Raw genomic sequence first — 68,957 nt, forward strand, 5'->3', positions numbered from 1 at the left:
TAGCCAGCTTCCCGTCTATACCAGCATCAAGTTATTCTCCTTTCTCCATTAGACAGCCATGAATGATTCTTTGTGGTGTCCTTACGGGGTTGAGTCTTTGTGGTGTCCTTGACTAAGTAGCCAGTTCATGTTTTGAATCCCTAAAGCATTAACTCTTTTATGCTGTAAATGAAAAGCTACTAATGTGCAAGTTAAAAATGGTAGGTGGGGGCGAAGTCGTTAACTATAGCTTCAAATTTTAATATAGGTCAAAATATAAATTTTCACAATATAATATAGGTTAAAATAAAAAATTTAAAAATTAATGATTTTTTTTAAATTTTGAGTGGAGGCCATGGCCATGTCAGCCCTTTTGGGTTCGCCCTTAGTGATAGAAGCAGCATCCGGAGGCACTGAGAGCATACCAAGTATCTTAAGAAACAAAGGGTTGAGTAGAAGCTTTGACTCTCTTTTCAGCAGTATCATAAAATACTTTTCCTACTCATCTAAAATCTTCTTGGTAGCATTTCTGCACCCACAATTACCTTAGATGAAATCTTGTTTGTACTCCACCAAAATCTCCCCTGGAAAACTACAACCCAACATTTTTCCATCAACTTGAGAAAATTTCACTTCATGCGAAGCTTGAAAATCTCCCTTTATTCCTAACCAAGGTGATCTCTCTCCATATTCCCACTGCCACATTTGTCTCTCGACTATATATCGCCACAATACCATTCTTTTTTGGAAACATGATACTTTTTAGTTTTTGAATTAGCTTAATCGATTAACATTTATTTTCTAACAAAAGGAATAATGAACAAATGGGCCAAGACATATAAACTTATTCGAACATATTATGGACTAAGTTGGCTTTCGATATTGACAATAGACACCATATTTTAAGACTTCACATCAGGATGGACATTCTTGGCCATGGTTTGATCTTCTGTATTTAACATGAAATTTTGGACCAATACGTTCCATACCTTGTGGTTGATTTGGCTGAAGATCATAACTTACAAATTAATATGTAAACATTATATGGATATAAACTTTTAGGAGCTGAAGTTTACGATGCTGTGTATAATGTTCTGTTAAAGAATATTCAACATTTTTGTGACATGGTTATACAATTATAAAATACATAACCTGCTCCTTAGTCTATTTAAGGAAGTTGACATATAGTGATGTCAATTGATCATATTCAAATTAGATGTACTTTTAACTTAATAATTTTTTTTTGGATATTCACACATTGAGATTTGATCATGAACAAGAAAAGTCACATCTGAATTCAAAATTTACAATCTTAATCTGACTTGAAGGTTTGAACCACATCTAGCCGATTTTCAAAATGTAAGAGAATTGAATCTAGGATATTTATTTAAAATTAAATTCAATTGTGAATATGAATCAAATCTATTTATGTACATTTGAATCTGAATTTGATTGAATGTGATTTTTTAAGTCCAAATCCGATCCCATTTTTTAATTGAACATTAAATTCGTTTTACATCGGATTTTTTCAAAATGGTTAGTTGGAATATTACATCCATATTATTAAAACAGTCTTTTCTTTTCAACATAAATTTTATTAAATTAATTTTTTTAAAAAGTTTCCCAAAAGCTTTTTTAAGAAAAGTGATATGCCAATGAAAAATGGCCCCAGAAAATTTGGTAGTTCTTCTACCACTTTTGGAAAGGGGCGAGCCCCAGCTATGAAGACTTACCAGAAAGTACTCGGTTGCAGAGTTGCGAATTCCCATTTTCTGGCCACTTGTTTGTTCGATTTATGTACCTTTCGAGAAACTCCTGGGGACGAAACCTTTTCTTGAACTTTACCCGTTCACTCTTATCTGTCCGCTCTGGCTCTACATGACAAGCGACCGACAAAAAGGGAAAGGAGACAATGAGAGAGGGCAGTGAGGGGAGGGAATCAGGTTACTGTAGCTAGCAGCTTCCCTCTGAAAATGGGATTCAAAATTTTATTACGGACTTTCCATTTCTGCTGCGGGTCTCATGGAGAGCACCTCGGTAGATGAGGGGCTAAGTCGTCCCCATCTCTCCAATTCCAAATTTGGCGGAAGGATCCCCTATTCTCCAACCTGCCGCCTTCTAAATTTGGGATGGTGCAGAGACAAGCCCACCAAATGTGGCATCCCACCACCACCACCACCCTCTTGCGTCAAGTCGTCGAAATGAGGCGCTCAGGTTGCCATATTGAGAGACTTTCCTGTTTTGGAGGGCTTTGCCCTATGATCTTCATCTTCTTCTTCGTGAATTCATGGAAATGGAGCATGCCCACCTTGCCATTTCGAGAGATTTCCCCGTTTTTGGAGGTGCCCACCCGCTATTACCTCTCTAATAGGCCATGGAGCAATAAATATAGGGCGTTTTTAGTGATATAGCTCCCCCCTTTTCCCCTTTTGATAGACGTTTTTCTCTTTTTAAGGACTGAGTGGTTCACCCGATTCTTGGTGGAATCTGCTGAAGAGGGCGAAAGATGGGAAGGGGGAAAATTGAGATCAAGAAGATTGAGAACGTGACTACCAGGCAGGTTACCTTCTCGAAGCGCAGGGTTGGGTTGCTGAAGAAGGCGAAGGAGCTGGCAGTCTTGTGCGATGCGGAGATCGCTGTCATCGTCTTCTCGAGCACGGGCAGACTCTTCGAGTTTGCTAGTCATTGGTATGATGTTATTTTTTCTTTTTTTCCAATTTGTCCGTGCAATTCGTTTGCAGGTGTCATGTTTTGTGTGGTCGATTTGATGGAACATACATGAACCTGAAGTTTCTGTCTGGAAACATTTTTTCATGGATCATGATAGTGTTTGATTAAACAGGAATACCTCAGTTGATTTTTCTCAGACAAAAATGGTAAAAGATGTTTTTCAGTTTGTTACTATAGGGACCTATAATCAGAATTTTGTATCTGTTATCGCATATTGGGGCTTACAGGTTCGTGAGTCTGGAATCGCTGAAGCTATTGCATATGAAATAGATAGGTCATAGTATGATAAGTCACAAATATAGTATTTGGAAGCTGCGAAGTTTTTCATCCCGCTCGAGTCTTGGACCACCAAAACGATAAGAAGAAGCTCATTGATGTCAAGACTGCAGTTTTTTAGTTAGAAGATTTTACTGAAGATAAGAAAAAATTCTATCGATATTGAGAAAATTTTACTTTATTTTATATGTTGCCATCTGGGATTTAATGATCCCTATTCCCCTTCGTATTTTTTTGCTAATAGCTTAGCTGTATTCATTCAATTGGGAATGCAATTGCCTTACAGTTTAAATGCTAGTCTTGTGTAAATGCTTGAGGGTTTTGATCATCGGATGAAGATTTGTATGTCTATTTGTGGGGAGTGTATTTGTGCTTGCACCAATTGCAGTTATATGTTTCATGACAATTCCAATTTTAGAGAATCTTTGACATCATGGAACATTTCTCTCTTTTCACATTCTGCGTGATTTTAACTTTTGCATTATTTTCTATTCCATGTTTCTTTTCTACCTTTTGGTAATGATATTGCATATAGATGTGCTGCAATTTTTTTCCTGTTTGCGCAGCTGTGCTTTATATTAGATAGTCATCTCCTTTTATAGGAAAACTAGGCCAAATTACAAAACTATGGAAATTGAAACTGGACACGCAAGTTCATCTGCAACAAAATGGAAAAAACACGCTCATAAATATGGAAAATGATAAAGGCAATGTTGACCACTTCCTTCTTTCAACAGTGAGCAATATCAGTACATGTATTATGCAGTTTCTTGTTGGAGTTGTTTACCAGTAAGTGCATTTTTAGATAGTCCAGAAATGCTGAAAGTAGCCATCCCTTAGCACCTATCCAGCTTCTGTTATAACAAGTATTTCAGCGATATAAGTACATGTATTATGCAGTTTCTTGTTGGAGTTGTTTACCAGTAAGTGCATTTTTAGATAGTCCAGACATGCTGAAAGTACCCATCCCTTAGCACCTATCCAGCTTCTGTTATAACAAGTATTTCACTCTTTTAATTTGGAAGCATAGTGGCAAATATTGTTCTCAGGATTTTCCTGGAATTTTTTTCCTGAAAGTTTTTTTAAAAATATTGTTTTTCTTTGGTATCTGAAATTCAAAACTATAAAAATTATAAAATTATGAGTGTTCTACTATTTTTTAAAAGCTTTTAAAAGAAAAAATGGAAATTATACACTTAGATTACATATAGAAAAGGACCTTATCAAGTGGTTGAGAATAGAGATATTTATTTCTGGGTGATTTTTGAATTTGTAGTATCTTCCTGACAAGAATGTTTTCTTATATTTTGGCATTAAAAAACAAGATATTTTCAAGGCCATCTTTTTTTTTTTTTTTTACTACCTTGGAAGGTCAAGAAGTCCTGGGCCATAAAACCAATACCTTCATCAGTCATCACACATGGCACTGAAAATCTATGAACAATACATGATATATGAAGGTACATAAAAAAACAAGTAGCACATACGTGAGCAAATCAATATAAATCACATAGCTGCTCCTCCTCATGAGTAAAAACTGCCCTTGTACATCAACAGTAATGACATCAAAACAGAATGTAGTGGCAGACTTCTTTGTTTAAAGTGAAGTTTGCTGATCCTTGCAACTTGCAATAATTCTTTTGCATGTAAAGATCATACTAGATCCTTGAAGTGGCCTCATTGCTGACTTGCAAAATGTAGCCAGTTGTTATTTTCATCTCTACAACTTGTTCAAATCTTCACCTAAGTTTAATAGTGAGATGACATTGAATAGCTTTTGGAGAGAAACTTCTCATTAGGTAATGGATTTTCTAATACCAATGACCAGAGTGAAGCTGCAATGTTCCCCAAAACTCTCAGGTTTAGCATTGTGTTGACAACATTTTTACAAATATTACTGTTCTTTTTTTTCAAGGAAAAGCAAAAAACAGATAGGAACGACATTTTGATGTGTACTTTGCTGGTATTGTTAGGGCTGCACACGAGCCAAGTCGAGCTCGACTCAAGTTATGTTTAGTCACCTCGAGCTCGACAAGAGCTACACAACTCCAACTCGAACTTGACTTGAGAGAATGTGTTCGAGATCGAGCTTGACTCGTCGACTTGTTTAAACTTAAACTCGTTTATCCTGTCTATGTTTTCCCCAAAAATCTTAAACTAAAAATTTTACAGTATGTTTCGTCTCAGAAGTTCAGGATTCAATGCAGTAACACCCAAATTCCATAAACCCAAAAAGAACATATACCAGAAAAAAAAAATCAAGACTGTAACAGGAGAGCCGTGTTGTTATTGTTGTTGTGGTGGCATTAGTGTTGTTGGTGGTCTAAGAATGGCGATGCTCGCCCTCATATGTCACGACAAGCATCATTTCTCGCAGGGCACCCTTTGAGATTGCTGCATTTGTAGTATCCTCTGCAGACAAAGACAGATTCAGATAATGAGAAAAATGAGATCATGCCAAAAGAAAAAAAAAAAAAGGAAAGCTCATTCCTCTTCTTCTCTAGAGAGATTGGAACAAACTGAGGAAGGAGAAGCACCTTGGGTAGGGAGAACCCTTTATTGGTTTCTGCCCATATTTTCTCCAAGAATACTCGTCTGTAAGGATGTCGGCAATCTTTGAGCTGATGGCAAAGACTCTTATCACCCTCTTCACTTTTGATTTCCTGGACATGCAAAACACTGGTGAGCACATCTCTAAACACGACATGAGACTATCCAAAGAACAATAATCCACTTCTATCTAAGGCTGCTGTTTGCAAAAGTAAAAATAACACCAAAACTCAATGACACCTACCATGAGCATCACATTTGCCGACATTATCTCCAGGAAAGGTGTGGGTGAGGAGGAAAGGCGTGGGTGAGGAGAGAGAAAAATGGGAGGGGAAATGAATGAGATTGATTGAAAAACATAATGATGAGGGTGGGTGTAATAATGAGGGTAGAAGGAAGTGTGGCTGCATGGGTGAAGAGAGAAAAAGAGAGAGGGAGGTGGGTGTAATGATGAAGGTAGGAGGAAGCGTGGGTGAAGAGAGAGAAAAAGAGAGGGAAAACTAAAAATGCAAACAAAAATTCGAGCTGAAAGTCAAGCCGACTCGAATTTAGTTGAGTCGAGTCCAACCAACTCGAACTCGGCTCGCTAATATACTCGAGTTTATATTTAAGCTTGAGCTCGACTCGTATAAAAAACGAGTCGAGCTCGAGTCGATCCCGAGTTGGCTCGACTCATTGTGCAGCCCTAGGTATTGTGGGTGGGCATGTCTGGTGATGTGGCTATCAAAGGCACCCTGCAGCACCTAGTCATTGGCCAGGGAAGAGCTCACCTTCTAGGGGTGAGTTGTCAAGGCCAAGGAGCTGGTGGTTGTAGGGGCTAACCTCCAGGAGTTGAAGGTGATGATGAATCCTGTCCTTGGATCCATGAACATGTCTGGTCCATGCTGGTCACTTTTTAAACCACAAACAGGCCATCCCATCTTCATTTGAGCTTCCCTAGGAAAAGATGGAGTTGAGAATTAAAAACCCAAACTTGTTGCCTGGGTACGAACTGCTTTCTGATAATATGCTTGTCGAGAAGTGCCTTAGTCCATGCTTCATAGATCTTGACGTTCTTGTGTGCTTTGTCCCCAAACTCCTTTAAGGAGTTCAATTACATTGCATGCTTCTGGTTAGTATTGGCTATAAGATGAGAGAATAAAGAGAAACACAAAAAGGAAAGTTCTACATTTCAAGAATATTGCAAAATGTAAATGTGGCATTTTTCATTTTTCCCCTTTTTCAGAAAAATGTTTTTTAATGTATTTTAATTTTTTGATGTTTCTTTTATTGTTTTAATAACTGTTTTGGATTTATCCTATCAAAAAATTACTGTTTTGATTTTTGATCAATGTTTTTATCAAAAAATCAGCACAAAACTAAGATATTCACAATTTGTTCTGTTATTTGTTGTGTTTTTTAAGGTTTTTTGAATTCCTGGCATTTTCTGTAGAGAATCAAACTTCCCATTTAATATTAAATAAAAACCTTATCGACAGAAACCGAAGAAGGGTATCTGTACAATGATAGAAAAGGATTCACAATGTCTTTGTGATCATATGCTTTTTATGAAGGAATGGTGTAGTATAGTGTTATAAAGTGATTGGCCTTGTTTTTAATGTTTTGAAGAGTTACATGATCACATTGGGCTATCACTTTTGAGGAACACCAGATATTTCCTGTTGTAATGGATGCACCAATATACTGTTACCATGCATGCTTGTCATTCTTATGTTTTGTAGAATACTACCAGTCAGTGAGTTATGAACTCTTTTGATATATATTATTATTTACTCTGAATCTCTTTTCCTTTTTGTGAAGCATCAAAAAGACTATTGCAAGGTACAACAAATCTGTTGATCACTGTGGTCCTCTCCCAGGTACCGAGAATGAGGTAATCTTTGATCTCCTTTTAAATTTTCCCACCCTAGCAGTTAGGTTTCCTGTTATAGAGTAGTTGGATGGATTGTAATTATAACGATAGCTACTATTTTTTGGTGTTTTATGCTGTTACTGGCTTTCATCATTTCATATCAGCATTTTTCTTTCAATTGGATATTGTGTTCTTCAATTAGGTACACTCTCAATGGTGTAAATTTATATGTCACATAGGACCTGGAATTTTCTAATCGTTCTTTTGAATCTTTTCAAATGTGATAAGCATGTCATCCCTGGACAAGGTGAAATCACATTCTTTTCTTCCTCATCAAAGGGGTCCAAATGTTTAATCACTTTGTATCATGCAGTAGTTGACATATGGTCCATGAAACATGGGTGCGGCTGTGCACCTGATGTGTCGGTGTCAACTCAGTTGGACAACACATGGGTGGACAAGGTGCATGCAGCGTCGGGTACAGTCAGCACTCAGTCAGTGCTGACTGACTCCTCTTTTGTCCAGTCTTTTACATCTTCTTTTCTGCACTCTTTCTCATTCGCTGCATCTTCAGTTCCTTCCGCAACTTCCACTTTTATAATTTTTACCTCTGCTGTTCAAATTTTCCGACTGCAACTGCATACATGCTGTTATGTATTACTGTATCTGTAATGTTCAATATACAACATATTAAGAATTTATATACTCGATACATTACAATATTATTATATGCATTATATTGGATTATAATCTTAATGAATGTGTTTTTGGTTTGTTTAAAATCTTAATGCATGTGTTGTTTCCATTCTACATACTTGTGATTTTGAATTTTGTTATATATTTTATGTACGACCAGTTGTATTTGCGTACCCGTGATTTTGAATTTTGTCTGCACCCATACCCACATCCGTACCCGAACCCACGCTCGTACCCATGTGGCATAGCATATGGTGATTGTTCTAGTACACACGGCAAATTTTTGATGTATATATTCCTCGTTATCTGTAAGGAAAATCTAAGTTTCTCATGCTCGGTACCATAGTCTGTACACTGCTAGTTTTTGAGGATGACAAACATTTTGATATTCTGGGAAGTTCCTATAGAGATCTAAACAAGGTTTAAGATTTGCTTGCCCGGTGCCCACATACCGTATCATGGTTCTCCTCTACCTGCCCAAGTACCAAAGAATTCCAATATGTCTCATTCTTGTCATATGCAATGTTCACATGTGTGTTATTTGGGAAGAATAAGATCCCAACGTCTTCTGGGAACATATTACATGGATCTCCGAAGGTTTCAAGTTTCCTCTACTCTATTCTACTCTAATTTTGTTCTTTGAGGCACTGCAACTCAAGTGTGTGACATTTTACTGCATTCTCGATGGAGGTCATTTGCATGAGAAGGTTTCAAGGCAACTGCTGCACAACCTGACATAAGTTGCACATGCATAATATATTTCATATTTACAGCAATAAGGTATGTTCTATGTCACACGGGTACTCCTCTTAAGGAGGAGTACCCGTATGGTACGGGTACGGGTACGGGTACGGCCCTGGGTACAGCCTGGGTGCGGTCAACGCAGTATCGGGTACAGTCAATGTACCCAGGATCATTTTTGTCCATTTTCAGACTCAGTCAACTTTGACTAAGTCCAAAGTTGTCCAGTTTTTGAGTTGAAAATTAAAAATCCCCCTCTCTTTTCTTGTTTCCTTTTTCACTCTATACTTTCTTGTACGCAATTCCTCACAACTTTTCATTTAAAATCTTCCATACAATGTTTCCAAAATCCATTCCTTCTCTATAACTTGACTCTTCAATAATAGTGTGAGCCATAACCATAGCGATGTCAATATATCTTAAAAGTGTGACCTGTTGCTCCTTCTCATCTTGATGATGCGACAGAGAATTAAGAAAGCTGATATATTTGTATGTTAAATTACTTCCATACTGTGTTTTGTGAATATGTTATTCATTTTGAAATTTTTTGACATATATATATATATATATATATATATATATATATATATATATATATATATATATATGGCCGCATGTGTGTACGGCCATACCCCCGCACCCAAATTTTTTGAAAATGGTCCGTACCCGTACCCGTACCTATGTGACATAGGCTATGTCACATGGGTACGGGTACAGGTGCCGGTACTGGTACGGGTACGGACCATTTTCAAAAAACTTGGGTACGGGGGTACGGCCGTACACACACACATATATATGTCAAAAAATGCAGAAAAATAACATATTTGCACATATCTATATCAAAAATTACACAATCATAATAACATATTGTCATATTCATAAATATAGTCATTACAATTTACAACTTATATGAAAAACACCTAGCAAAAGAGCTGCAAAACCAATAGAAACAAGGATCATTTCAAAAGGCGTACCCGTGTCGTACCGGTACCATACGGGTACTCCTCCTTTGGAGGAGTACCCGTGTGACATAGGACATAGGGTATGTTCATTGCTTTTGCATCGGTAAACTATATTGCATAGACAGGCACATATAATGATAGTCATTACATGGAGGCTACTGTGCAAGGAGGCTAAACCTAGTGGATAAATGAGAAATTTTTTAGATGCATGGTACCTAGGAAAGCAGGAATTTTTCAATATTTTCTTGTTATATTGAAGGCTTGTGGTAAGATGATAAAGATCGGAAAATTAAGTTAGTCTTCCAAGATTTCAGCATATTATGGGTGCTTTGCATATCCTTTCTTCTTTGTGTTTTTAAAGACGAAAGAGGAGTGCTTTAAATGCATGGTTACCTAATGAAGTAAGAAAGTTGCATTATTTTTTGTTATACTGAAGTTTTGCAATAAGGTGATAAACATTTGGAACTTAGCTTAGTTTTCCAAGATGTCAGCATCTTATGGGTGCATGTTATGTCTTTGAGGGCATTTGATTTGTGTTCTTGGAAGTATGAGAACAAGGAAGTCCTGTCCTGCTGTTCCAGGAACATGGTAATCTGATTCCCTTGGAACAGATGTGCATGTTGTCTGCGTTTGTATAGATTGGAAAAGAGACATCCTGTGCTGTTGTCCAGTGTTTATGTAGGTTGAAACAGGGACGTGTTTTGCTGTTGTCCAGCATTTGATTACCATGGAACAGTACAAATAATTAATTGAATGTTCTAAGTTTCTAACCTAGTAGTTGGATTGGGTTTGCATATCTGTAACAAATTCCAGTATGAATAATCATCTATGTTTGGATAATCTATTTGTGATTCCTGGATTGATTTGTTAGATTTTCATTTCTATTTCCATTTTATTGTTGTTGGCTGCCTGATGTATCTTAAATTCTTAACCTTTTTTAGCTATTTCACTCTCCATGTGAATTGTTGGCATCTAAGACCATGACATTGCTATGACTTCAGGATCCTTTTCTTTAAGAAAAGCAAATGTTAATTAATAACATAATTCGGGGCAGTATTAAAATTTCAAACTCATTAAACAAAATGAGTGTACTGCAGTAGACATCTAGAAAAAACATGTTTTATCAAATAGTGACATGAAAAAAGAAAAAAAAAGGCAAACAAGATAAAGTCTGTGTGTACATTACTCTAGCTATGGTGCTTGAGCACAAAGTAGATTGGTGACATTGTCTGAAAACCATCACGCATATCTCAATGTGCATCGAATTACTTTAACCAAACAATTATAGGAAAATGCAGCACAGTTAACCTTGTTGATCGCCAACCTCATTGGAATGCGAGAGAGAGAGAGAGAGAGAGAGAGAGCAAAAGACGGTTCACTGAAAAATAAGGGCTTGAAGCCCTGTTCTCCAGGAGAGTCCTCTTTCAATGGCATCATCACCACACAGAGAGAGAGAGAGAGAGACCTTCATTGCAACAATGGTGGCACCCTGCAGGGCTCTATCCCCTTCTCGCTCGAGATGTATTCGATGTTTCTGAGTTCTCAGAGACAATTTTGAAGTCCCCTGCAAACTTCAACACTGTTTATTCTCCACCTTTCCATGGTAGCCCACAGAATAGTAGATCTGTTGAATTTGGAATCTAGAGGCAGCACTGTCTGGGTGTTCCGCTGTTCACTATTTGCATGCAAACCTATTTGGTGGAATGCAGATATTACTATTCCTGCACTCCGTAGTGATTGGGAGAACCTCTTTCCATTTATTTGGTTCTAAGACAAGTGCTTTAAGACTCCAGGATTTAAGATTTGCATGCAACAAGTTATTATGTGACTGTGGAACTTTTGATCTCTCGCCCACATAGCCTTGGTTGTCAACCCATCAACTAGTCAGTTTTTCAACTGGTCCATGGGCATAGAATCGGTATATCCAAATTGGCTTGATTCATAGTGACATTTTATGTCTTTTATTACCTTTTTCATTTTAGTGTTGTGTTTTATATTTTATTGGTTATATTTTTTGGAGTCCGATTTATCCCGACTAGTTGTTCCAAGGTCATGATTGATCTACTTCTGATATCAACTACTTGGCAAAAGGTCTGGTCCTGAAGTACCATTCTTACATGCAAAAGCTTTTCTTTTCTTGAAATTCTTTTCAGATATTTTAGTTGGGATCCTTTTGGGCATTACTATGTTTTGGAAGGGGAACATAGAGTCCATGCTTTTATTTGCACTAGTCAACCATGGGCAAAAGCTCCTGTAATAAAAATTTTCTATATAATTGAATACACCCTAAATCTTTTACCTGGATAACAAAATCACTGGGTAAGGTAACAAAAACATTCTTTCCAATCATCACTTTGTCCCAAAAATTTGGATGACAAAGTTCAATTATTTTATGCTATTAAGGACTTGCATTGGTTGAGGTTGTCAATATATAGTTTTTATATACACAAAACCTGTTCACCATTTTTAAGGTTTGAATCAAAACTAGACTATACATTTTTTTGCCTGTGACTCATAATTTCATTTAGTTTAATATATTGAAACTTTTCTAACAGAGATATGCAGCTGAGGTGAATATTTTAAAGGAAGAGATCAAAAGACTCCGGTTGGCTAACATGTACTTCTTCTCGTTTGTATCTGTATTGTTGACTCTGTTAATAAGCAACTAATATGAGTATGGTTATTCCTGTAGGCAGATGATGGGAAAAGAACTCACGAATTTGAGTTTCAAGGAACTACAGAGCCTTGAATATCAACTACATGAAGGATTGTTGTGTGTGAAAGGAAAGAAGGTGCTTGCAACTGATTATAGCTCTAGACGTTTGCCTGCTACATTTGGAAGCTACTGTATATTGAAATTTTAGTAGCTTTTCTCTTTTTGTCTCCCTCTTCATTTTTAAACTCCATAGTTTATGTTCTTATTGGGGAATTATCGTTTTCATTCAGGAGCAACTGCTACAGGAGCAACTTGAACAGTATCAATTAAAGGTAAGTTAAGATAGTTGTGACACATTTGATGCATGGTTTCTTCTCATGGAAATACAGTTGAAATCTTGTTAACCATATTGGTTCGCTTAGATGTTCAAAAAGTGACTAAATGGATTGAAGAATGTAGCAGAAGTTTACAAAGTGCTTATAACTTGAAATTTTGACCTAAATAATTCAACTTAAGAAGACCACAATTAAACGTATATCAGCATTTAACTGTGCAAGCACCGAGGGTACTGAGTCCTTTTTTTTCCATGAGTATGCGTATGTTTTTTGTTATTCTATATTTGTGAATTTCTTCTTGAATTTGCTCAGTGCGTTCATGTGGAAGATGTGTTTTTTGAAGTTCTCAGTAGATGCTTTCTGCATGCCTACTGAAGACCCATGCTTGTTCCTTATTGTCGTTTCCTGCTACTCTGGCACTCTAAGAGTAAATGTCCCAACCAACTGGTCTTGATATTATTTGGTTATTCATTTCACCAACTCCATACTGGAGATGCAAAAGTTTATTTTTGGTAGTTCATGAGGACACATGGATATAAGAGAGTTGAGAGTTAAATAGCTTGTAGTCATGATTCGTTAGCTTCATAACCATGATATGGTAACTTGAAATAGAAGCTGAAGTCTATTAAATGCATTAGAGACATCAGACATTATGATTGAAGCTGGGTAGATTTTCAGAATATATAGAAATTAGAAACCTTACATCTAAATGTGTATCTGCTTTGTCTCTATGCATAGTCATTGAAGTGGAAAAATGGAATTGAGAGAGGTGTTCTGAGCTGACCAATTATGTAGGGTTTCCATAGAATGTGTTTTATTAGCCCTGCTGCTGGTACGTATGTCCTAGTGATAGATTTAGCTTGGACGCTGGATCATGCCATGTAGGAAAACTCACACTTTGTTTGATGTTCATCAGACACCCTGTGTGTTGGCTTTGCACCGCAAGGCTGAAAAGAAGTTTTATTCATTATTAAGTACCCTATTAAGTGTTGACAGAGTTATTTTTCGTTACTACTTTAAAAAATTACTTATGTCAGTTCAGTGACTCTCTATACTTTAGCAGTCTGGACTGACGATTGATTTCTTATTTCATTTATTTCATACCCTATTTGCATCTTTGGCTTTCAAATATCAATGCATCCCTGTCTTAACAAAGCTAATCTCCAATAAGTACAATATGCATGTTTTTGAATTCTCAAATTATGTGGCTTCATGCATATCCGGGAAGTGATAAACTCTCAAGTATTATGGCTTCATGCATATCAGGGAACTGATAAACTCCTAAGCATTGGTGTAAGATTTTATCTACTTATGCAACAAATATCCAAATAATTGGCATATTACTGACTCTTTGGAATAGAGTGGCCAGATCCTAGTCTGATTTCACTAAAAGTGGCATCTATTTAGTGATTACTAACAGATGGCTGAGCAACAGCAGTGTTGAAACCTTAATAAGGGAACTGAGACATTTTCATGGGTTAACATCTTCTCTTACAGTTGGACGGTACTTTCTGAAAATCCAAAAGGCATATGGTGGATAAGAAGGAAGATGCTCTTATTGCTGGAGACTTGATGTGTGTTCATGTATCTCTAATTATTGAGATTTTCCCTTCTTATTTATATGATGATTGCTTCCAGTTCCACTGATATAATGTTGGTTGCAACTATTGTCTGAATTCAAAACCATTATTTCTTAGAATGACAAAGTGCCCTACTCCAACCATTAAAAAACATGAAAATTTCGTAGAGTTCTTCAAGTCTACTGGCATCTATAGCAGCCTATCCACATATAACAAGACCAAAGTAAAAGTATCTGCTTGAATGGGAACGAAGTTGTTTGCATGTTTTACATGTAGACGAATGGTGTTAAATTATTGTGTGAAACAAAAATATTGATAACCTTCAATATTTAGTAAGATTAATCCATTTGTTTAAGGCTTGGATGAACTAAATAACTCTTATAAGGTTTAGGAATTTATGGCTTTGAAGATTTTTAATGTATATTCTCAAAAGGCATGATCAATTTCCAAAGAAGTTATAAAGCATCAAATTTTGGCGCCAACTTAAACTGATTTTGCTACATATTACATCAGCATGCATAAAAAGGAAGTGCTAATTTTTTGTTGAACTGAACTTGTTTATACCAAATTCAAGTTTCATGAGAGTTGATTCTGCTTGTTGAAGGAAAAACGTGCTAGAAGGGAGAATGAGACACTGCAGAAGCAGGTAAATCTCCTAAACTTCATTTTGATATCTGAACATTGAAAGAATCGTATTCACTTGAACATATTAAATACCCCACCAAGCATGCTAATGTATGTACTGACTTCTTCTAGCTTGTTCCTTGGACAGGTTCAGGAGCTTCAAGTTTTGCTGCCAGCACAACTGCCAGTGAGACCATCCAATGAATGCAAACCTTTTGATGCTATTTGCCAGAAAAAGCATGACTTGACTGGTGCATATATGCTCTATGACCCTCAGTTTGTCAAGCATGAAGATTCAGATACTTCTTTGCAATTGGGGTAAGAGAAATTTTAATACTTGAGAAACATATTTTCCGATGCGGTATTGCTTCCTGATATTAGTTTAACACTTCCCTTAATTTTATGTAGGGATTTATTTTACATTGGTTTTGCAGTCACTTCTTATAATATCTTCAGTACTCATCATACTTCAAACAATAATGTTTATCTTGCATTGTTTCCAAACATCTTTGTTGCCTTGTCCTTGTCAACAAGGCATTATCCAGTGGTAACTTACATGCACTTGTTCTCCTCAGAAGGCCTTAAGTTTATCCTCCCTTTTGTTATGAAGCTTGTTGTTGTCATGTTTCGGAATGATTTTGTACCATGGAAGCATATGAAGTCCCTGAAGCTCCTGTACCCTGCCACTGTCTCCAGTTCATGTCAATTGTCATTAGGCTTTTGGCATCTCAGGAACTTTGGAAATTGCTGACTTATCGAGTGGCAGCTTAATCTGTTAGTCCTCATTTGTTTATAGAATTGATCTTTTTTGAAGTCTTACATAGAAAATGGATCTTGGCTCTCCTTTTTCAAATTATTATATTGTCTTTTTCCTAATACCGGTATTTTTCCTTCTACCAGCACTAAACTTGTAACATGATCTGGTTTCACCCTCTTTATGGTTCCTACTTCGTAGTACCCTGATTCTGTTTGTGTTAGCCAAACTCTGCAACAATGGAGCTGATATAAAAAAATGTGAAACTGCATGAGCACATCCATTCAAAATAATTTATTGACAAAGCTTATGCATTCCCATGTGTTTTGCAGCTTGTCTGATGCATATTCTAGAAAAATTCCTTCTGGCAGGGTGTATTCTGATGTAGATTAGTGAGTGTAAGTACTTATGCGTTCTTTTAATTTATTGACTGCTGACACTAGACCCTTTTTTATGAGTTGATTTGTTCTCTTGCAGATACTGCACCCAGTTTCCCTTGCGGTGCACAGATTAAATTAAGATTGGTTCCTGTTGCGTGGACCGAAGTTTTGCTCAATGCTGTTCATTTGCATCTAGTGAAGAGTGATAGAGCTGCTTGGGTTCTCCAAACATGGAGTTCATTCTCAATCTTATGTAAGTCAAACAGCATCGAATTTTGCTGGATGTAAGTTGCTAGACAATGTTCTCGATAGCAACTTCAAATAAGTTGCTAACTGATTCCCCCAGAACAACTTTGACGCTGAAACCTTTGGTGTTTGAGGATATTTTGTCTCCAGAAATTTGAGAAGGAAAGTTTCATTGACATGATTAAAAAAGGATGCCTGGAGAACAGGCCATTTTCTTAAATTGTCCCTCTTTGCATTCTGCTCCCTTTTGAGAATATGAAATATCATGTATAGATATTTATGACGTGAGTGGGAGTAACCTGCTTTAGCAGATGTGGCATGAGAAACATGCATAACTGTTTCAGCCATAAGCAATTGCAGTATATATATATATATATATATATATATATATATATATAGAGAGAGAGAGAGAGAGAGAGAAAGAGAGAGAGATGCGCGCCCGCTGGTACCTTGAACGTGTGCTTTTTGCTCCGGCTCAGAATTTTTACCTCTAAAGGGGATCTCATACTTCCCGTTCGACTTCACGAGACAAAAAAATCTCGAATATACCTTGTTGCGATTTCTCCTTTTTCTCTTCCTCTTCCCGTTCTCTTCTTTGCTTTCAATGAGGGAGAGAGAGGTGAGAGGGATGGGCACCATCGGGTGCCCTCCCCTTTCCTTCGCCCGTCACTTAAAGTGACGGTCGGATCGGGTTCTCTTTTGAGGCTGGACTTGACCCAAAAACTCTCTCTCCAACCTCATGAGAAAGAATATACCTGTAAAATGAGCAAAATTTAATACACTACCTTAAAGGTAGTCATCCCAACTAAGTCTCTACACATGTCATACTTCTTTTTAGGTCGAGACTTCGTCATCATATTTGCAGGATTTTTCTGTGTATGTATCTTCTTTAATTGAATCAGTTTTTGTTCAAGCACATCACGAATCCAATGATATCTGACATCAATGTCCTTGGTCCTTGAGTGGAACGCTGAATTCTTTGCTAAGTGTATAACACTTTGGCTATCACAATGCAACACATAAGTCTTATAACGAAGACCTATATCATGAATAAAACTCTTCATCCACAATAACTCTTTACAAGCTTCAGTTGCTGCAATATATTCTGCCTCTGTAGTGAAAAGAGCAACACACTTCTGCAATCTGGACTGCCATGATACTGTTCTCCCTGCAACAGTAAAACATAACTAGAAAGAGTTTTTCTAGAGTTCAAGTTACCTGCCATGTCTGCATCAACAAATCCTTATATCTCTAGATTAAATTCACCAAAATACAAATAGTAATTGGAAGTATGTTTAAGATACCTTAGGATCTACTTCACTGCTGCCCAATGCTCCTTGCTTGGATTTGACAAAAACCTGCTAACTACACCAACTACATAAGCCAAGTTTGGGCGTGTGCAACCATAATATACATAAGACTCTCAACTGCGGAGGCATATGGTACATTCTCCATTCTTTCTTTCTCATCTGCTGAGGACGGACATTGCTTATTTCTCAATTTAAAATGTGCCGCTAAAGGTGTACTTACTGTTTTGGCATCTTTCATACTGAACTTGCTAAGCACTTTCTCAATATATTTTTCTTGTGATAACCACAACTTTTTGGCCTTTCTATCACGAACAATCCTCATGCCTAACAATTGTTGTGCTAGCCCCAAGTCTTTCATATCAGAACTTATCCATGTTCTTCTTCAATTGGCTAATCAATTGACAGTCTTGTCTAACAATAAGCATGTCATTTACATATAACAACAAGATAATGAAGTTACCTGATGAGAACTCTCTGATGTAGACACAATGATTTATGGCTGACCTGCGATACTTTTGATTTATCATAAATGCATCAAATTTCTTGTATCACTGTCTAGGTGCTTATTTAAGTCCATACAAACTCTTCTTTAACTTACAAACCATGTGCTTCTTCCTGGCAACCACAAAACCTTCTGACTGTGTCATGTAGATTTCTTCCTCTAAATCTCCATGAGAAAAACATTTTTTACATCTAACTGCTCCAACTCCAAGTCTAGACATGCCATCAAACCAAATATTATCCTGATAGATGACATTTTAACCACAAGAGAAAAAATTTCATCAAAATCAATACCTCTTTCCTCCTTGAGACCTTTCACCACTAACCGAGCTTTGTATATCAACTTGCCTTGGCTTTTATTTTTAAGCTTGTAGACCCACTTGTTTTACAACACTTTCTTACCTTTTGGTAGCTCTACCAAATCAAAAGTATGATTCTTATACAAAGAATTCATATATTCATATATAGCTTTAATTCATTCATCTTTATGCACATCATCTATCACCTCTACATAGGATTCTGGCTTTCCACTATTTGTAAACATAATATATTCATCAATAGAATATCTAGAATACACGTTCTTTTACCTCTCCCAAATTGCTCTTCAATTGGTTCTGAATGAGGAGGAAGCCCCCCCCCCCTCCCCTCCCTCCAACTCATGCTCATGATCAGTTTGAATCTCCATAAGGATGTCATCTGTATACTGCTCATCTGCCTCTCTTTCCTCTTTCTCTACATTTTCATCAGTCTCACCGTGCTCAGATGAAAATTCTTCAGGTTCTACACAAGTTTTTTCATGAACACTATTAGCATCCACACCTAATTGTTTGTTACCCATGACATCTTCAATCGTCTGATCCTCTTTGAAGACAACATCACGACTCCTGTAAATTTTGTTATTCTTTGAATCTCATAACCTGTAACCAAATTTATCATCTGCATAACCAAGAAATATTAGAGGAATAACTTTATCATCTACTTTGGTTCTATGTTATTTAGGTACATGCATAAAAGCTTTGCAACAAAAAACTCTGAGGTGATCAAACTTAACATGTTCATTTGACCAAACTCTCTGTGGAATATCTCCATCTAGAGGCACTGAAGGAGACATGTTTATTAAATAAACTGTAATACACATTGCTTCTACCCAAAAATACTTAGACAACTTAGAGCTAGATAGCAAACTTTTAACTCTCTTAATTATAGTTTTATTCATCCTTTCTGCTCCATTATGCTGTGGAGTATAGAGAACTATCTTTTCATGTCTAATACTATGTTTTAGACAATACTCTCGTAAAAAAGATGTTACGTACTCACCACCATTATCTGTACGCAGTCTAGTCTCTTCATCTTTTTACTAGTCTCGCACTCAACCGCTACATGAAAAATCATGAAGATACTACTTACTTCACTTTTGTTTTTCATTGTAAAGGCTCATACTTTCCTACATGCATCATCAATAAATGTAACAAAATAGGATGTTTCACTTTTAAGTGTCACATTTATGGGTCCACATACATCTAAATAAACTAAATATAAAACATTTTTAGTTTTTGAATAATGTTTTTTCTAAAAAGAGACCCTATGCAATTTACCAACCAAACAATGATCACAAGGAGATCATTGTGCACCATCTACCTTTGGTAACAAATTCTTCTTGATGAACAATTCGATTCTTCTTTGACTTATGTGGCCTAACCTCTTATGCCACAAATCTGACGAAGTACCACCAGTAATTGCATTTACCTCTACACTACTGATTCGAGACTTCATCCCATATAAAGAGCCAAATCTGCTATCTCTAACCAACACTAGTGTCCGTTTTATCAGTTTCCAACCAGTCTGACTGAACGAAGTACAATATTCATCTTTACTTAGTTTTTCTGCAGAAATCAAATTCATTCTAAAATCTGGAACATGTCTTACATCTCTCAAAGTTAACTTGCATAATGTGCTTGTCTGAATACAAACATTTCATATCCCAACAATCTTCGAAGTGTCACTGTTGCCCATGTGAACTACTCCAAGATTACTTGCTCTATAAGATAAAAACAACTCTTTACTTGGTGTGACATGGTATGATGCCCCAGTATCTAAAATTTATGTAGAATCATCATTCTGAACTGAACTGTAAGACAAGCATTTTTTTCAGATAAAAATAATACTACCTCATCATCTGAAGCAACTGCAGTATACTTTTTTGGCTTCACATTCTCTTGACTCTTCTTTTTTTGTTCTTTCTCTTCTTTTTATTTTCTGCAATTAATCTTCTTATGACCTGAAATACCACAGTGAAAGCATTTACCTATCATCTTGGGTCTTTATTTGGACCTACATTTTGATCTATCATGTCATTTGTTATGATTTTTCTGTCTGTCCGTGTCTTCCATCACTAGTACTTGTGAGCTACTAGTACCAAGGGACTTTCTCCTTGTCTCTTCATTTAAAATGTTGTTGGTTACATGATTCATCGTAAGCACACCATTTGGAGCGGAGTTGTTCAAAGAAACAACTAAAGTCTTCCAACTGTCGGGAAGAGACGCCTGTAACTCATCATCTAATATCGTTTTCATTGCTGACAACTGATTGATTATGCTCTGCACGTCATTCAGATGCTCTGACACTGGTTTTCCCTTTCTAAGTTTCAGATTTACCAATTGCCTAATCAAGAAAGCCTTGTTCTTAGTTATTTTCCTTTCGTAAAGATCATGCAACTTCTGTCATAACGACTTCGAGCTCCTCTCAACGGATACCAAATGAAAAACACAGTCATCTAACTATTGTCTGATGGTGCCAATGGTTTTCCTGTCTAATAACTTCTATTTTTCATCTGTCATATTCGCTGGCTTCTGATTTTCATTGTCTGATGGTGCATACAAGTCTTTACAATACAGTAAATCTTTCATTTTGGCTTTACATATGGTCCAATTATTCTCATTTAGAGAGATCATTTTAGTGGGGGTCGACTCCATTATTTAATAAGAATGCACACAACGTATTCTACCAAGAAGAATGTTTCAACAACAATAAAACATGCCAAACCAATTAGTATGACAGTCGGACATGCACAAAACTTCTCCCAATCGGAATCACAGGGCTGCGAGCATGAGATTGAGTTTGCAATACCAATGTTGCAACAATATATATCAAAATATATGCTAAAAATGCAGAAAAACAGAAGACACAAATTTGCATGGAAAAACCCCTAATAATGAAGTAAAAAACCATGGGCAAGAGAGACTTTCTATATATCTAGAAAGGAAGCCAAATACACCAGGAGCAATATCCCTACTATTTTAAGAAAAAACAATGAACTCAAGAAAACAATACACTCTTTTATACGAATGAAAGAAAGAGCCCCAAAGATTCAAGAAAGAAATCACCCAATAAAGACTCCTTTTATTTTCTCTTTCTTCTTTGTCTTTCCTCTCTCTTCTTGGCGTGCCGATCAACCCACCCACCTTGCTGTGATTTCTCCTTCTCTCTTCCTTGCCTTCCTCTTCCTCTTCTCCTTCCTCTTCCCCTTCTCCTTGCTTGGTGTGAGCCACGAGGGAAGAGCTTTCTTTTTCCCCAAAAGAAAAAACGAGAGAGACGCGAGAGGGATGGGCACCATCGGGTGCCCTCCCCTTTCCTCCGCCCGTCACTTAAGTGACGGTCCTCTCTTGAGGGTGAACCCAACCCAACATAGGGTGCCTCGGGCTTGGAAGTTGCCTTAATCGAGTGTTTGGTTATAACGTTGCATCTGCGTTCAAAGCTTCAGGTTCTCACTCGAATACTTATTACAGTTTCTCCATATAATAAATAGAAAGCAAACTGCTGCAAAAGATTGTGCAGGTTCTAGTCGTATCAAACCCATACACAAGGAAACCAAAACATTACTTTTCCATCTTTGTTCAAGCAGATTTACAGGACAAACCCATCCACAAGGAAACCAAAACATTAGTTTTCCATCTTTCAAGCAGATTTACAGGACAAAACGATCAGCAGAACTTTGCCACTTTCCAAAGGTCTTGGATGCCCCATCGGTTGCACTTGTTCTGGACACAAAACAGATCATTCATGGCCATGGAACAATAGTCAAGCACAACACCCGAACTTGCGTGCTAAATCTATCACGCTTTTTCTTCTCTTGGATCCATCAAAGTGACGAACACAGCCCTGGAGAATTGACTACAACCAAATGGTTAGCGGCTTCTCAATGGCCTGCCACATAAGGAAGAATATAGAAACACAGAAGTTCGCAATTGCTCAGGTCATTCATGACACTCTGGATGTGGTATATACTAGTATTTCTTGGTTTGAACGTTGCAACTGAAAAAAGGCCGCGTAGCAATATAAGATGATGCACTATTAACCTTTCTCTAATAATATTGATGCTTCAGTACAGACGCAATTTGTACACCGTGCTTTCTTGATTAATACAACAAACCCATTGAACTGCAGCTTCGGAAAAGCGTTCAGCACAAGGTGATCACAGTTCTCCATATTTGTCTTGTATGTGTCGTAAAACTTGCTTCGGTTACTGAGGCCGCCGCCACCACCATGACTCGTCAAAATTTGATGTTAAAAAGGCCTCACTTGTTAACCAGTAATTCGGCATCATGTCAATACATTGGCCCACAGGTTGAGGATCTATGTTTTGTTGCATCATGCCGGTGCCATGGTAGGCAGCAGAAGTAGCTGCTTGTCTCTGGTTCGCGATGTCAATAACCTTATTAAGGTAGAAGGATGCCGAAGACAAGCAAGCAGGAGGAGGAGGCAAGGTTTGGTAAGGTTGCAGGCAACTAGTCTGGCGTTGAGATCCTGCACATGCTGTTGGCACTACAGACATGCCTATGCACATATATTCATCACAAAATTTCCACACACTTTGTAAGTTCAAAGCAGCAATAGCATATGCAGGAAAAAACAAAGCAAAGTACTCCAAAGAAAATTAATTGTTTTTCAAAATTGTGCCTAATCCTTTTTAACTGAAGAGATGGGTTGTGGCGGGTTCCCCAAAGATAGTTTAAAAGTAGGCACTGTATTCTCCCCCAGTCAGGCCCGTAGGTTTTCTCCCTCTTATGCAAATGCAGCCAAATACTAGAGGATTTGGTTCTGCCTTTGATTGAATCGGCTCAGAATCACCTGATTCGAGGCTGCTTCCTTCAGCATCAATTCTAACTGCTACCCAATGTCGAAATAGATGAACTATAGTTCTTTATTATAAATAAAGATATCACACGTTTATTAGTTATTATTTGTAGTTGTGTCCATAAATTATAGCCATTAATTAATTGTAGTTCCTTGCCGGTTACTTGCCTTTTTATAGATATGTTCAACTTTTCCATTGTTGTATAGTAAAAGTGCATTGTAAAAAATTATGAAACGACTCAGATGAGTCAGGTGCAGACTGATTTGGTTGTGGGGATGTCAATAAATTCTATTTAGATTGGATATAAAAAGTTTTGGTATTAAAAAAAAAAACATTTAATATCTGATTAAGACATCATAGAATTGAATTCAGATTTTCGAATATACTTAAATATCTTATTAAATTTAATTTAAACAAATACCCTATATCTAACACCCTAAAAATCAATCAAAATGCGGAATCAGATGTGAATATAAAAATCAGATTTAAATAGAATTGGAATTGTGAAATCTCAGATTCAAAAATTTGAATATGACTTTTACTGGAAATTTGGCGGATGGTAGATGGTGTATACTTGAGGGAAGTACCTAGTCGCAGTACCCGAGGATCGGGCTGTAGCCTCCACGCCTCACAGAGCAGCCGGTTCTGTATCACCTTGTTCTTATTCATCTCCAAAGTGCCAATCTGATGCCTGTACTCCGCTTCCTTCTCCGCCATCAGCCTCTCATACTTCCTTTCTATTCCCTCCATCTCTTCCCTGAATTGGGCAATCAGCCGCTCTACCTGATGACCCAATAGACGAGAATCAGATGGGGGTCATTTCTTTCCGAACCAGGCTCCGTGCTAATGATGGATTTGGATCTGGATCTGGATCCAGAAGGCTAATGATACGTAGAAGCAGAATCGTTCGCAAATGCACAGTCGATCATTCTTTCTTGGATTTGGATCAGACAGCGTGCGGCATAAGCTACTAACAAAGACCAACCTCTTCCTTGTGCAGCCTTTCGTTCCGCTGGTCTTCATGCTTCATCCGATCGATCTCACAGTCAAGTATGGGCAGCCCTTCCGGCAGAACGGTCCAGCGAGGGGTCTGGTGGCCAATAGACCTCCTTGCTCCGCTCCATTGGCCTCCATCCATGGTGGGTACCTTGATAAAGTTAGCACCATTAGCAAGCTTGGAATTAGAAAATTTTAGTTAAGACCTACTGGCCATAAAATTTAAAAATTGTAAGAGTAGAGTGCCGGCTGGCCTGCTCTCTCATGCAATCGTACCTGCGACTCTCCCTCTCTCTCTCTCTCTCACGCACCCCTCACAACTCACATGATTCAACTTTCAGATGAAGCATTCGGACAAGCAGCAATCACATCGGTGGCAACCGACAGACAAGGCGTCGTTTTTCGGCGACCAAAAGAAACGTTGCCTGAATCACCAAATCAATTTTCAGGTAGGGCCTGTTTTCTCGTTTCCCTCTCTATCGAGATACCATTCGCTTCTGATTTTTTGGCCAAAAGCCATCGGATTCCGATTGGATTTCCCAACCAAGTGCTGATGGATTTCCCAACCAAGTGCCGAATCGGATTCCTCAGCCCTTAACCTACTGATCCAAACCATCAACTAGAGAAGAACCATTAGATTCACTTCTGATTTTTTGGCCAAAAGCCATCGGATGCGGAACCTGATTCCTCAGCCCCTAACCATCAATTAGAGAAGAACCATTTCATCTAGGCATTTTTTCCCCAATGTTGGATGAATTTCCCCTTTTTACCGGAATCCAGCAAGCAGAGCCTTCATCCATCAGAGGAGAAGAGGAACACGTACAAGACCCAGTGGAAACTGTGGAAGCACTCCTACTTCTAGAGCCGCCAAAATGTGGTGACCTGGGATTCAAGAAACTTCTACGAAAGATGTCTGCAAAAGACCTCAACGAAGGGGAGAAAACCGAACGTTTTCATTTCACTTTGTATAACCGGGCCGGGCCCGGCCCAAGTTTCGGGCCGTCGGATCAATCCGGCCCGGCACTTATTTTATCAAGATTAAAAAAAGAAAAAAGGGTTGTCGCAGTGGCCAAATTATAGTTTTAAAATTTTAATAAAAGTTGAAATAAATTTTTTTAATTTTTATACATGTATTAAATTAAATTTTTTTAAATTTAATATAAATTTTTAAAGTTTTTAAAATCTGAAAATAAAAAATATTAAACTAAAATCTTTTAGATTTAAATATAAATTTTTAAAGTTTTTAAACTCTCAAAAGGGGGCCAACCCTCCCCTCGGCCCTTCCATGTCTGCCCTTTCATGTCTGCATGTGTAAGTAAGAGAAATTAGGACTAACCGACTAATCTGTCAAAATGGAATGTTTTTATACTTGTTGCAAAGAAAACTCGTTCTTTGGAATACTCTTCACGTCAAAAAGTTATGAAACTCAATATAAAAGGACATAATTTTCAACGTATATGAACTTAGAAAAGTTCTACTGATTATTAAACTTCTAGAAGATCATATTTACACGATTAAAAAATATAACTTTTACATAAAACTATGATCTTTTTGTTATCATGACCAAATTCATACAGCATATTCTCCAAAAAAAAAAAACAAAGTGAGAACAAAAATTCTAATGTGAGTGTGTGCGTGTTTTATATAGAAAGTAAAGGTATCCCAAATACTCCATGCATGGTTACCATATAAAAAAAATTAAAATAAAGACATAGAAAAGGTAGTTGAGTTTGTCAAGTATATATTAGTCAAGATAATCACTCATGCCTTAGAGAAGTTGTTTAGATTGAGCTACCTTTTATATTTATATGTAACTCATGGATTTGATATTCTACTATTTATGGCTATTTAGCTGAATTCCAGCTGACTTAAAAATTAAAATCTGATTTCAGAGATGAATTTTAAAGGTCTAATCTATAATTCTTAAGAAAACATTTCAGTTCGGTGTATATACTGAATTTTTACGAGAACTTAAAATCAACTTATTGAATTTCCATGATTTTTTTTAGATATAGATAAGAAAAGGTGAAAGGTGAATATATATATATATATATTTCAAGTATTTCTTGTCATGTTTTGTTGGAACTAAGTGGTTTGCCATATAATACCCATATATATGTCCACAAGAATTTTCATTTTTGGTTATATCCAAATAACTGGCTCTATTTTTGGAATAATTGATGGCATACCAAATACACAAACAATACTAAAAATAAAGAAACTTGCATTATAATCTACTTCTCCTTGGGAAAGGTTTAAGCAACTTATGGCAAAAGTAATAAAAAGGGCCAGAGAAGGCGGTGGGCCTTTAATGAGAAAGGCCAGCCAGTTGATAGTGCCCAAAAGCTTGAAGGGCTTAAAGCAATGGCGCAGACTCCACCTGTAGAAGAGTAGTGGCAGACAATGCGACTCCTCTGGCAAAGAAGCTCATTCTTTCTACAAGCTGAAGTTGTTTCTTCCACAGTTTTTTTTTTTTTTTGCTTATTGTAGTCAAAAGACAAGCCATGAAACAAGTCACAGAGAAAATTTTATGGGAGCATTTGGATGACACCATTCAGAAAAGGAAAATTGTTCACTAAAAAAATCAGGTTTTAAAAACTAGTTTGGATGTTTGAATGACAAAACAAAAAATTTGAAAGAATTTACTAAACATTTATGAAAACCAAGTTTTGATGTCGGTCAATCGTGCTTGAACAATGCTTTGCAAAAACCAAGTTTAAGTTTTCATGAAAACAATTTTACTGTCATCCAAACGAGTTTCAACCTGGTTTTTTAAGTTGTCATCCAATTACGCCGGAAACCTTCTTTTCTTTTTTCCTTTGGAAACTATGAAAATGAATTCTAGTTTCACGCCTTTACTACTTCCAATAAGATGCAGCAAGCTGTCGGAATCGGCCAGCAGAATACCGACGGGGAAGACAGAAACCTTGTAAACCAATAGGCGAACCGGAAAAATGAAAGGATTCTGTATTTTGTTAAAGATTTTCAAATATTTTAAAAAATTAAAAACAGAGAGAATCGACTACACCGGTGATGTGAAACTCCAAAAATGGTGGACTCCGGTGCTCGGCCCAAGAACTCACCCCGACAACCGCCCACGAGACTCGACCGAGTCTCCGACCATCAGGTTCACCGCCGACCAGATATTCCTATTTCCGGTTCTTTTGCACTCGGAAACTCAACCGTAGCACGTAAACGGGCAACCTTCTCAGATTCCGATACGAACTAAACCAAAAGATTGTTTCTCGAAAACCCAACGCAGCCACGGGGAAACTGGAACCGACTCGCTGAAGCGGACAGCAATTCTTGTGACCTCAGAAGCTCCCGGAAGGTTCCGGCGGCGGGAGAAAAGAGAAGGAAGCGCAGAAAGCAGCGAAGTAAGAAAAAAACGAAGTGGAAGCCATTTGGGTACCTGAGAGTTGTGGCGATGCGGCAGGAGAACGGAGGTGTCTCCAGCTAGAAGCGAACGCAGAGGAAAGACTCTCCAAGATGGAAGAAGAAGAAGAGAAGGAGGAGGAGAACGAAATGGAAGAGAGTAGTGTACAATTATACACACAAGCATAACCACTACAGCCTTCTAAAACAGTCAAAAGGCTGAATAGAAAGGGACAGAAAACCTCGCCGACGTACAACCACTCTCTTAAGAGGGGGAAGAAAGGGAGATGGTTGGCTGAGCTCTGCGAGAGAGAGACAGAGACAATAATAAATGAGGGGAAGAGGGCAGACTTCTTTTTGCCAGAAATGGCGGTTGCTTGCACCGTCCCCTCTGAAGGACAGGACCGATACGGCGGCCTAAAAGGCACGCCGCCGTGCCACTCCCGTCCGGCCGTGGGCCCACCTTTCCGTCCTTCGGTCTGGCTCGGTCCGACTGAGCTTCCTGGGCTCGTGTTGAGCTCATTGATGGCTCCCTGACCGGTGCCCAAGGGGAAAACAATCAAACATTCATGGTTTTGATGCCGGTGAACGCCGGCCGGTTGCATGGGGAGATCATTCTAAGCTGACTATAATTGATGGATTTGTGGATGATAATCATTTTAAAAGAATTTTAAAAGAAGATAAACACTAAAAGATTCTTTCTAACTGAAGGTGATTCTGAAATCATAACCGATTCAAACGTATCTTTTCTTTTGTTCATGTGAAATTTGGTTAAAGCCCTCCCTCATTTCTCTCCTTGTTAAGAATGACTCAGTTGGATGCCATGAATTAAAAGCAAAATGGGGTTTTCTCCTTCCCCAAAATCTAATTTGATAAGAGAGAAAATATGCACTCCAAACTTGATCAAGGGGCATAGCTTAAAACGACAAAGTTGTATATCTTAAGAATAAAACTAGAAAATCTTGGTAAATTTTTAAAAAAACTGAAAACATTTAATATGATGTTTTTTTTTATTTTCTGATGTTTAAAAAAAAACTCATTTTGTATGGGTATTATACGGTTGACTATGTTTTGGTGTACTATACGTGTTTTTTTTCAATAAGACGTGTTTTTTGTGACAGTTTAAACGAACAGGGTGGGATGTGTTATGCGGCACATCTCCAGCTCGACCCTAAAGGAGCTATGCAGCCTATACTCATCCTGTACCCTAAACAGGTATGAATTACATGTGCAGGTTGAAGCACGTGGAGATCTCACTACTTGATATGGATGCATCTCTAGACCTGAGGGCAATAGAAAGGGACAGCTTCGGCTTTCGAAAAGCTTACCAAATCCCAGGTCTGCAACTCTGGCTAGTTTTTTCTTCCTAACTCCTAGGCTCATCCTCACCTAGCCCTGGCCGCGAAATTCCATCTTCTTAGGGCCAGCTTCCTATCCCTTCATGCCCAACCCTTGGCCAATGCCACCTTCACTCTCCTGCTTGGCCCCACTTCCTAACATTGAAACTGTGGCAGAGTCAAGTTTTCTTTGTTTGTTTGGGAAGAGTAGGGTTGTCAACAGATCATATTCAATTTGGATATACCCTTAATCATATTTGTTTTCTTTCAAATATTCTCATATTTGGATTTGAGTTCCAATTCCAGTACAAACAAAGCAAAGTTGTATCTGAATCTGATTTTCACAAACATATCAAAATCCAAATTTTGAAACAAATTTGGGCAAATAGGATATCTGTTTAAACATAAATCAGATAAGAATTTGTATATTTGAATCCTATCAGATAACATTTCTTAAATATGAATCTAATCTGATTTCTTAATTCGACATTTTTTTTTTGTATCTGACCTTTTTGAAATGGTTTAGCTGGAGACCTGATCCAAATTAGATATATTGACATCCCTAGCAAGGAGACAAAAGAAAATTTACAATGTTGCAGTATGTTTTCCAAAATTTCTATAAGAGTCAAATTGGAATTTTTGAAAACATTAGTAAGTGAAATTCCGTTCTTATAATTTCAAAGGAGGCCATGGCGCCCCTTCTAGCCCTGCTCGCTCGCTCTGGCGTTGATTGGAACCCTGCCTTTCCTATCCTTGGTAGCCTTTACAACCCTAACCTAGACTCATTTCCCAACTAATTGAGTTTTAAACCTCACTTGTGATTCTATGCTATGAGGTCTCAAATTAAGCTCCAATTCACTTGGTCACTAACTTCTTGTTTGTATCGAGGGAGAGGGATGGAAAGGAACGAAAAGGATAACTAATATTTAGTTTGGATAATCGAGTAAAGAGGAGGGAAAGGAAAGAAATGTTAACACCTGGATGTAAATGAAAGGAAAGGAAAGAAAAGGATGATAAAACCTGTGCTTGGATGGAGGGAAAGGGAGGGAAATGATATGATTGAAAAGGAAAAGAAGGGGAAGGAAATGGAGAGAGAGACAAAAGGAAAGAAAAAAGAGGAAAATGATAATTATAAAGCTTGTTTGGATAAAAAAAAAATGATCCACCATTTTCCTTTCCATCACAATCCCTCCAATTTTGGAGGGATTGGATTTACATTGAGTTATCATTTCATTTTTCTTTCTTTCCTTTGCAACCAAACATGTTTTTTTTGTTTTCCTTTCATTTTCTTCCTACTTAATTAACCATCATCAAATTGATTACCATTTCCTTGGATTTCCTTTTCTTTTCCCTCCATAAAAACAGGCAGAAAAAAAATAGAGAGATTGGGTAGAAAAGAAAGACTATTTCATCCTACTACCTCTAAAATATATATTTCGACATATATATATATATATATATATATATATATATATATATATATATATATATATATATATATATATATTCCTTTGAGATTTGTTTTTGTTGCAATTTTTCTTTACAATGAAATTAGAATACATCAAAATTTGGACATGTTTTCTAGGGTGGTCCATAGCCTTCTTTGTCTTTTAAACAAAACCAATCTTATTGAGAACTAAAGACAGTTTTAATCTTCCATTTCATTTGTAGAGAAACTTTATTCCTATTTCAAGATATCTTCTTTCAGTGGATATGGATAGATTGGTAATGACAATTATATATAATGAGTATAACATTATTGTTTTTTTAATATCGATGAACTTCATAGAGTTCCTTGTTGTACGATTGGAAGAATATTAGTGTCACGGGATCGTTTGCCTATGATCTTTTGCGGGCAAGTTGATCTTTGACTTGTATCCTGTCACTCTTTTTGTCATGCATTGAGTGTTTAAACAATCAAACACTCAATGTTTTAAAGAAACTTATCATAGGATTTAAAGAATTTTACAAAGGATTTCCAGAAGTTTTTAAACATTTCAGGCTCCCGGAATGCCACATTCTTCCCAAATCCAAGACCATTGTTCATATTCGGGCATCATAATCCTGATCAGAGATCCAAACCCCAAGTCTAATCCAAATTTGAATATACAGACTTTATCTTAGACTCCAGACCCATTTCAGGTCCTGGTTCTATTTTCAAATCCATATCGACCCAGATTCTCTCTTCAGATCCGTTTGGGTCCATTTATCTTCAGATGCATTTTGGAGCCAAAGTGTATTTTCAAATCCATTTCATATACTTTAAATACAAATTCTCTTTTAGATCCAAATGAAAATCTCCGGATTTGATTCTAGCCCCATTTTTCTGGATTCCTGCCCATGTATGAGCCCGGTCCTTCTTCGATACAAGTAAGTAGCTCTGCCACTGGATGCATGTAGAAGCTGGTGCAGCACCTACTTTGGCCATGGGTTGCCTGTATTGACTAATCATATTTACTTTCATGCAGCTACCTCAACTTGCAAGCGAGCCTCATAAATCTTCAGTCTTCCCACCTGTGTGTGATTTACAGTGAAAGGTTACTGCTCCTTCTTGCAATGGCGTCGCTCCTCCCTCTTCTCTTCGCAATGAAGCTGCTCTTCCCGTCGTCCCTCACCCTTGCTGTTCGTTTGTTAACGTCACGAATATGTTCTTGTTCTTACGTAAAATCCTTCTTCTCTGCGCGACCAGGGGAAACGGCGGTGCCTGCTTCACTATGCTGTTTCGCAGCATTGATCATGGCCACTGTCAGTTAACGCAGATCGTGATCCATGCAGAGGCAATCACTTTTCGAAATGAATAAAATGAACGTCCGTTGAGCCGATTCCAGAATTTTCTTTTGGAAACCAATTCTCATCTTCCACCAACTACATCGATCGAGGCTTCGTCAATTTTCAAGATGTAAGGGAGTTGAATATAAGATATTTGTCTAAAAGTTAAATCTGATCCGAATATGGTTTTATATATATATATATATATATATATATATATATATATATATATATATATATATATATATATATATATATAACCATATTCAGATTTGAAATGTCATCTGATTTCTGAGTTGAATTTTTTTTTTGTCCTAGCCGACTTTTTCCGAATGGTTGCGTCGTCAGATATCTTATCCAAATCAGATATATTTAACACCACAACCCCCATAGTTCCATCTTAACTGCATGGGGCAGAATCACATGCGGTCAATCAGATAACATATTTGTACCCCAAATAGAGTATGAAGGTCCCTAACAAGGAAGTACCTTAAATGCTCTTATCCATCAAGTGGAAAACTCTTTCCAAAAAAAAAAAAAAAGCAAAAATGGAACACTAATTTTTTTTATATATATAAAATTATGAAAATACCCCTCTAGTAAAATGTGGGAACATGGTTGTCATGTTGGCAACATGACATACACACAAAACGGTCCGATGCTCCCAAGAGTTTGTTTGAAAATGAGAATAATAACATATCATTCTTTATATCTATCTGAAAGATGAAGTAGCTTTATGGGACAATGTAATATAATGTGTCATGAATCTGCTTCAATTTTTGAGGCAGCTACATGGACTAATATTATAATATTGTTCGTATTGTCAAACAACCTCTAAAGATATGAGAGGTTTTGAATTCTCTCTTTTCAAAATTTAATTATCTCTTTCCAAAATTTTTCTTTTTTGGAGTTTTCTTTCTGTTTTGAAGGCCCTTTTACCTTTTTTAAATGTTTGTTTTTCTTTTTTAAAAAATTACTCTGTACAAGGTTTTCTTCTTTCTTTTGAAGGCTTAGTTATCTTTTTGCAAGGTTACTTTCTCTTTTTCAAAAATTTCTTTCTCTTGAAAATATCTCTCTTCTTTCATAAATTCTCCATACATAAACACCCACTATTTTCTCAAAAATATTCCCATGACAGCCTGATAGGCCTAATAGAATCCAAGCCTAACATTAAATGACTCGGTATCAAACAACATTTTGCTAGATTTATTTCCAAAGACATTTAAAAAGATTTTTTTTCAAAATCCTTTTCATTCTAAAATATTAAAAAATATTCTCTAGATCAAGCTCCCAGATATTATTTGCAAAACATTATTATTAAAGCCTTCATTAATTTTGATTTTGCTATATGCTTTCAACAGAGCTTTCAATCTTGATTTTATCACTTATGCATGCTCCCAGTAAAATTTTAACTTTGATTTCATCACTCCCCTTTTTTCCACTAAAATTTACATCTTGCTTTCACCAATCCTCTATTCATTCTCCAAAATTTTCAGCTTTTGCCCCATCACTATTTCTATGCACAAGTTCTTAAACTTATTTTAACCATTCGTCAATAAGTGTGAACAATCTTTTTTCGAAACAAAAATGCTTTCTATTTTATAGAAGGATTTAATAAGAATATTTTCTATAAGTCATCACAATGTCATTTCTAGTTTTTCTAATAAAACTTTTTGTTGGGCAGGTGTCTGCCACCATATATCTCCACGAGTGGATCATTTTTGGTCGAGGGATGCTCAAAGAGGTCTGATGTAGGCGCTCCATGCAATTTTAAGTCATTACAATGTTATTTTTAGTTCTTCCAATAAAGCCTTTGTTGGGCAGGTGTCGGCCACCATAATATATCTCCACCAGTGGATCATTCCAGAAATTGAAAATTCCAACGCATCGGATGCTTGCAGAAGCTGGTGCTGTTTCTGCATGTGTTAAGCAAATTCATTTCACGCATTGACTACGGGGTTAAAAGGGGATGAATCAAAATTCCATGAACAGTTACAGGAGCTTTCCTATGCATCAGATGCATGTAGAGGCTGGTGTACCTAATCTTACCAGGGTTTACCCATTTTTACTACTCAATTCTACCTCAACTTGCAAGCCAGCCTTATAAATAGAAGATTGAGTTGCGCAGGGCGTCACGCATCTGCCTCTTCAGTCTTACAACCTCTGTATGATTTACATGCTCCTACTTGCAATGGCGTCCTTCCTCCCTGTTCTCTGCGCAGTGATGCTGCTCTTCGCCCCATTCGGTGAGCTTCCTTCGTCCCTCTCTCTTGTGGTTCGTTTGTTTACCTCATGAATATAATATATATGTTTGTTCTTACGGAACACCCTTTGTTTCTGTCTCTGTGTGACCAGGGGAAACGGCGCTACTGCCCGCTTCAGTATGCTCATTCAAAAGCAAGACATTTCTGGGTCCTTGTGTCAGCAATGTTAATTGCGCTAATGTCTGTGAATCTGAAGGTGAAGGGTACACCGGTGGATACTGCTCCCTGCTCGTGTGTTACTGCACACGCCCCTGCAAGCCATAGCTAGCCCTCATAGTTTCTCGTTAGGATGTTCGGTTTGCCTTCCTGTTTTCTTGGTTCTTTTGTAGTTTAGGAAGTGCATCTTTCGGTGCAAGCATCTGCGTGCTTTTGAGCTTCTTATCCAGTAGTGTTTGTTTGCAACATGGTTCACGGCCATTGTCAGTTAACACGTATCGTCATCCACGCAAAGGCAATGGCTTTTACCTCATCCCTTGTTTATGTTACATTGAATCTTTAAAGATTTAAATGACTGTAATCTTACATCACTGCATCCAAGCATTTGATTGTCATGCATAACTGCAACAATGGCACCTGAAATTATCAAATCTAATATGATTCCCATGCCAAACTGCAGACCATTCTAATGCACTCTTACCTTCACGCAGCAACACACGATAGCATTAGAACCAGACATCTGCAGACAAGAGCATGTGTTGCCAACTTTTACTACTTTTATCAAGTAAAGGAGGTGAGCCTGAAGCATTGCTCATTTTCAAAATGTATGAAAGTGAAGTTATTCTCAAGTTGGTGTCTTCCAGAAAAAGAAGCTTTTGACTGTTAACAACCAAGATACAATATCACCACTGATTGACAGCAACATGTGCATGAATTGACAGACATAAGACACAGAAGAGAGGCTTTTCTTAGCACACAGAAACTTTAAAAAACAAGAATAGATGTCCGTCAGACTCAGACTTGTTATATATATATAATACATAGAAACCCATTAACTGGCATGCAAAAGAACCTCTCTCTCTCTCTACAACCAAGTATCCTAAGTACCATGGAACCATATGCTAAAACTAGTACTAACTATGGTGACCATAGAGAGTGAAACCAATGCTCCATTGGGCCTCGCATCTATTAATCCACTTTGAGAGTTGGGGTTTATCTCTGTGTTAAATAAAAGTCATATCCAGATTCAAATCCGAAATCCAATTTTATAGTCTGAATCTCATTCATGTTTGGTTTTTGCATTCACATTTGTATCATAGTCTGAAGTTTGAACTAAAATATGGTAACATTTCAAAATGTACGGCAGTTTAATATAGGATTTTTATCTAAAACCAAAACTAAATCTGATCTGAATCTGATTTGACATTTGCATATATCCAAATCCAAATTCTATTAATTTTTTTTTCTATATCCGATCTTTTTTTGAAAATCAGATATATTAACAACCCTGCTCTCATAGCTCCATGAGGTGTGTCTCTAGCAATGGAAGAACCACCTATGATAAGCATCAAAAGTTGTTCATGCACAAAAATTCTTTATTTTCATATAGGGGCCTGAAACCATTGCTTATTGATATATATATTTGTACTCCAATGAAACTGTGTGTTGTGGGTTGAAAGTAGGGATGTCAATATACCCGATTTGAATCAGATATCCGATCGATCTGATTCGAAAAAATCGGATATGAATAAAAATTTAATATCCGATTAAGAAATTGGATCGGATTCAGATTCGGATATACATAAATATCAGATCAGATTCAGATACGGATTCAGATCAGATTCATTTTTAGACAAATATCCTCTATCTAATACTTGAAAAATGGCAAAATCCGGATTCGGATGCGGACATAAATATAATAATCGAATTCAGATTGTAAAATCAAATTCAAGATTCGGATTGTAAAATCGAATTTCGGATTCGGATTCAGATATAACTTTGCTTTATTCGAATTCAAATCTGAATCCGAATATATGAATATCCGAAAAAGCGGATATGTTAAAGATGTATATGATCCGAATCTAATCCGTTGACATCCCTAGCTTAAAGTAACCTAAATGCTCTTATCCATCAAATAGAATACTCTTCCGCAAAATTGAAACATGATTTTTTTTTCTTATCAAATTATGAAAATGCCCCTCTAGGAAAAAACGAGAACATGGTTATCATGTTGTATGCATAACATGAATAGTGGTATTTAGTGTGTGTTAGAGGTTGTTTGGCAATTGATTGATCATTAATACGATATCTTATTAAGAGAACCGACTGATTCTCTAAACAATCGGAATTTTGTGCTTATGTAGAATCTTGGAATAATAACATATCATTCTTTGTATCTACCCCAAAAGTTGGGGTAGATTCACGAATCAAAGTAGTATAATGTTTCTTGAATCTATTTTAATTTTTGAGACAATTATATCAAATATAATCTCTAAAAATATGATAATTTTTCATTAGTGGTCCAATCCAAAATTTCTTCCTCCAAATTAAATTTGATGTAGTGGCTGCATTCTATAATTTGATTTGATTTGAGTTGAGGATTACATCATTATTATGTTGTTTGCCTCTGGGTAGTTGGCTGTTCATGACCCACGAATAAAAAGGTGCAAAAGTAGCGATGCAACGTCGATGTGACTGTCAACGCTAGTTTTTTTATGTCATTCCAAACTTTCAAGTCGTCCTGTCATGAAGCTTTTTGTTATTAAATGGCAGCTTTTTGCATCGTGAACACCGTTTTTTCTCTTATAGTACGAGAGAGATAACATTGTTTTAAGCCAAATTGCACGTTCAGAAAAAAGAATGGGCCGTGCTCATCAAGGAACGTGAAAAGAAATACGAACGCGTTGGATATATATATATATATATATATATATATATATATATATATATATATATATATATATATATATATATATATATATATATAAAAGGAGAGAAAGAAAGAAAAAGAAAACCGATAAAATGAGAATTTATATTAAAATTTGAGGATAAAAAGTCTCTTAATACAATAACAACAACAAAACATAAGCAAAGAGACAAAATATACAATATAATTTCACCCAGTAACAAACGAAGGACGACGTCGTAGCCGAATGATAAAATGAACATCCCCTACACAAGGCGAGCTACAGACTCCGATGAAAAGAAAGCGCTTTTGAAGACCCTGTTATTACGCTTTTTCTTAAATGCGCCACCAAGCTGAAATGAGCCACAACTTCCAAAAACAAAAAAGAGAGAATTCAAATTAGACATGTTTTTGAAACTGATATGATAAAATCTTATATATGTATATTTTTTACAAGCTAATTATGAAAATGTCATGTAACATATGCGAAATGAATGTTGGAAACCAAAAACTTTTGCACCGTTAATATCAAAATCATGTAAAGTCATATACACAAAAAGTTAAAGAAAATAGTTTTATTTACATGTAAAGAATATATTCATATACGGCAGAAGACTTCAGACCTTGTTTTGGTGAAACCTTTTTTTTTTGGGTTTTTTTGCTTCCATCAAAAGTTTTAGGTACAAATATGTAGCGCTATTAAAGTCAACTGAAGTTTAATTTGTTTCTTTAAATTAGTCTCGTCAAAAGCAACTTCTTTTGGTCCCTCGGGAAATTGCTCGTAGTCCAAGCGAATTCTCCAAGGTTGAGAAGGCAAAATGTTTCTTAAAAATTGCCCAATGTTGGATGTAAATTAAAAGTCAAAACTCAATAATTTGATAACAAATTATTTTCTCACCCTCGTAGGCATCCAACCTGGAGACTGTCACAAAAGTTGTATTTACGACGCTCAATTAAGTCAAAACTCAATAATTTGATAACAAATTATTTTCTCACCCTCGTAGGCATCCAACCTGGAGACTGTCACAAAAGTTGTATTTACGACGCTCAATTAGTTGGCTACAGGTTTTAGTGACGAAACAAACCTTTCGGGATAGCTTTTAACGATACTACATTAAAAAAATTTAAAAAAAAACACCCAACTACTAAGCTGGCCAACTAATTTCAATTTTCATATATATATATATATATATATATATATATATATATATATATATATATATATATATATATATATATATAAAATCATCTTTGTTGTTGATTCCAATGAAAAAAGATGGTGGCAATTAAGTGAAAATATAAAAGCTAAGTTGTTCTTTCGTGAATAATCTGAATTATTTTTAAAATGAAAGCATAGAGCGAAAGAAGGAAATAGATGAGTTTTCTTAAATAAAACTCTTTGTTTCAATTAAGAGGTACTTTGGGCTTTAAAAAAAACAACTTAGCTTTTATATTTGCTATTTAATCTCCACAATCTTATCTCATTAACATCAATGAATTAGGTAATTCACATCAAGTTTAGTATATAAGTGTCTCGTAGTTTTCTATTTTCCTCCATGTATGTAAAGTAATTTGTAAATACCATATCACTTCGATAAAGGACAAAAGCCAAACCTCTTAAACTTGTGCTAAAAAATAATTTAAACAAAATGTAAATCCCCTATTATATTAATAAATGTTCATTTAATATTATTCAAGTTATTTTCGTATAAACAGAGATATTTTCATCATCAAAATTTTGATGTTGTAAGTGCCATTCATTTTTTATTATTACAAAACAGTATTTTACTTAAAAAAATCATTAATTTTATATATGTATCTCACTAAATCAGTCTAAATATCATACCTATAGTGTTAGATTGGTCTACAAAAATTGAATTCACTTGTCTGCTATCGTGGTTAAATAGTTTTTTGTCTAATTATGTGTCACTAAAAATAATTGTAAAGGTATATAGTTATAGCTAGTTGCCTACCTACTTGCTTTTAGTGACAAAATGCACTTTTTGCGATGGAAATAAAACAAAATAAAACCTATTCGGTTGGGGATGGCTGACTAATATATATATATATATATAATGAGTGAATTGTGACTCTAGCTACTTAAAAATCATCGAGCTTACTCACAACGACCGTCCAATCCATCATAATGTACGGTTAAAAAAAAATGAATGAATACTAGATGACAAAATTATCTATCACTTTTTTCTCCTTGTATTTCTCTCGAAAAATCAAACAATTTTATATTTGAAGCTAGTATCTACCATTTCATCTCGTTGGAATTAATGACGTAGGTGATTATTTTTAGTAGTATGCTAAGTGAGGATCTGGTAGCTTCTTGCCATATATATAAGAGAAGAAAGTACGAATTTATTACTATATGACAAAAATATCTATTATCTTTTTTTTTTCAACTATCTATTATTATGAATAGAACGGTCCCCATAAATGAGCTGAGTAACATTAGATAGCAAAAGTTATATATATATATATATATATATATATATATATATATATATATATATATATATATATATATATATATATCACACTTATTTGGTTGGTGAGATTACCTGTATAAACTACTAGTTAAGTTTTGTGAAGCTTTGATGAGTTCTTATGGGAGAATACTACTAATAGTGTACTAGTGTACTAGGTGGCAAGGCCATTCACCTCTTAATGAAATTGGGTGCAAATCCTAAGGTGGCCACTGCGAAGTTCTAATACACTATAATAAGTTCTGAAGCAAGCTTTTTGAAATCCTTAATGTAGTAGGTAAAAGAGGTTGTGGCCTCTCTTAGTCTTAGGGGCAACAAAATTGAACAGAAAAAAAATACTTAGTTAACCAGGAAATTTTTTTTCTATTATATGTCTTCTACAATTTATATGATATGCGTCTAAAGTTATTTTGATTTATGAATCATAACATTTTCACATATTTTTGAGAAGTTGTAAAAATCAGGGGATTGCAATGAATGAGAAAATAAGTTATGAAACATGTTACTACAACAAAGATCCGAGGCCTGATTTTGGAGTAAATCAATCATATTAAACTCATTTATACACTCGAGGTGAACAATTAAGTTCTACCTCTTTCTCTGTCAAGTGGTTTGTGAGGCCAAACAGTATCTCGTCCACATCTCAAATATGAAATGATAGAACGGTCATAGCAGTCATGGAAGCTGTCACATCGTCCTCCCCACGAGACATGTTCAACATCAAAATGATTCCGTTCTTTAATTAATTCCACCATAGATGCGTTTTCTCTTTCTCTCCGGTTCAAATGGGAGTCCGAGAAAACCCCCCTCCCCAACAACCAACCCGCCATCACTGACCTTCCCTCCTTTCCCAGAAATAATGGGACCAGCAACAACCGTACTGCCGGGCGGGAAATCTTCTCTGCATCCAACAAATAAAATAATCCGCGGAGAGAACAACAATAAATTGATTAAATTCTTTCCAAAAGCACGCCTACCTCATTTTCCCGAGAAGGAGAACAAGAAGAGATTATTGCGGCGAGGAGGACGGGGTCGAGGAAGAGAAGGGGAGCCTCTTCAACCCTTCTAAATCTTAAAACCTCTGTCCCCAGGTCTCAATTGTCCATTTCTCCTCCATGGCGACTAATCCGTCGTCTACCCATCTCGTCTTCGCCAACTTACCGCTTTCCGATCCCTCCTCGCGTGCCTCTCCCTCTGGTTTCTTTTCTCCTATCCACACCACCATCCAGAGGCCTCGTCTCGTATTCAGGACTAATCGCTATCCTAAATTCACAGTAGCCTTCACCGGAAGCGGGGGTGGTATTGGTGGTCATGTTGGTGGTGGCGGCGGTCACGGGCATGGTGGTGGCGGTGGTCATGGGCATGGTGGTGGCGGAGATGATGCAAATGAGAAGAACAAAGGGGAAGCATTGCTAGCTTTGGGCACATTGGGGAGGTCACTCGAGAGCCTTCCCTCCGATTTGGCGGCGGCCATCAACAATGGTAGGATCCCCGCCGAGATCGTATATCGATTCGCTGAGCTGGAAAAGTCAACTATTTTCCGGTGGCTTCTCCAGTTTGGCGGGTTCAAGGAACGCCTCCTTGCTGATGACCTCTTCCTCGCGAAGGTCGCCATGGAGTGTGGCGTTGGCATCTTCACTAAGGTGATGACGAAGGAAAGACCATATCTCAAATTCCTGATATTCTTTACGCTTTAACCAGGCGACTGATTCTCTCTCTCCCCCCCTCCACCCTCCTCCCACCACCCTCACCACCCCCGCCCTGGTCTTACGTCTCTTATTTCTATGGAATACTGGTTATTACATGAAACGCTTGATATTATCCTTTGCATTCTTCTTTCTGTTTATTTGTCAAAATAATTATTTACGTTCGTTTGCTTTCTTGCTGACTTTAATTAAATTTGTGGTAAGCAATTATTTGCGTTGTAGATTGTTTAATCGCATATTCGGAGACTGAACTTCGGGGAAACGTGTTCATTCTGTATTTCAGCTTGTCCTGGTTATGTCTCGCAATCGGTGACATTCATGATACGATGACGGTGTTTCCATGTTGGCGGTTTTTTGTTTGTGGTTTCTCGGTAAATAACTGGCTGGGAATCAGTCTTCAACAATTTGGTAGGGTATATAAATTAGAACGTCTTAACATGGTTTTATGTTCTTGATTATTTACTGCTGTCTGGATGAGGTTCCCTTTATATGCTCACTTGCTAGTTTTTATTGTTCCAACCCAAGACGCAACTCAACGGGCATTTCTGCAGAGTGAGGTTTGGCATGTCTTGCTGCATATTCTCCCTAAACAATTCTTTCACAATGTGAAAGTTTGGGAGGATCTTTTTTAGAAAATTTCCTGCATTTATCCTGTTGAACAAACTCTTAAGGAGATCTACGAAATCAGTAACGCACATTGGGGAGTTTTTGCTTGGCAAGATGGCCTGGACATCTCAAGTAGAGTCAATATATTCCTACATTCAATTTTTCCAAAAGAAAGGTTTTGGGGCTTTTGTGGTTCCAATAGTTGGTGAGCAAGAGAGAAATGAACTAGGTTTCTTTTACTGTAGGAGTGGGGTATTTTACCACGTGGAAGATAATATAATTTTGTATAACATCTTCCTAGTAAAAAATGAACTACCAAATCTTTTAACCTTCACAACTAATTTTTGTTACCATAGTGAGATTGAGAAGCAACCAACACGTTAAACATTGGAAACTCACCATAAGGAAAATACCAACTTAAAAATTGTCAAGATGACTGCCTTAAAATAAGTTCAAAGGTATCAGATCCCTATCACTGTGCAAATGAAAATTTTCATTCACATATGATTAATTATTTACTAGAATGTGTTTTCCTAATTGGAGCATATACGTGGACATTATGTCCACTTCGTTTCTCCAATGCATAGAGAATGCAGTGGCTTCCAATTTTTTTTTTGCTATTTTGCTGCTATTTGTGCATTTATGTCCTAGTTCATATTAGCTTTGTGCCTTCTTTTCAAATTATCCTTATCTTCTAAGATCTCCTAGCAAAAATATGTGATTATTTAGTTGGGATTTGGGAAGGTTTGCTCGCGTAATTTTCTCGCTCAATATTTTTCAGACTGCAGCAGAGTACCAACGTCGGAGGGAAAATTTTGTCAAGGAGCTAGACTTTGTCATAGCAGATGTGGTATGATTTACCTCTTCAAAAATGATTTGATGATAATTTTGTACAACATGCATGTGATATTTATCTTGTGCATGGTGGACACAAATTGCAGTATCACTAAAACATTAAGGCTATGTTTGGATGACACCCTTAAATGCTCTTTTTGGGGCAAAACATTGATTTGCCTTCAAAACTGCATTTAAGACATGTTTGTGTGACTGTCTAAATTGGCTTTTGAAAACCCAGTTTTGACTACAGTCATTTTCAAAAGGGAGTGAACAACCTGGTCCCCAGGTTGTTTTCTGGTATTTTGTTTTGTGAGTCAAACATGCAAACCGGGTTTTAAAACTGGTTAAAAGGCCAGTTTGTCACAAAACCTGGTTTTCACAAAATGTCATTTTTTGAAGGTGTCATTCAAACACAACCTAAATGTTGTATAGCAAATATATTTGCATCCTTTTTTTCCCTAGAGTTTGGGTCTGGCAAGTTGAGCAGGTTTCTTCTTGGAAAGAGATGAATTCGATTCTAGATCAGCTGGAGCCATGATCAATATTTTTATGTAATGTTGTGTTAATTGAATGCAGCTCAAAGCCTCAAACACCTCAAACTCAAACATGCCCTAGATGTAGAAGCTGGTAGGGCTATGTTTGTGATTGAAACAAAAAATGTATTGTTCATCATCCATTTAAAGAGTCTAAATTAAGATTAAAATGTAAATGTGATTGCCCTCCTAAAAGCTGAAAACCGTCCAAGAAGAGAGTTGTTCTGAAAACAGAAGAAAACAAGAAATAGGTTGATTTAAATAGATACCATGTCAAAAGGTAAAAAGGAATCATGTAGCATGGTTGAAAATTTAATGTTGCAAATCTGCTATGCAGGTAGACATTGATTTTAATGCTCTGATTAAAAGCTCCTTTTTTATTTCTGTGAATTTCTTCCATGCTGAAAAAGGGAGCTTGTTGGCCATTTATTTTCTGTTCTCTTGTTAGGAACAGTGAAGCCATTTTTTTTTTTTGCAAAGAGCCAAGTTTCCTTTTTTGCATTCACTACTCTTTCTTTTGTTTCATCATAATGTATATGAAGGCATAAGTCTTCATTAAGTTTGAATGCCACTAAACAGCCTAAATAACAACTGCTGAATTATTGATTCAGAAATTGATAACTACACCATAACATGCAAACTTGGTGTAACATATTCATGTAGTTTGGATCAATAACTTAGAGGAAATGAAGGGAAGAGAAGCTCGTAGGCTGGAACCATAGAAGTGATCATTGATGTCTGCTTACTTAAAGGGATAAAATAAACGGCTGGTATAGCTCTTTGACTTTGTTTGTTTTTTCCTGTCTTGGAAGTATTCAAAGTTCAAACCTTGTCATAGGTTCTTAGGCCAATATTTAGCTACCCATATGTGTAAGAAAGAAACTTTATCTAGAATTTTGTCATTTTCTTAACAATTTTTTAACTTTTTAATTGGTTACAATTAGTTTATTGTTTTCACTTTTCAGAGGCTAGCAGAACAAGATCTTTCTTTCCTTTGTCTATTTTCCATCATGCTAAATCTTGTCAACAGGTGATGGCCATTATTGCAGATTTTATGCTTGTCTGGTTGCCAGCACCAACTGTTTCTCTTAGACCACCTCTGGCAATCAGTGCTGGACCCATTGCCAAATTTTTTCATAGCTGTCCTGATAATGCTTTTCAGGTTGGTGGATATCTGGGTTTTTGTCAAACCTGGTGTGTATGAAACTTTACTTGACATCTACTAATTGTTATTGATGGAAATTTTGCTATAGGTTGCTTTAGCTGGAACTTCATACTCGTTCCTTCAGAGATTGTGCTCAATATTGGTATAAAATTATTTCCTGAGTTTTGAAAGGATGGTTCCATGCTTTCCATTGGCATCTGTGTGTCCATTCTTGTAACCAACATGTGTCTTAAGTTCTGAACTTCTAATAAATTTTGTGGTATGTCATTGTGCAGCGTAATGGTGCAAAACTTTTTGCTGTTGGGACAAGTGCATCTTTGGTATGTAAATTTGTTTTCACATGCATTAAGCAAGATTTCGTAATTTATAATGGTCAAATACATGTATTCCAGTAATTAATGGGTGTTTTTAAGTAGAAATGACTACATCACATTGTGCTTTAGTGGTGGAATATGTGCAGAAATGTTGCGACTTGTTAGATATTTTATGCCACATTATACAACTAATGCCTGATTAGAATCTGTTTACCTATTATATAGTGTTGCATCAACCTGTTATATGTATATATTGTTACCCTATTATATATTATGTAGCATTGTGATACCTGTTATATGTATATGTTAGTATGGTTACACTCTTATATGTATTGTTAGTGTTGTGTACTTATATGTACACTATTAGGTGCTGTTAGTCTGTTTTGTTATATTATGTCTTTCTTTAAGTACAGATGGATTAAAGCCTTCTTGTGGATTTACATTCCTTCTGCTAGAGAAAAGATTTATTTATTTATTTATTTATTTATTGTATTAGATTGCATTTAAGGAGTGCTATAAAACTTCTTCTATTGATTTTGCATATGCAATGAAGTCAACAATTAATTTTGGATTGAATTGGATTGTTTACGTTGATTATGTTTGCTACGTTATTACTCTCCACATTTCAAATATTAGTAATAGTTAATCCAAATAACTTCACGGGTTAGCATAACTAAAAAAAAAAAATTGGTCAACCTTTTTGCCTAGGCTAGCCTAAGCCCGCCTAGGTGCTAGGCTCTGTCTGGTGCCCAGGCAGTGCCTGAGCACCTTGACGCATAGCTAACGTTGCCTTTTATCAGTTTGTATTTATTTTTTTTGTACTGCTTAAAGTGCCCACTCCAGCCTAGAAAGGCCTATTCTCTGGGCTCTGGTCATTTTCCTATACTCCACCAAATGCTTTTAACAACATATTTACCTACTATTCATAGCTAAGTTAAAGAAAAATTTCTCAATATTTTATTTACTGGAGGTTTTGTTTTTTATTTTGCAATCCTCATTTAGGCTCAAGTTTCAACGTTGTCATGGTTGGGGTCAACTGACTTCAGCTTATCTTGATAACAAATCCCTTCTACCACAATCACTACCTAAGAGCACATGCTTATTCAGGTGTTCTCTTCGATTAGTTGAACACTGTATCATGGAACACAATCAAGCTATTTCTACAAGAATGAGTAGAAACTGGAAATATCATTGAAATGCTCATTCCTCATCTCTTGGCTGAGCACTTTATAAGTTTCTTGGCATTTCCTAATCCAATGAAATGTAATATGATGGATTTATTTACTTTTATGTTACGTCTATGTACTTAAAGAGCTTAAAATGACCCTATCTATCTCATGAAAAGATTGAACTCCTATTCATTATCAGTTTATTTTTGGAAACAATTTTCTTTACATTTTTGTCTTCTTGTGACTTGCAAGCAAGTTGAAAAGAGTGGTATCTTCTTTCCACTGACCAGCCCTATAATAGGTATTGATGCGTAACTGTAACATGTAACTTGACAAAAGTACATGTTTTTCATGTTTATGCTTCGTTGAGTAGACTCTAATCACAGTGTGTGCATTAATCGTTGGATTAATCATTATTAAGGACCATGGTGTTTTTAATTTTGCCTGAGCTATTTTTCAACTTGGTAACTTGATTATTGGTTATGAGTTACTTCTCTTTTACAGTTTTTTTGACATTTGTATCAATACAATTTGCCAACTCGTTTACATTTGAAGAACTCATATGGTAGCTCTTAATTTCATGTTCCAGGTTGGGACTGCTGCAACAAATGCTTTGATTAATGCTAGAAAGTCAATTGACAAATCTCTTGTGGGTGAAGTAGAGGATGTTCCTATAATATCAACCAGTGTTGCCTATGGTATTTACATGGCGGTTTCTGCCAATCTGAGGTAATAAGTTTTGACCATCCATGGTAATAATATCAACAAAAAATTGCAGAATCTTTTGATGCATTTTGTTAATTTTTTTCACTGTTCTGTACTTGTATATCCTCCAATAGTATACTAGGTTAGGTGGAGAATGATGCACAACTTCCTTTGTGCAGCAAACCTCTTAGCTTTGTTAGTCCTTAGCATACCTACATGTGATTGTTGATTAGTCCTTATTATACCTACATGTGATTGTTGAGATGGAAACTAAAACTTAAAGGTCATTATGAAAACTAACTCACTTAAGCTTCCTAGACTCTGTCACAGCCTGAGTGCTTAAGTAAGCTAATCTGGCAATCAATCACCTGTTGAATTGCCGAATGTATTAGAACCTCGAGAAGATGTCTTGCTCCTATTGTTAACATCTTTTCTGCGATCTGTCCAAACTGTGAGAGTAAATTTAAATATAGGCTTTGTTGTTATTCTGGAGGTGACATAAAAATGTCTTTGATTTCAAACCAAAGTACAAAAGTCACGAAATGAACAATTTATATGAGTTACATTACTTATACTTTCATTAATGATGTAATTATATGATATTCATAGTAAGCTTGCAGAGTCATAAACTCTTAAAATGGAAGTATGTGAGCAGAAGAAATTGAAACAAGAATGTCAGGGGACTTATGGGAAGAACCACCAGGTAAGAGATGGTGTCATGAAACTGCTGTTCAAGTGAGTGAAATGTGGAGAAGAAAAAAGAAAAAGATAATAAGAAGAAGGGGCACAAAATAAGCAGAGGCGGTCATGTGCACTGTCCAAATCAAGGCATTTAAGATCATAAAGGCATAGCACTTTTTGTCTTGATGTTTTCTCTTTATTCTTCAAAAACTGCCTTTGACACACTTTATTTATCTTCAATTGACTTTCTATTTGGATTTTTTATGCCAGTCCTTGCCAGTTATACATGATCTAAGAAAACATTTAGTGCACGGATTGTTCTAATTGTTAAAGCTAACAGAAAATAGAATTTTATTTCTTATTTTTGGCAGCAAACTTAGTCATGCCTATTTGAAGTAGAAACTTTTTTCTTATAGCAATTATCAATTGGTTAGTTGATAAAAGAAATAATTTGCTTGCACTAGCTATTCAAATCATCGTGTTGTTTGCCTTTATTAGTATCATATTATCCGCTTATCACCTTCTGGTCATATTTCAACAGATACCAGATACTAGCCGGTGTAATCGAGCAGCGGATTTTGGAACCCTTACTTCATGAACACAAGATCATCCTCAGTGCATTATGCTTTGCTGTCCGAACTGGGAACACATTCCTGGGATCTTTGTTGTAAGATATAGCACCACCTCTAGAAGTATTGTGACAAAGTTTAAGTGTCAAATTGACATCAAATTTTTTGTGACATGACAGGTGGGTAGATTATGCTCGTTGGATTGGTATTCAGAAAGTCAAAGAGTAATCACAAGCTCCATGTTGAAGGTGAGTGATATTGGAAACTTTTTTTGGTATCGGCAGACCTCAAATTTTGAGGCTTGCTGTGGCTCAAGCTCGTAGGTTATTCCCAAATTTATACGCCATAGAGAGAAGATGCAGAAATTTCTGGCGATTTGTTCTCATCGCCAATTTTGCTTATTTAAAAGCTATTTCATTAATGGATTTTCCGATATAGTTCCGGTTATGTGTAAACCTAATATTATATTTGTTGTTAAACATTTTTCATTAAGGTGAGGGTAACTGCTCTTGCACGTGATTTATCCTTTCTCTAGCATGTATGTGCATGTTGGGGCGTGTTACTATCTTTTCATTCTAATATCATGGAAAATTGGTATTGGAGACAGAATGTCTTCCCCACAAATTTGCCATCCTGTGATCCTTTTCGGTGATGTCCTCGGTATGTGATTGACAAGTAAGTGCATGGGTTTCATTACATAAACTAAAAACCAACCATTTGTGTGAATTCACATATATCGATTGACATCAGGTTCAGGAACAAATAGTAGTGATTATTCATGTGGAGGCCTACCCATAAGGACTTTGTAAAAGGAGCTCTCAATTTTCCTTACCACAAAGATAGGAATGTGATTGACGATTCTCCAATACCATAGCAAAGTGGTCAGCATTGCTGAACGGGGAATAATCTAGATGCAAACAGTCTATGCAAGCCTACTTTCCGAAATGAAACGCTATTGTCTATTCTTAAATCAACTTCGGACAGTCTTCTTTGTTTAGAGGCTTGAAATTAGTTGAAACTCCAAGGTGCATGAAACCTTTTAGTGCATCGAAAAGGGTTATCTACGCCACCACTTGGATGACATACTGAAAGAGGTGAGACTCAATTTCTTTGTTAACATTTTCATGCCTAAACCACATTCCATTTCCTCGAGCACCCCTGATCCTTGACGACGTATTGAAAGAGAAATGAGCATGGATGTCTCTTTATCGATTTTCATTTTTAAACCATATGTCATTTCCTTGAGCATCTTCGAAATTGAAAGCTTAACTAGAACCATGACGTCAACAGTCAGCAAAAAAATTTGTTGGCACGATTTTGAGGGTAGATCAAGATGGCTACATAAATTACGGTCAAGCATTTGAGGAAAAGAAAAAAAAAAAAAATTAGTAGGACCGACTCTCTTCTCAGGTTTTTCCCAACCTTTGGGTGCCAATTCCCCATAAATCTTCTCACTCACATCCTCATTAATTTTATTTAGTTTGCATTTAGTTACCTTTCGGTTTTGTCTAAAATTAATTTTACTTGGATTATCATTTCCATTTTATCTTCAATTCGTCTACAGTTAGAATATGACTTCAATAGTTCAATTCCATTTAGTGATGTTCTTCTAATTAATTGCACGTAGTAAATTTTGCTTCATTTACCTCTTGTTTAGCATAATATACTTTAGCATCGGGTGGGTCCCTCTCCAAGATCTCATGTTCACCTAGGCCTAGCTACCAAATCATCTCCAGTTTAATTTTGTTTTAACTGTGACCAACTTTTCTTGAAGCGTTGAAGTGTGTCTTTAGAGTTAAGTAAGCTTCACCGCATGTAGTGTTAGAACATCATACTCTCCTAGATTATTCAGTAGATCAATTTCAGTGAACTTGCACTTGCCATTTTATGTGGGTTTTTTAGGAGGTTCGACTTCAAAATATTAGCAATAGTCAGATCTACGTATCCTGTGAGTGCAGGTTAAGTTCATTCAATTTGGAACTTGTTGGATCAGTTTTTAACCATATTTCGAACACTATTTTTCTGCTGAACTAGATTTCGGGCTAGGATGGGGACAATGCTTTTATCAAATGTATAGTGCGTATATATGAAGATTTGCAAGAAATTTTACTGAAATTATTTTGCTTCTTCGTTCTCGAGAAAGTCTGTGTGGCGGATAGGCTCCTGCCTTTTATTAATAACAAAATTGGGAGAAATTACATAAAAATGGGGATCATCAACAAAGAGATCCTGCATCAATCTTGGGGTTCTAGGAAAGGATTCCAGTCTTCCCTTTGGGGTTCCCAATGTTGACATTGGATAAAAAAAACTCGTAAGTTCTATTGATTACTTACCCTAACCCTTACTTAAGGGAGATTAGGGCACAAAACGTAATCACATTGTAAACCAGAAAGATATTAAAAATGATTAAAAAACTGTCGGGTTCTTTAATATTCAAAAAGTTGCCTCATCGTCAACACTCCTCAACACTCCTCCTCAAGCTGGAGCATAAAGGCTGCATGAGTTGTAGAGGCTACTCCTCCTTGAACTAAATCACGAATGTAATGACAGTCCACTTCTATGTATTTAGTTCTTTCGTGAAAGACGGAGTTATTTGCAATATAGGTAGTTGTCCCGTTATCACAAAGCATTGTCATAGGTAGTTGAATTGGAATGTCAAGACTTTCAAGCATAGATTTGACCCACGTCATTTCTGCTACCGTTTGAGGCATGACCATGTATTCTGACTCAACATTAGACCTTGTGACCACATTCTTGGTTTCTCCATAAACTGACTCAGCTTCCCTACTACGAAACAATATCCGGTCTTGTAACTGTGACAAAAAGAAGTTTTCCAATTAAAGATCTATACGCCTTCGATTTTACAGTTTGTGACTACTCATCATGTAGGTGCAATCGTGGATTCATTGGAATGGTGGTAGGTTTTGCCCCTAACATTCTTGTTTCTTACAACAAGTCTAAAATGTATTTCCTTTAAGAAAGAACTATTCCTTTCTTACTACGAGTCACCTCTATTACAAGAAAATATCTCAAGTGTCCAAGATCTTTTATGACAAAGTACTTATGAAGAAAATCTTTGGTCTCAGATATACCTTGTTTATAGTTGCCGGTTAGAATAATATCATCAACATATACTGCCAAAATAACCATACTCAATGCTCCCTTTTTAACAAACACTGAATGATCAAGAGGTGACCTCTGGAATCCAATATGTGAGACAACATCAGATAGTTTATGAAACCATGCCCATGGGCTTTGTTTTAGTCCATTTATGACATTCTCAATTTGCACACCTTCCCACACTCCCCCTGAACCTCGAAGCCAGGTGGTTGTTGCATATAAACCGTCTCTTCAAGATCGCCACACAAGAATGCATTTTGACATCCAATTGATGCATCGGCCAGTCATAGTGAACTGAAAGAAAGACCAAGAGACGAATGGTGCCTAATCGGGCAACCAGTAAGAAGGTGTCAAAGAAATTAATACCATAAGTCTGAATATACCTTTTTGCAACCAGCCGAGCTTTATAGCGTTCATAGGTCTCATCTACATAGTATTATAGTATTTGACAGTATACCAATTTAGAGTCAATAATGTCACATCCTAAAGGAGGAACAACAAGGTCCCATATGTGACATTGGTGTAGAGCATGTAGCTCCTCTTCCATAGCCTATAGCCATGGAGGGTCTAGTAATGGTTGCTGATGACTTGTCGGGACAGTATGATTAGATAGGACATTAATGAATTGGTGCACCTTCCCACTAACATAGTCAGAGGTTAACAAACTGTGAAATGAGGTGGATGGTGCATTGATGTTTGCCCTTCCATAAGGAAATAGGGAGATCCTGCGAGTCAGAGATAACTAGAGGAGCTTCTGAGCAATCAGGCGCACTTATCTCATGAGAGAATGGTGGAGGAGAGCCATGTGAGAGACCTTGTCATTGAGAGTAAACCAAAGGAGGATCTAAAAAATGATTCTTGAGTGGTGATGGCGGACTTGGAAGGGACATGAGCGGGAAAGGTGGGATTGACAAAAGACACTGAGGGAGCCTTTCAAAGCATGAGGTAGTTGGGCATGGGAAATATGGATGAGACTCAAAAAATGTGATGTTCGCACTGACATACTCTTTTTGAGTGACAGGATTAACACACTTATATCCTCATTGGTTCTTGGGATAACCAATGAAGATACATTTTTGGGCTTGGGCAGCAAGTTTATCTCGCTTTGGGCCAAAGATATGAACAAAACACGTGCAGCCAAATACACGAGGTGGAATTTGAAACAATGGACGATCATGGTAAAACATATGAATTGAAATTTTGTTAAATGAAGATGGTAAGCGATTAACAAGATAACACACAGTTATGATCGCATCTCCTCAAACATAAGATGGTACATGGCTCTGTAGCATGAGAGTATGAGCAACTTTCAACAAATGTTGGTGCTTTCTCTCTGCAACCCCATTCTGTCTCGAAGAATGTGGACAAGTGAATTGAGAAACAATTCCATGTTTTGAGTAAAATTGTAATAGATTGGACAATTTGAATTCCAGAGCATTGTCATTGCGAACAGACTTAATAAAAACTTCAAATTGAGACTTTATTTCAATAATAAGATTTTGAAGAATACATATAGCTGCAGAGCGTTCATTCAACAAGAAAACCCAACTAACACGAGAGAAATAATCAACTACGACAAGATAATACCAAAATTTAGACCTGATAGTCGTACAGCTAGGCCCCCACACATCGACATGAAGTAAATCAAACAAACTATGACTTAAAGGACTTAGACTCGATGAAAAACTACTCTTAGTGTGCTTTCCAAGTTGACAAGCTTCGCAGTGTAGTGATTGTGACAGAGAAAGTTGAGAAAACAAGTAACAAAGTTTTGACATTGATGGATGCCCAAGTCCAAAATGCCACTGAAGAGTGGTAGGTTTGAAAGGGACTGAGGTAGCAACTGTACCCAGGGGCTCAAACAGAAAATAGACACCTTGTTCCTGGCCTCCACCAATCATCCTCCCAGTTTGCAAGTCCTGAAACCAACACAAACCAGTGAATAAGTTTGGTTGACTCCAAAAATGTTTGGAGGTTGTAGAATCAATTATCCATGAAATACCTGGATTTTGGTCTATATAGTGGTGGAAAAAGTGGAATCACCTACAACTGTAGAAGCCAATGTAGAAGAGCCAATGTAGAAGAGGAGGCTTTCTGAGCCAACAATAATTCATACTCATATTTACTGATACTAACTGCAATAGATTCTGCACTGTTATCTTCAACTTGTTAAACCTTTGGGATATGAGCAGAATCTTGAGTTGTGATGCCTCAAAGTCTCGATTTAGCCTGGCGATTAGGCGACCATGTTTATTTCAGCATATATCTTCTAAATGTCCAAGTTTTCCACAAAAAGTGTATTGAAATTTACCATGTCCACCTCTTGAACAACGACCACCTATGCAATGCCCCAAATGTTTAGTCTCGTATCGAAGATTGTGAGGAATCTTCAAGGGTTTATAAAGGGGGTCATTGATGAGAAGATTGTTCTAGTTCCTAGTCTTTTCAGGGTTGGAACCGAAACTGCTAAGGGGGCGGGTTGGGATCCATCGAACTAGGGGCCCGAGCCCTGGAGTGGGTCGAGTTGTTATAGTAGTATCAAAGCCGGTTTCAACACTCAGACCTAGGGGCCCACACGCTCGGACGCGTGTGTCTTAAGGGGGTTAGATTGTAATGCTCCAAATGTTTAGTCATGTATCGAAGATTGTGAGTAATCTTCAAGGGTTTATACATGGGGTCATTGATGAGAAGATTGTCTTGATTCCTAGCCTTTATATGGTTGGAGCCAAAACTGCTAGGGGGCGGGTTGGGATCCATTGAACCAAAGGCCTGAGCCTGGGAGTGGGTCGGGTTGTTATAACCTATCCCTCTATTGAAGTCATGCCCACGGCCTCTTGAGACCTTCTAATGCTGAAGAGGGTGCTTTTGTTGAGGATGGAGAGCGAGTTACAGCCAGACGATTTAACCTGTTAAAGGCCTCAGCAAAGTCTAAAATTTCAACCCCAGTCAACTGACCCAGATAAAAAATTTTGTGGCCATGTGCTTCTCAAAGTGAGTTTTGTAGCATGACTCACAAGAAGCTTCAAGTCTTCTGTAGGTTGATTTTACTAAAGCAAAATACTAGGCAAGTTCTAAGTCACCTTGTTGCTTCAACCTGCAAAATTTTGCTCATATTTTTGTCATGAGGGTAAGTTTGCTTTAAAAATTCCCACATATATTTGGTAGAAGTATAATATGCAATAGTAGGAGTGATGTGTCCCTGCATGCTATTCGTGACAAACAATTCTGTAATCTTCATCCCATGTAGAATATTTTTCTGACTTAGTTAGGGGTTCCTCCTCCTCAATAACATGTTTCTTGCTATGCCCCTTAACAGACATCATAAATACATGAGACCAGATTTCATAGTTTGAGCCATCTAACTTCACAGGAGACCCAAATGAAAGGAGATTCCCTGATATTTTATAAAATAAAAGGAGATTCCCTGATATTTTATATTTCCCTTGCGTATCAGTTGTAGTATCCACATTCTCCATAGTATAGATTAAAACAAAATATCTGCATACTTTACGTAAACCAAGAATAATATAAACGTGCATGTTGATAAAATTAACGAGCAATAGAATCACTCGACAAACTTTAGCTTTTGTGTATTAACGTGCAGGCAGTAGAACATCTACACCAACAGTCTCAATATTACGAAATTGTTACCATATAACTTATGATCATGTCCACGAATGTACTTCACTTAGCAGTCCTCCACTTGGCTGCTTTGATCATATAACGTCATCAGTCCATAAGATTTTAGACGACATAGACTCCCACACAGCCGCACCACTTTTTTTTTTTGTTGATTTCTATGACTGGAGTCTATTCACGCATGTTTCTGAGCATGAAGAAACTCCTTCACACACTCTCCTTGCATATCGTAGTAGGCCAGAATAGATGGAAGAGGAAAGGAGGAGAGGAGGTCACTGGATGTCTGATGGTCGCCGGCTTTCTGCAGGGATCACACCGTAGGCTCTGATACTGTGTTGACGTTGGAGGAAAAAAAAACTCATAAGTTCTATTGATTATTTACCCTAACCCTTACTTAAAGGGAGAATTAGGGAACAAAGCATAATTACATTGTAAACCAAAAAGATATTAAAAATAATTAAAAAACTATCAAGTTCTTTAATATTCAAAAAGCTACCTCATCATCAACACCCAATATTTATAAAATTCAGTATCCGGCATTGAAAAAGAAGACGGCAATGAAAGTTCTGATACCCATACTAGTCCTAGTTTCAATATTGTTTCTAGGGTAAAAATTGGTGATTTTCAATTCTAGATATTTTCTATCTAGATTTTGATCCCGCCTTATGGGCCTGCTAGCTTTAACAATAGAAATATTAGGCTCTGAGCATTGTCTTCTGCACTACGTGACATAGATACGTGGGTTTAGCTCACGTACCCACTCCGACGCCGACACGCGGATCCGAGTACGGAACGTAGGTGGGTACGGGTTGGATCGGATTTGGGTCAAACCCGATCCAAACCAAAAAAATAAACCTGACTTTATCTTGAACAACGTTGAGCTCTCCACTTCACTAGCAACGATTTCTGCAGCAGAGCAAGTTTGACAACTATGGCTGGCAATGATGACGACGTCCAACGACCCACGGCAACGTCTGGTGGTGTCCAGCGGCAGCCAGGTAAGTGTTTTTGTTTTTCCTTTACGATTTTAGAACTTAGGGTTTCATGTTCTTGATTTGGGTTTTTTTTTTTTTTTTTTTTTTTTGGATTTGCCAATTTGAGGATGTTTCTGTTTGAAGATTGGACGGTTAATCTGTCGATCTTGATCCTTAACTCTTGTTCAATACCAGGACAAATTTTTTTGTTTTAGATTTGCCGATTTGGGGATGTTCTGTTTGTGTTTGTATGATTTTTCCTGTGTATGATTTTCCTGTTGTAAAAGTGAATTATTATCATTTATTACAAAATTTTCAAATTTGTTGTGTTTGTAGCTGTAAGTATCATACCCGCACCCATGCTTGTGTGCCTAATCTGCTACTTTAATCATGATCATTCATGATGTACTTTAATCATGATCATTCATGATTACGTTAATCTTGTGTGAATAAGCTTGTGGAATAACACCCAAACAGAATGAAACTGCTTCCATGCTTGAATTGTGATAGCCTGTCCTCTCCCACCTCTCCATCGCTCCCATGTAACCTTGAAGAGTAGACTTCAACAGCACTGCCACTCTAGTTCGACCATCTTTAGACGGCACAACCACATGTATATTGATATGCGCCCCACCAATCTCCCCACAACATTTTGTTTTCAACCGGTTGTTAATAATCTGTGTGTCTGACTCTATACCAATGTCTATTCATGAAACACTCCTTGCAGTGCTCCCAGGCCTTCTCCCCGGTAGCCGCCATTTGAGTTTTGCTTCCATGTTTCCTGTCGCCTCTCATTCTCCAAAAGAACGAATGATAACATGAAAACGAGTTTTCCAGCATTCTAACAGAGTTTTGTGCTTGGATTTACATTTAAACCGCCACACTATTGCGTCGTGAATGGTTTGTGAGAATTTCTTTTTGATCCCAAACTTCTTCAGGATGTAGGATGCATTTCCAAGTATCCTCTACGACACTGCACTGGAAAAGAAAAAAAACAAAGTGTTCTTCGTTTTCAATTCTTCTTTTGCAGTTGTTGTAACATTGAGACGCTAGGTGCATTCCTTCTTTTTAGGATCTATCATCTGTAGGGAGTCTTCCTATTTCAACAACATATATAGTTCAACAAGATCTTGGGGTTCCCACCACTATGCCAAAATGTTAATCCTCCATGGATGTTCCTGCTCTTTGATTCTAACTGCATTCCATAAGGCTTTTCTAGTGATGTCCTGCATGGTGCTACTCGTCCAAACCAGCTTATCATCGCTTTCCAAACTGACCACCAGAACTCTCGATGTTGTTCTCAATCTATTTATCATCTTAAATAGATGGGTGTCATCACATTGCATGATGCACCTGAGTCCATTTCCCCTTCGTCCATGTTAAAATCAAAGAAAAAGCTATTGGTCGTGTTCACTTTGAGGCGTTCCTCCAGCTATCGCATGCAGTCATTTTAGGAACACGGCATGCTTATTTTGTTAATCTTTTACATTATTTGCTTCTTGAATCTACTTATATAAAACCTATTCCTGAAGGCCAAACTCGAATTATACAACGATAGTTTAGTACTTTCATTGCAGATCTGAAATTCACGGTGATATGAGATCCTTAAGATCTCAAATCTATGGATTTATGATCGAAACCCATCCACGGTTTTTAACAAGTGAAATCTTAGATTAAATCTTAGATCCATGGTTTTTAACATGTGAAATCCATTTTATTGATGAGGTTCGTTTAAACATGACAGCTTCATATTTAAGGTCGGATGCTATCAAACCTTAAGGTCAAATGAACGAGTCCGAATTCAACCTGACAACCAAACCCAAAAGCTCAATAATAAACACGCTAGGTTTCCTTATCGATGTGACTCATTCTCCCGCTTTGAACTGTTTTTTTTTAATAAATAATAATAATAATAATAATAATAATAATAATAATAATAATATTGACAATAATGAGAGAGAGGGGCTCAGGCTTTATGAAAAATGCCAGCACCCATGTGAGACCCGTACACCTCACACCACTCGCGTCCTCATGACAAATTTTACGACGCAGGCCCGCATTTTTATTTTATTTTTCATACTACGATTCTTCTTTCCCAAATTTTCAGTTTAGCCCTTTTACTTTTTTATCAGCTTAGGGAAAAACGTACGTAGAAAAATATTCTGCCGTGAGCGTGCTGAATGAGAACTGCTGATTGTTGTGGCACATAGCTTACATAGCTTAGTAGTTAGTATGCGGCAATCTTGAGGAAAAAAAACTTCCGTATTTACAAAAGATCAAAAAAAAAAAAAACTCTTTGCAGGCATAAAAAGAGTTTTCCCCACCTTCAGCCAAATTGCTTACTGCTAAAAAAAAAAAATTCTTTGAAAGAAGGTGGGGACTCAGTTCTACCAAACTCATTCTTTAAAAGTATTTGATTTTCATAAGCAAGGGCAAAAATAGGTGGGGGCTTAGTTTTACCAAACTCATTCTTTAAAAGTTTAATTTAGAGATTAGACTTGAATGGACCTTAATCCAGTTTAATTTAGTGGTTCGAGTTTCTTTCAAGACACTCGAGTCAAGTTTGAGCTGACTCAACTTGGCTCGATGAACGGCCCTATCCCCATAAGTAGTTGTTAACTTTTTTACAGAATACATCGAACTAATGGATCATCTCTGTTTACCTTGCAATCGGAAAGGGGATCTAAGTTGCATATGAGAACCGATGGATCTAGAGGTAATAAAGCGTCTGAAAAAAAAAATAATAATAATTTGGGTGTCCCATGAGCGTTCCGCAAAATGAGGACAGGTGAGTTGTGTCACCGTCACTCCTATTTCCAGTGCAAGTGGAGACAAGAGCCGCAGCTTCACGGAAGCTCCTACCATGTCATTCACGTGACCAGTCGACGACAGAACGAGTGCTCAGCCACCATACTCTCTCACCCAATAATTTGGATTATATATATACATAAACACAAATAGATTTTCTGTTCAAATTTAAATAAAAAAAAATCCATTAGTTTTCAAAACACACCATTTGATGCAATGCATCGGATAATCATGATTAGAGGTTGAAAGATTTTAACTTTTATATATTTATATGTCCTCTAGCTATCCGTTCAACATTTCAGCTTTTTCTGTTATTATATATAGGAAAATTGATTAATGACAAAAGCCAGACCTTGGAAATTATTGATGAAAATTATTTTAAATAAAATATAAATATTTTATTTTGTTTATAAATACTAATCCAATATAAAATATGGCTTAATTAAAGTTGTTTTGCATAATTCTCATTAAAACATTATTAAGATCATATCTATTAAGTTTGGGCTATGCAAAAAAAAAACAATAAAAAAAGTATTGTACATGAAATAATTTAAATATCTTCTCTCTCTCTCTCTCTTTTGGCTGTATTTACAAGGTTTGAAGATAAAGGTATGAAAATGAATTTAAATCGCTCTCTCTCTCTCTCTCATGGCTGTATTTACAAGGTTTGAAGATAAAGTTAGGAAATTAGAGTTGCCCAAATTGGATAAGTAGGTGAAAAGTTGTTATTCAGCGAAATCAAGAAAAAAAGAAGCATTCTCAAGTGTCCCCAGTTTCTCTTGTGATGTAAGAGATGCATTCAATTTTCTGTCAAAATATTACTTCCGTTTTTCTCACCATAAAGTTGGACGTGAAACCCAGTTAGTGGCTGTGGCAGATCTTTCTTTTCCCTCCCTTCATCGCTCCTTTTTGCCTAATAATGGAAGAAGCGACAGCAGCAGGGAGTCAGCTGGAATGCACTAAGAGAAACAACAGTTCCCCAATTGTAAGCTTCTGTGTGCTGAGAATCTAAAACCTTTTGACACCCTTTGGCGTATAAGAGGTCTTCGAACAGTGTTTAATTTGTCAGATTTAATAAAGAACTCTGGATTCTGCTGTCCATCAAATTCTAGTTTGATCTGCAATTTCTGAACTGCGGATCTCATATCTGATTAATGGCGATCAAAAACTCAAAAGAAGGAGGGATCCTTCTACCGCATCCAATGCGGCCTCGCCTTAACTACTGTTATAAGAATTATAAAATTGAAAGCAAAGTTAGCTCCATTGATCTAGCACATGACCACTTTATTTTTTGGGTCTTCTTTTTTTGGGGAGTGTTGGGCGCATGACAGGCATAAGCTGTCCTTTCTGCTCTTGTTTTACCATTTTCATTGAACGCCGTTGGACGGGAGGCACGAGGATCTTCGATTCCGGCAGGCAACAAGCCAACAACCTTCTGATTCACCGCGCTGCCTCTTGACATCTTCAGTTCAACCTCCGGTCCTCCGGCGTGGGACGGCCGAGGCACAGAGTCAGAGTCGGAATTTATTGACTCTGCTTTGATTCAAGAAAAGAAATGATGGAGGTTGGTACCCCCCTTGAACTCCTTCCTTCGCGGAAAGAAAGCGGTGTTGTCTGGAGGTGGGGAGGCTACAAATCCCGAGTATCATCGTCTTCCTATTCCGACACTCATGGATTTGTACAGAGAAAGAGAGTATTCTCTGTGGATCCTTCACTTCACAGTTCGGACAGTTACTGTTGGAGGAAAGGTTCACGCTTCCGCCAGTTGAGTCCAGACAAAGGAAATTCGTAGCTCATGAACCAATTTGTTGTGACAACAAAAAGAGCATGAAACCATTTAATACATTAGTTCGTGCCCCAACATAATAGTTTATCTGATCAAACACTTGATAGTTGATACAACATTGGGAAAAGAAAAAGAGATTTCAAAATATTTAATACAGATTTATCGACTAATAGCACAAGCTACACACGCAACAGCGCCAACACCGATTTACTAGATGGGAAAGGGGAGAATGGAAGTCATAGTAGATCCTAATCTCCTTGTTTTAGGAGAGAAAGAGAAGGCAATCTCATCTCTAGAAAGATCAAAAAGACCAAATAAACAAAAGAATGTTTAATGCAAAAAGTGGAGATGGGAGGGAGGGATTAGCTATGATTTTCGTACGGGTAAATGGGTGGTGGGGGAGATGCATATTGAAATCCAGACACCGGCGGCAGGGGCACGTTGTGGTACTCCGGCGAGGGTGGTGGTGGTGGTGGAGGGGAGTGAAGTAGAGGTCGTGGCGGTGACTCGTATGAGGTTGGAGGTGGGTAATGTGCCATTGATGGAGGAGGAGAATAGTAGGGTGGGCCCTCTGAGGACCTTCCCGGCGGCGGTGGTGGATGATGGTTGTGTCCCGTGGGTGGCTGAAGATACGTAGATGGAGGCGGATGGCGATGGTGCTCCGCCGGTGGCGGTCTCTCCACTGCTGGTGGTGGCGAAAGATATGTAGATGGAGGAGAGTGGTGGTGGTTCTTTCCCGGCGGCGGCAACGGAATATACGGAGATGGCGGAGAATGTTGGTGGTGCTCCGCTGGCGGAGGCAGATATGTAGATGGAGGCGACTGGTGATGGTGCTCCCTTGGTGGTGGAGTGTACGTAGATGGTGGAGAATGTTGATGGTGCTCCGCTGGCGGAGGAAGATATGTAGATGGAGGCGACTGGTGGTGCTTCTCTGATGGCGGCGGCCGTGCAGATGGAGGCGGGTGGTGCTGCTGGTGCAGTGGTGGGGGTATTTTCACTGTTGGTGACGGTGGAATATGTGTAGACGGGGGTGGATATAAATGGTGCTCTGCTGCTGGTGGCGACGGAAGATGGGTCGATGGAGCTGGATGGTGGTAGTGCTCTGCTGGTGGCGAACCCACCACAGCCGGTGGTGGGGGTGGAAGAAGGTGTGCATACGGAGGAGAATAGTGATGGTGCTCGACTGGCGGCGATTGTGGTGATTGGTGGTGGTGATGTGACTCGGAAGGTGGTGGGCGGTAAGGATGTCCTGTCCCGCCCTTTGTTGGGGATGGTGGTGGTGATACAGTTGGCGGAGCCCATGACTGTGGAGGCGGATGAGTTTTTGCACCGGGAGAAGACTCCGAAGATGGCGGTGGTGGTGGCGACGGGGTAGGCGGAGGTGGGCTGGGAAACTTTGAAGGGTTAGGCTTCGGAGGGGGAGGTGCTGCCCTTCTTGGTGGCAGCGACGGCGCACCAGGGTTTACATGACCACCACCAATGCTGCAGCCAAACTTGCTGCAATCGACCCTCCTTCCAACCACCCTTGCGCACTGCCCAGGCGGCCGCTGCGCCGGTCTCCACGGGATACAGTTTTCTCCATCATTCACTTGCAGCGACTGCCTCGCCAGGCACTCTGGTGGCTCGCCAGTGAAGTAATTGCCGATGAAGGTGAAGTTCTGGAGCGCCGGTAGTCTGCAGATATTTCCCGGGATCGATCCGGTGAGCTCATTGTAAGCGACGTTGAGCTGCTCCAGCTTCTGCATTCCCCCAATCGTTTCCGGCAACGTCCCCTGAATCGTGTTGTAGCCCACATCAAACACAGTAAGCTGTTTCAGTTCCCCCATTTCCGGCGGTAAGCATCCCGTCAGATTGTTATTCAACATTATGATCTCGCCAAGAGTGTCGCCCATCTCCCCAATGCTACTCGGAATGCAGCCGTGCAAGTCGTTGTTGGCAAAAACCACGACGGACGCCGGAGAATTTCCAAAATTGTGCGGAATGCCGAACTTGAACCGATTATTGTTCAAAAAGATAGCATCAAGATCCTTGTCAAAGAGCGCAGGCGGGATCGGCCCCTCGAAGTCATTGAATCGGATGTCCAAGAATTTGAGCTTCGGGAGATCTAAAACCACCTTCGGGAATGGACCAACGAAGCGGTTGTTGCTCAAGTCCAGCTCAAACAGACGGCGGAGGTGCCGGAAAGAGTTCGGAACTATTCCGCAGAAGCGATTCGAGTTGAGATGAAAAAGCGCGAGATCGGTGAGGAGGCTGAGCTCGTCGGGGAGGTAGCCGGCAATGTCGCCGTGGTTGAGGTCGATGCCCGCAACGACCTGGAGGGAAGGATCCGAAGGGGAAGGAGCACAGAAGACTCCAAAGTAGGAGCACACATCGGAGCCAACCCAGTTGGAAGTGAGGTTCTCCGGGTCTGAGAAAATGGCTTGCTTGAAGGCCTGGAGGGCAATGTAGGCTTGCCGGAGGCTCGGATTCGCGAAGGTGAGGCGAGGATCGATCGGCCTGGTCTGGTGGGCACAGCCCTCGCCGGAAAGTTCAGCAGAAGTGGTGGTGAAGAAGGTGAAGAGGATGAGGAAGAGGACCCGCAGGGAAGCAGCAGGAGGCGGCATGGCTGATTCACATGGGGAGAGAGAGTCTTTCTTATGAGTGCGGGGTTGTTGTTTATAGCGGTATCGTTACAGTGATTCAAATTTTCGAAATTGATTTTTTTTTCTCTTTTTCTATTTACATGAATTAAATTAATTTTTTAATAATTATTTTTATTAATTTTCTGTCACCAAGAGTACTGTGGTATTTGTTAAATAAAAGCAGTGGGACCAACTTTTTGTTCACTTTGAATCAAGCAAATGATCTGTGAAAAAAAAAATCGCGAAAAGTGCAATCTGTAGTTCTTATTTTCAAAAACGTGTCTCACTTTGTTAAATTTGCAGATATGTACTGAACACAACTGTCAGATGCAACATGCCAGTTCTGTGATCTTGCAAGTAAGGATTTTTCTAAACAACTAGTTAAATAAACAGTACGTATTTCACAATAATTAAACATTTTTATCGTCACAAGTAAAATGTCATAATAAACAATTTTTGACTTGCATGAAACCCCGAGCTTTTCCAAATTAGGTTAGATACCAAGCTCCACTTTGAGATTGGGATAAAGGGGTTCACCTTGTAAGAATTTTTTTTGGTTTGAATAAGCCAGCTAGCTATGTCAGTTCTCTATCTTTCTCTCTCTCTTAAAAAAATGTTTATTTAAGTATTCCTTCATGTGCTCTGATTAACATAGAATCGTTTAGCTTAAAGTTGAGGTAGAAATAAATTCACTGTCCCTTTTCTAATGTGTTTTTTAAATCACCTTTTTGTAAAATAAACTCATGATTTTTTATGCATCAACAGCTAGTTTTGTCCTAACTAGTGATCCATTCTCTTTCTTTTGTATATAAACAAATTCCAAGCTTAGAAATGTCTCAAACTAGAAGAGCCACTTCACAAAAAATAATACAAAATATAATAGCAAAAAACGGATATATTGCTTTTTTTTTTTTTTCAAAATCAACCCTTTTGTTTAGCTAAACAAGAGGGAAATTTTATCGTAAAAATGAGAGCGGAGTTTTCTTTTGCTCAGGGTTCAGGGTTGTGTCGGTGTTTTGGGTATGTATGTGCACTCTATGTTAACTAATGCATTGTTGTTACTCTATTTGCAGTACAAGAGGCCGAAACCCTAATTCGAACCAGCTGGCCTACCGACCCCACCCCTGCACCGATCCAATACCCTTGTGACATTCAAAATCATGCTTTGTAGACTATGGTCTTCAAAATACAATCACCCATCAAATCTTTTTTCTTTATATTCTCATTTTACTTCTTTTACATTGAAATGGTGTGATTCAAGACTTGTCATGTGTTTGATAAATAACTAACTAATTTTTTTTTATTTTTCATATATATGTGCTTTGGTTTGTTATTTATCTCCAACTCGGTCGGTTGAGCTATTTTCAAATGATTATCGCTTGACTTATGCCTACTTAACTTGACCAAAGAGGTTTCAAATCAACTGTTTGGCAGCAGCGGGACGCTTTGTGAGTGTTACATGAATCAATCCAAAATATTGTAACAAGTTGATTGGATATTTGAACTATGGTTTCACAAACTTATTAGATTTATGGGACACTCACAAAATCTCTTTGCTACTCAAGAGACCGGACCTGACCTCAATGATGGTCCGGGGTTGACGTTTCTGTTTTGGTTTGGGACTGAGTTTGTTGGGTTAGACCCGATATCCATTTACATGTTACAGGATTCAATAGTTTTTGGTAGACGGTCCCGGAATCCGGTACGCATGGGAGCGGAAGGCACGCTTTGCGGATCTAATTGGATTTTTTAAACGCGTCGTATTAATAAGAATCTTAAGCCACCATGTACGGGCTGCAAATTAATATGCTTTTTGAAAAGTTTGGATCCTGACAAAAGTTTTTTTTTTTTTTTTTTTAAACTTTTAGAAGTCCTTTCTGGATCTTGTTTGAAAGGTTCAAATCTTTCTGAAACTGTGCTTTAATGTTCACTGACCGTGTAGCCTTGGGCATTTCGTTACACGCAGATGCACAAACCGGATCGGATATGGATCCAAACAGCTTAAACTATGAGATCCAAACCATAGAAATAATATAGATCCTTTAAAATAATAATATTTCATACTTTATATTAAAAATAAATGCCGATCGATCTTAATCGAGAATCTCTAAGAACCCTGTTCGACATGATAATTCATGGATAGGCCGTACCTGAATAGTTAACTAGGCCTTTCGTTAATAAGATCCAGATCCTATCTGGTAGGGATCCGAATAGGACAGACCCGACCCGCTGAGGCTTCAACTTTCCTGCAACTGCACCTGATGTGGTGGGCCAAACTGCGAAGTAGCGGGACAAATTTTTTTTGTCATATGCATGAAACTGAAAATACATAACCTGATCAAATCATGTGGTTCATTTAAAGCGTCTAATTAATTTTCTGCAATGGACTTAAAGCAGAGGGCCGCCCTTCTGAGTGTGGTGAAGTTTCGCCTTCGTTTGGTAAATGAAACAGTTTGTAAATGTTATATTTCAAAAGTTTAACCAAATCGATAGAATATTTTTCAATGTGTTTCATGAATCTACCTTAATCTTTGAGTCAAATTTATGGAATAGTTATATACTGTTTTATTTGCCAAACAAACCCTTAGATTGCGTTTTAGCAGACATCAAGATTTCTTATATTCATGAGACTATTCGATTTAAATTTGTTAAAATTGTAGTACAAAAGATGTAAAACTTTTTATTTAACAACAAGTCTCGGTAATATCTTATTTTCAATATTCTTATCTTAAAAATTGGTCAGATTCCATTCAAAATTTGGAATTCAGATCGGATTCAAATTATGTAATCAGGTTTTGGATTTTGAACATTACTTTTCTTTGTTCGTCTTCGAAACTGAACACTTAAATATCTGAAAAAGCAAATATGGTTAAGGGCATATCCGATTCAAAACCGATCCAAAGTTGGGACTTGGCAAATGGAGTACACCTGCCAGCATGTTAAAAAGAACAGACTGTAGAACAATAAGTGGCACTCAAGAAGATGCCGAGTGCCGTCAGAGTGGTAGATAAGCCTAGCCAATTCATTGGCTCCATCCCTGCACATGATTCAACTTTGCACCACTAGGGGCGGAGCTAGGAATTTTTGCTTGCAAGGACCGAACTATAGCTTCCAAAATTTAACAGAGATCGAACTATAATTTTTCAAAACTTTAAGTTAAAATTTTTAAAATTTACGTGTAAACAATTTTTAACAGAGATCGAACTATAATTTTTCAAAACTTTAAGTTAAAATTTTTAAAATTTATGTGTAAATTTTTTAAGCTGCCTCTATACTGCACTAACCCTGATGGGTCTTCTCATACTTTCCAAAACAGATATTTTGACAAGCCACTATTGCATGTTTAAATTTGTTGGGGAATGTGGAATCTTGCACAAACATAGAGCTTTTTAAGAGGAAGTGACCTGAAGGCCCTTAATTTCTCTTTGAAGAAGAAAGAAGAAGATGCATTGGTATGTGAAGATGAAATAAGTTAAACTACTCTGATCCATTTTCCCTATATGACTAAAAGTTTTCAGTATTTAATAAAAACTAATGTTCAACAAAAAATGTATAAGTTTGAAAGTTTTTGGTCAGATGTTTTCATACTTTTGATACATTTTCAGAAGTTAGACTTCTTCTCAAAAAATGATATGAATAAAACGTGGACAAGTTCATAAGGGTGGGGAGATTCCACCCCCTCATCTGTTGTCTTAAAACAAAACACCTTCCTTAAAGTTAGGAGTTGTTTCAAATATCTAAAAATCAGTAGCATTTTTGTAACGTTCACAAACATATTCACACACACACACACACACACACACACATATATATATATATATACATATATATATATATATATATATATATATATATATTGCAGTTTATATAATATATTAAATTTTAAGGCGCATCCGTTTTAAGGCCCCTCGGTATAGATGGGTTCCAACTTCCAACACACACACACACAGAGAGAGAGAGAGAGAGAGAGAGTTATGAACCTTCGTTATTGAGCATTTAATATAATGAAAAACTGAAAAAGTTATTTCAATTCTCTCAACAATTGGTTGGTGTATATCATGTATAGTTTTCTACTTTTTTATAACATGAACGCAGACTGATTTTAGGTCAATTTTCTAGGACGAGAATAAATGGTTTACTTTTATTGATAAGTTCATGGATACTAGTTATTAGTTACAGTGAATATAGTTTTTGGTCTCTTATGGAACAAGTTTAGAAAACCGATCACGCTTCGTCCCATGTCAAGTGCTTTGTTTTTAAATGTAAAGGGTCAATACTAAGTATATGAAATATAAAATGAAACAAAATACCTACGTTTCCAGTTCATGTATCGCCTAAAATCTGAGGACAATAAATTTTATATTTCAAGTAAATCTCATGTCTTGGTTACGAAGGAGAGAATTATCAAGTGCTATCACAATTTTGTATTAAAATGAGACTCGATCTATTATGAATTAATGTTCACAACTATATAATATATATATATATATATATATATATATATATATATATATATATATATATATATATTCCTTTATTAACACGCTTTGGGCCCGACCAGTCATGCCATACACAGACTCTACAGACTTTTTATTAGTTGTGCAATCAACATAAATGGTGTCATATATGATGTTACATTTTCCAAAAAGCCAATGAAATTTTGTCGTTTGATTTAAAAAGACTAAATGTTATAAGTTGCGGTATGTATGAATGGTAAAAATGGTCAAATAAGCAGATTGGACAATAGTACATGCTTTTAATTGCAGTTATAACTCTTCACGAGTTTTAATTATGAATAGCTTTGATCTGGCTGCTTTATAACATGCCCCGTGTCACTGCTTTTATATCGAGGTTTTTCCTCTGTAATTCATTTACAAATATCTTAGCCCCACACGTTCTGCAATCTGCATGCTTTGTTAGCAATTCTTTTGAATGATTTTAGTGCAAAGATTTGTCATATGTCTGCTTTTAATCTTACATCTCTATTTTTCATGAATCATACCGCAGTTTGATTATCATAATATAATCGAACTTTTTCAATCGATTTCTGATTTTAAGTTTTTCAAGAAGTGATTTATCCAAACAATAAAATGGTTGCAATATTAGAAGATATATACTCAACTTTCTAAGAATGTTAAGCAATGCAACCTTCTTTCTTACAAGGCTGGACAACTAATATGTTTCCAAGGAAGAAAAATATGTTATGAAGCATGGATTTGCTCTGCAACCGCTAAAGTCAGCATCAAGATATCCATTAGGTTGAATTCTTCAGCTTAACAGCATAAACATTAATCAAAATTATTTTTTAAACTGCCTGTCAATGAGGCAACCCAAGATCTTTCGATATCTTTTAAGAAGATTTACTGAAAAGTTTATATATGCTTCTGTACACAACATTACATATACATGAGTACCAAGAATTAATGCAATCACTCTTATTCAAGTTGTCTCCTTCAGCCATAGGAGTTCCAATTGGCTTTGAAATCGTGGATTCTAAACTTCTTTTATACATGATCAGTGTATCATTCTTGTCCAAGGAATACTTAGTCTATAACCAATTTTTAGTCTTAGTTATTCTTTTATTATCATTTCGTGTTGGGAAAGTATTATTAACGTATAATATTATTCAGGTCATAGGATGCAGCTGTGGCCAAAATCATTTATTATCTTCATGGTGACTCCTTGCTGATTCACCTGAATCTTTAGCTCACACACTTCATTCAATTTCCGATTTTTAAAGCCTATGATTTTACTGATCAATCGGAACTTCTCTTGGGGATTCAAAGAGTCCTGTTATCTACCAAAAAAAGATAATAAAAAATGGATAATGTTGCCGTCACACCCTTGTCTAAGGTCTGAGTGCACAAATGAACGGAGCTAAAAGGCCGGCAGGGACCATGGCCCCACGTCAGTTTTGAAAAAATATGAAATCATTATACAAAATTTATATAAATTTTCACTCGATCCTACTGAAAATTTTGGAAATTATACAGGAAAAAAAGTACCACCAAATAATCTGGAACTGAGAACTGATGAGTGGGTCTACCAAAGAATGACGTCCCTGCTGGGTAACTACTATAGAACCAAAATTTCCGTCCTGGATACATATATATATATATATAGTGTTCCCATAACAAATATTCTCTTTTATATATGTTCTTGAATGTTAAAAAAGGCCGTAAGAATTCAAGGATTCTAGAGAGAGATGGATAAAGACCAAAAACAAATTTTACACGGGTGTCTAAAAGAGAATCTGGATTGAGACCAAACAAAAGTCTAACAGGGAGAACCATAACAAATTTCTACACCCCTTTGTCGACTTTAAAACTTCCCTTTCGCC

General features: G+C 37.2%; 4 protein-coding genes across 7 annotated transcripts; 2 read left to right on the plus strand and 2 right to left on the minus strand.

Annotated features, from left to right (window-relative positions):
* Positions 1–1,753: 1,753 nt before the first annotated feature.
* Positions 1,754–16,581, plus strand: LOC116266920 (MADS-box transcription factor 23). 3 transcript variants are annotated; one of them, XM_031648418.2, is made up of 10 exons: positions 1,757–2,321; positions 2,435–2,667; positions 7,336–7,408; positions 12,342–12,391; positions 12,479–12,578; positions 12,733–12,774; positions 14,962–15,003; positions 15,130–15,299; positions 16,068–16,133; positions 16,213–16,581. In XM_031648418.2, exons 2-9 carry the CDS (start codon positions 2,486–2,488, stop codon positions 16,126–16,128), a joined length of 720 nt encoding a protein of 239 aa, XP_031504278.1. In that variant the 5' UTR covers positions 1,757–2,321; positions 2,435–2,485; the 3' UTR covers positions 16,129–16,133; positions 16,213–16,581. The 3 variants fall into 3 exon arrangements, with proteins under 3 accessions (XP_031504279.1, XP_031504278.1, XP_031504277.1); XM_031648417.2 differs by having other exon boundaries at positions 1,761–2,321; positions 12,342–12,403; XM_031648419.2 differs by lacking the exon at positions 16,068–16,133 and having other exon boundaries at positions 1,754–2,321; positions 12,342–12,403.
* Positions 16,582–22,035: 5,454 nt separating this feature from the next.
* On the minus strand, positions 22,036–27,969 carry LOC116266545 (uncharacterized). 2 transcript variants are annotated; one of them, XM_031647790.2, is made up of 4 exons: positions 27,715–27,969; positions 24,292–24,453; positions 23,894–24,089; positions 22,036–23,005 (listed from the first exon to the last, which is right to left on the minus strand). In XM_031647790.2, exons 1-4 carry the CDS (start codon positions 27,862–27,864, stop codon positions 22,692–22,694), a joined length of 822 nt encoding a protein of 273 aa, XP_031503650.1. In that variant the 5' UTR covers positions 27,865–27,969; the 3' UTR covers positions 22,036–22,691. The 2 variants fall into 2 exon arrangements, with proteins under 2 accessions (XP_031503650.1, XP_031503651.1); XM_031647791.2 differs by lacking the exon at positions 27,715–27,969 and adding an exon at positions 24,579–25,355.
* Positions 27,970–40,169: 12,200 nt separating this feature from the next.
* LOC116266620 (protein RETICULATA-RELATED 4, chloroplastic-like) lies at positions 40,170–48,192 on the plus strand. Its single transcript, XM_031647904.2, has 8 exons — positions 40,170–41,027; positions 42,478–42,546; positions 44,097–44,228; positions 44,320–44,373; positions 44,507–44,551; positions 46,304–46,443; positions 47,642–47,767; positions 47,849–48,192. The coding sequence occupies exons 1-8, from the start codon at positions 40,500–40,502 to the stop codon at positions 47,895–47,897; spliced, it is 1,143 nt and encodes a 380-aa protein (XP_031503764.1). The 5' UTR covers positions 40,170–40,499; the 3' UTR covers positions 47,898–48,192.
* Positions 48,193–60,033: 11,841 nt separating this feature from the next.
* Positions 60,034–62,636, minus strand: LOC116266836 (leucine-rich repeat extensin-like protein 4). Its single transcript, XM_031648255.2, has one exon. It carries the CDS (start codon positions 62,597–62,599, stop codon positions 60,359–60,361), a length of 2,241 nt encoding a protein of 746 aa, XP_031504115.1. The 5' UTR covers positions 62,600–62,636; the 3' UTR covers positions 60,034–60,358.
* Positions 62,637–68,957: the final 6,321 nt, after the last annotated feature.

The sequence above is a fragment of the Nymphaea colorata genome, chromosome 13, assembly GCF_008831285.2.
Source record: "Nymphaea colorata isolate Beijing-Zhang1983 chromosome 13, ASM883128v2, whole genome shotgun sequence".
Classification (NCBI taxonomy): domain Eukaryota; kingdom Viridiplantae; phylum Streptophyta; class Magnoliopsida; order Nymphaeales; family Nymphaeaceae; genus Nymphaea; species Nymphaea colorata.

Excerpts from the sequence above, each read along its gene's own strand:
- LOC116266620 (XM_031647904.2), top strand. The coding sequence starts at position 40,500 with ATGGCGACTAATCCGTCGTCTACCCATCTCGTCTTCGCCAACTTACCG. Across the intron at positions 41,028-42,477 it reads GCGTTGGCATCTTCACTAAG|ACTGCAGCAGAGTACCAACG; the intron begins GTGATGACGAAG and ends AATATTTTTCAG. Across the intron at positions 46,444-47,641 it reads GCGGTTTCTGCCAATCTGAG|ATACCAGATACTAGCCGGTG; the intron begins GTAATAAGTTTT and ends ATATTTCAACAG.
- LOC116266545 (XM_031647790.2), bottom strand. The coding sequence starts at position 27,864 with ATGCTTGTGTGTATAATTGTACACTACTCTCTTCCATTTCGTTCTCCT. Across the intron at positions 24,454-27,714 it reads CGCATCGCCACAACTCTCAG|GTACCCACCATGGATGGAGG; the intron begins GTACCCAAATGG and ends AACTTTATCAAG. Across the intron at positions 24,090-24,291 it reads AAAGGCTGCACAAGGAAGAG|GTAGAGCGGCTGATTGCCCA; the intron begins GTTGGTCTTTGT and ends TTGGGTCATCAG.
- LOC116266836 (XM_031648255.2), bottom strand. The coding sequence starts at position 62,599 with ATGCCGCCTCCTGCTGCTTCCCTGCGGGTCCTCTTCCTCATCCTCTTC.
- LOC116266920 (XM_031648417.2), top strand. The coding sequence starts at position 2,486 with ATGGGAAGGGGGAAAATTGAGATCAAGAAGATTGAGAACGTGACTACC. Across the intron at positions 12,404-12,478 it reads AGACTCCGGTTGGCTAACAT|GCAGATGATGGGAAAAGAAC; the intron begins GTACTTCTTCTC and ends TTATTCCTGTAG. Across the intron at positions 15,004-15,129 it reads ATGAGACACTGCAGAAGCAG|GTTCAGGAGCTTCAAGTTTT; the intron begins GTAAATCTCCTA and ends TTCCTTGGACAG.